Below are 72089 nucleotides of genomic sequence, written 5' to 3'. Positions count from 1 at the left end.
AATGCTATGCTCACCAATCCTGATCATTCAGGTGGACTTTCCCTGTTTGCCAGGCAAGGTCACAGTCTTGTTTGTGTTCTGGTTGCTGCATGTCATGGTCATGCCTAGGATTTTTGTAGCTCTGATCTTGAGCTGTGTCTTGGAGGTAAGGAGTTCTTCTTCTTTTCCTTCTCCTCCTTCTTATTTCTTTCCTTCCTTCCTTCCCAGCTGGTCTCTTTCTTGAACCTCAGTTTATATAGTGAAACTTGAGTCCTGCCTTCCTAGACCTTAACCAATCATTTTACTAAAATATTACAAAATAATTCTTTGAGCAAACCTAACATACTGCAAATCAATTTTTTACCCAGTCGTACCCACCTTAAATCTGACTTAAATCTTGCAAAATTTGATATGCAACAGACAGAAACAATCAAAGAACCATACAGAAATCATACAGATAAACAATAGATAAGTAGGGACCGTAAAGGCAAAACAGTACAGAGAGAGAGATTTCACAACTACAACTGTTGATAAGTGATTCCTTGCCAGACAGGATGCTATCAAACAAAGTTTTCTTTAAACATCTTAAGATCTGTTTCTTTATCTGGTGGTGGTGAGTACTATTAGTACAGGAGCGCCTTCTTAACAGCCTGATATTTCACTGTTTTAATGTAATTTAGATAGAATGTGAGGATGTGACAATCTGCTTCTTGGCTCATGGCTACTGCTGTTCTAATGTGGCTGCAGAAAAAGGTCTCAGACCTTACAACACCTGCAATTAGATAATTGCACTGAAGTCGTACATTGAAGATTGAAAATAGCACATTGCAGACCAACACTGCACCTACTGACAATCATGCTCACCAATTGCAAAGATGAGTTTTGCGTACAGCTAATGGAACAGACCAGCAGATCTCTTTTAATGGACACCAGGCTCCCACACGGATCCATCATGGCACCATTACTGATTGTGGCGATTCTGTCCAAACCCTCAAACAGCTGTCTCTGCGTTCCACCTGAGCAACAAACATGCAAAGAAGCACCAGAATGTCACCATCTGCAATGCCAAACTCAGGCATGTGGATTTCCTGAAATATATGGGAGTGGTTCTGGATCGTATCCTCACATACTTCCAACATGTGATGAAGCTGCTGCCGACAGAGCATATGGGGCAGAGGATTGGGCATATGGGCAGACAGAGTACATATGACACTTGTAGATGTACAGTTGAACACTGCTCTGAGCATTACCACATGAGTGCTGAAGTCAACACCGACAGTCTGGCTCCTTGTCCTCACACATCTTGCCATCATCTCCCCTAAGAGAAGCAATAATACAAGAATACAACTATGAAATAATGAACTCAGACCTCTATGAAGATCTCCAATCCCCCTCTCATCTTTCCCTACCAGAGCAGCTTGTAAAACACAGTATGGCTTCAACCAGAAAGAAAATAAATCCCTTTTTATTATTACCCAACTTCTACTACTTTATGTGCATGTTTGTTTTTTTTTAATTAGCTGTTGCCTCTGCTTCTGCTCCCTTCTGGCTCCTCTTCACAGGTTGCAGCAACAGATGTTTCTGCTTCCACTCCCTTTTCAGTGAGGTTTATCTCCTCATGGTGACTCACCTCATGTGGCTGCACCTTTGATGTGGTGTGCCACTTCAGGTGGGAACCTTGCTAGCATACTAGGTCACCAAGCATTTGCAGTGGCTGTAGGCAGTAGGATTTAGACCCCTGACAACGAACAGATGGATCAATCTGCTCTCAGGGGGAAGGGATGCAAGAGAGGACTTACTGCAGGATATGCAGAAGGACTTCTCCAACTGTTCGACTGACTATGAAATGGATGTGAAGGAATTAAAGCTGCTGGAGGATCACAAGGCCTTACCAGAGAAACAAAAAGAGAAGGAGAAGAGGATGGTTGTCACTGTCTGGAGTGGCTCACGGCCAAGAGTGCCTATCTCAGGGCAGACTGTCACAAACAGGGCAGACACCTCAAACTGATGGTATGTTCTATAATTAGTGTTCACTAATTCTGTAATAAATGTGAACTCCTGGATCACTATAACAGTTTTACCATGGAGTCACAGACAGTCCGCTTAGGATCTCCATTCTATGTCGCCACACAGGCAAGCTGGACTTAGTGATAAATGGTCACTTACATGAAAAAAAATCATAAAATGTTCAGGTTGCTTCCAGTCCAAGAGATCAGTCACTTACCCCAGATGAATTGTTACCCTTGATCTTACACCAAAGAAAACACCTGTAGCCAATCCTGTAATAAACTATATAAAGATTATTAACTAGGGAAAAGAAATAAGTTATTTACTGGTTAAAGCAAGCAAACATATATACACAAATGAGTTACCATCTATGATTCCTAAAGATGATGAAGATATCCTAATCTGTCCATTCAAAATATCTTTCAGGGCAGACCCAGGTTGACCTTAGAGATCTCTGCTTTGGTTTAGTGTCTCTGTCACTGTGAGAATTCAAATAGCAAAGAGAGAACCATTTCTTCTTGTGAGCATCTTTATATGATCTCCCCCTGAGTTCAAATTGATGGGATGAGGGCTCCTGCACTTTGCCCCATCCACCCATGAAGATGTTACCAACAAAGCTTTCTGTCCCAAATGGCCCATTAAGTCTTGATAGTCTTCTTGATGGGTGGAAGGAACCACTCTTTCCATCTGAGTCTACAAGTTTGAGCAGGCATTTTTACAATTATAAAACACATGCGTTTTACCTTGTTCCATGTAATATAGACATTACAAGTGAGATTAATACATGCAAAAACTTACAAACATTTCATAGAGTCTAAACACTAAATACATTCTTATAAGTCCCTTCCACTCTTTCATGCATAAACTGATGGGCTACATTAAGTAACTCTCATCTTCTTATTTTTTCTGGAACTCGGTTAGGGTGATTTGTAGTGCCATTTGTTGTCTTAGGCCTGGTCTACACTATGAGTTTATCTCGAATTTAGCAGCGTTAAACCGAATTAACTCTGCACCCGTCCACATAATGAAGCCCTTTATTTCGATATAAAGGGCTCTTAATATCGATATCTGTACTCCTCCCCGACGAGGGGAGTAGCGCTGAAATCGGTATTGCCATTTCGGATTAGGGTTAGTGTGGCCGCAATTTGACGGTATTGGCCTCCGGGAGCTATCCCACAGAGCACCATTGTGACCGCTGTGGACAGCAATCTGAACTTAGATGCACTGGCCAGGTAGACAGAAAAAGCCCCGCGAAGTTTTGAATTTCATTTCCTGTTTGCCCAGCATGGAAAGCTCATTAGCACATGTAACCATGCAGTCCGAGAATCGAAAAAGAGCATCAGCATGGACTGTACGGGAGGTACTGGATCTGATCGCTATATGGGGAGAGGATTCTGTGCTAGCAGAACTACATTCCAAAAGATGAAATGCCAAAACATTTGAAAAGATCTCCAAGGGCATGATGGAGAGAGGCCACAATAGAGACTCAGTACAATGCTGCGTGAAAGTTAAGGAGCTCAGACAAGCCTACCAGAAAACCAAAGAAGCAAATGGAAGGTCTGGGGCAGAGCCGCAGACATGCCGCTTCTACACTGAGCTGCATGCAATTCTAGGGGGGGCCGTCACCACTACCCCACCCCGACCATGTATTTCGAGGAGTGGGTAATCTCAGCCATGCCTGAGGATTCTGCGGACGGGGAAGATGAGGAGGAGGAGGAGGACGAGCTTGCGGAGAGCACACAGCACTCTGTTCTCCCCAACAGCCAGGATCTTTTTCTCAGCCTAACTGAAGTACCCTCCCAACCCTCCCAAGGTATTATCCCAGCCCATGAAGCCATGGAAGGGACTTCTGGTGAGTGCACCTTTGTAAATGTAACACGTGGTTTAGAAGCAAGCTTTTTTTAATGATTAATTTGCCCTGAGGACTTGGGATGCATTTGCGGCCAGTACAGCTACTGGAAAAGTCTGTTAACGTGTCTGGGGATGGAGCGGAAATCCTCCAAGGACATCTCCATGAAGCCCTCCTGGAGGTACTCCAAAAGCCTTTCCAAAAGGTTTGGTATCATTGCATGACAAAGCCTGGCAGCGTATGGTCCCGGTGTTTGCTGGCATTCAAGCAACATCTGTTCTTTATCTCACTGTGTTATCCTCAGGAGAGTGATATTGTTCATGGTAACCTGGTTGAAATACGGGAATTTAATTAAGGGGACAGAGGTGGCTATTCCTACTGGGCTGTTTGCCTGTGGCTGAAAAGAAATCCTTCCCTGCAGTTAGCCAAGCGGGGGGTGGGGGGGCAGAGCGGGGGGAATTGGCGCTGAGCTTTTTTGCGTTTTTGGCTATCAGGGATCTTCCCTGATATCAGCCACGCGGTGCGGGGGAGGGGTAAAGCGATAATCCCAGAGAACTGGATGGGGGGAGGGATTAGTTTGGTTTCTGCTGATGCACGTTAACACAAAAGCCGCAGCACTCAACGGGCTTTGCTTGGTATGTGGAAAAGGAGGGTGCTAGATATATGAAGGCTGCAGAAACCGAAAGACAATGGCTTACCATGGCCACATGCAAGCCAAATTCTGTTGGCCGGACCTGTGTCTGTGACCCCTAACACCAAAGCTGCAGGCTCTCAATATTAAGATGCAAAATGCGACCTTGTACTGAAATCACATGTGCTATGTAATGTGAATAGTGTTGCTCACCATGAAAGAGTATAAGCATTGTTCTGTAAAATGTATCTTTTTAAATACTTCTCTCCCCTTTTTCCCCTCCCTCCTGCAGTTGCAAATTTTTCAAGCCTCCCTCCTCCATCCCGAAGGCTATCTCAGATAAGGCGGTGGAAAAAAAGGACATGAGACGAAATGTTCTCTGAAATCGTGGAATCAACCCACAATGAAAGAGCTCCTCTGAATGAGTGGAAGGACGCGGTATCAAAGTACAGGGAAAGATGCCAGTGAATGTGAGGACAGGAGGGACCAACGTGAGGACAGGAGGGATGAACGTGAAGAGAGGAGGGACGCTCGAGATGAGAGGTGTCAGCAGAAAGATCAGAGGTGTCAGCAGGAAGATCAGCGGTGGTGGGATGCAACGCTGGGGCTGCTGCGTGATCAAACTGACATGCTCCAGCGTCTAGTAGAGCTTCAGGAATGGCAGCAGGATCACAGAGTGCCGCTGCAGCCCCTGTATAACCGTCCTCCCACCTCCCAAAGTTCCATAGCCTCCCCACCCAGACGTGTAAGAATGCGGGGTGGGGAGGCTCCGTGCACCCACCCACTCCACCCCAGTGGACAGCCCAAGCAAAAGGCTGTCATTATTTTGAACTTCTGAAGTGGCCTTTTCCTTCCCTCCTATCCTCCCCCCAAACCCCACCTGGGCTACCTTGTCAGTTCTCTCCCTCTTTTTATAATCAGTAAATAAAGAATACATAATTTTTAAATGATAGTGACTTTATTTCCTTAGAAAGCAAGCTGTGATCGAAGGGGAGGGTGGGTTGCTTACAGGGAATGAGTCAATCAAGGGGACGGGTTTTCATCAAGGAGAAACAAACAGAACTTTCACACCGTAGCCTGGCCAGTCATGAAACTGGTTTTCAAAGCTTCTCTGATGCGCAGCAGTTCCTGGTGTGCTCTTCTAATCACCCTGGTGTCTGGCTGCGTGTAATCAGCGGCCAGGTGATTTGCCTCAGCCTCCCACCCTGCCATAAACGTCTCCTCCTTACTCTCACAGAGATTGTGGAGCACACAGCAAGCAGCAATAACAATGGGGATATTGGTTTGGCTGAGGTCTGAGCGAGTCAGTAACATGCGCCAGTGTCCCTTTAAACGTCCAAATGCACATTCTACCACCATTCTGCACTTGCTCAGCCTGTAGTTGAACAGCTCCTGACTACTGTCCAGGCTGCCTGTGTATGGCTTCATGAACCATGGCATTAAGGGGTAAGTTGGGTCCCCAAGGATAACTATAGGTATTTCAACATTCCCCACTGTTGTTTTCTGGTCTGGGAAGTAAATCCCTTGCGGCAGCCGTTTAAACAGAGTAGTGTTCCTGAAGACGCGAGCATCATGAACCCTTCCTGGCCATCTCACGTTGATGTTGGTGAAACGTCCCTTGTGATCCACCAGTGCTTGCAGCACCATTGAAAAGTACCCCTTGCGGTTTATGTACTGGCTGCCCTGGTGCTCCAGTGCCAAGATAGGGATATGGGTTCCATCTATCACCCCACCACAGTTAGGGAATCCCATTGCAGCAAAGCCATCCACTATGACCTCCACATTTCCCAGAGTCACTACCTTTGATAGCAGCAGCTCATTGACTGCTTTGGCTACTTGCATCACAGCAGCCCCCACAGTAGATTTGCCCACTCCAAATTGATTCCCGACTGACCAGTAGCTGTCTGGCGTTGCAAGCTTCCACAGGGCTATCGCCATTCGCTTCTCAACTGTGAAGGCTGCTCTCATCTTGGTATTCTGGTACTTCAGGGCAGGGGAAATCAAGTCACAAAGTTCCATGAAAGTGCCCTTACACATGCGAAAGTTTCGCAGCCACTGGGAATCGTCCCACACCTGCAACACTTGCGGTCCCACCAGTCTGTGCTTGTTTCCTGGGCCCAGAATTGGCATTCCACGGCTAGAACCTGCCCCATTAACAGCATGATTTCCAAAGCGCTGGGGCCCACGGTTTGAGAGAATGCCGTGTCCATGTCCTCATCGCTCTCATCGCTGCGCTGCCGTAGCTGCCTCCTCCTCGCCTAGTTTTTCAGGTCCTGGTTCAGCATAAACTGCACGAGAATGCGCAAGGTGTTTACAATGTTCATGACTGCTGTCTTGAGCTGAGCGGGCTCCATGCTTGCTGTGCTATGGCGTCTGCACAGTTCACCCAGGAAAAAAGGCGCGAAACGGTTGTCTGCCATTGCTTTCATGGAGGGAGGGGTGAGGCTGTACCCAGAACCACCTGCGACAATGTTTTTTGCCCCATCAGGCATTGGGATCTCAACCCAGAATTCCAATGGGCAGGGGAGACTGCGGGAACTATGGGATAGGTACCCACAGTGCAACGCTCCAGAAGTCAACGCTAGCCTCGGTACATGGACGCACACTGCCAAATTAATGTGCTTAGTGTGGCCGCGTGCACTCAACTTTATACAATCTGTTTTCAAAAATCGTTTTCTGTAAAATTGGAATAATCCCGTAGCGTAGACATACCCTTGAATGTGTCAGCACAGACATTCCTTTTCTGACTTTTGGTTACAACTGCTATGTCATGCTGTCGGGCTATTGTATCTACCCGATTATTTCAGGTGACCTTCACACCCGTTCCTTTACTCTGTGCCCTTATATATCGCACCTTTAACTGTTTAGGGTTCTTTGTTACTTACTGGTAAATCCATTTTCATTTCTTTGAATATGCAATATTCTATTCATTTGCTGCTTTCCACCCATTCCTATACCAATCACGTATTCAAAACTGTATCCCCTTCACACAAAAATCACTCTCAGCATAAATATACACGGGCCATGGGGAATTTTAATATTGTCTTAAAACCTGATAAATTGCGTGGAACTCGGCATGCTGGGCCGATCCATGGTCTAAATGTCCCTGAACGACTTCCTCTTCTAAGTTAATGGCAGCATATTTTACACATCTTTTTTCTTTTACTACCATAGCTCTCCCATCAGTAAACCAGACGTGCTTTTCTTGGCCCACAGTATTAAATTTTTCCAGTGGGGGTGCCTCTACCAAGGCAATTCTTTGCTCTGCAGTGACCTCTGGACATTCATGTGAGTTCCCTTCTTCAATATTTTGTAATAGTGTGGCAGACAAAGCTATGTTAGTCACCAAACTAATAGCAAAAGGCTGTGATTCATCAGCAGGGCAGCGCTGTGAAAGCCTTCTGTTTTAGCAGGATTAAAGAGGAGTCCTGCTCTGTTCCCCAGTCCCTTTTTGTCTTTCTTTTTTAGCAGTTTTTAAAATAGGTGAGTTATTTTAGCATATTTATAAATGTGTGGTCTAAGAAAATTGAATCCTCCTAGCAGTACTCTTAAAGAGTGGGTGTCGGTAGGGGCAGGGATTTCTACTAGTGCCCTTACCTTTCTCTGATCTACCTGTCTCCCTTTGTGTTCTTTGGTTTGACTCCTTTGTGCTTCCATTTATGGGCAGTTCTTTTCTTCCTTTATTAGTTAGGTAATTTGCATTGACACAGATGCTTTCTGGTTTGCTTTTGGATCCAAAGCCATCAGCAGCTCAGAGACTCTGTCTTAAAAGGGACACAATCATCTTCCACCAGAGTTTTGATTACTTTCTACTTTTAACTCCTGCTTCCAAAACACACAGCGATCTGAAAAAGAAAACACAACCTATTGTGGCTCCCTTTGGAGCGCTAATAGGATTTTAATTAAGTAGTATGGTATGTTTTCACATTTCTTTTACCCCTTCTACAATACACACTGCACATGTTCTGGGGAAAATGCACATTCCTTCCATAGTTTATCTTCTATAACATTAGCCATATCAATTTTTACATAAGGTGTAACTGGTTCTTTTGTGCTCACAGAGTTTTTATGTACCCTTATTAAAGTGACAGTTTAATTACACTGACCCACCTTAAGGTTCAGCGTGGGGCACTGTCTTTTACTACAGCTCTTATTTGCTATTTCGTTACCAAAAAACAAATCCAGAATCTTTTTTCATTCTCCTGGTTTTGACTGCCCTACTGCAGCCATGACTTTGGTCTTTTAAAAAGATACTGAACTTATAAAGCATTAAGGTACCTTAAGGGTTAAATGCTAAATACCAAAGCCAAACAACTCAAGTTACCTGTGTCTGGCAAAAACCGTTTCTCAGTTTTGCAACTTTGAATGAAAGATTCAAATGGATTTTTGTGGTATTATTTAAAAACAAAACCAATTCATCTTAAACCTACAAAACAAGAGTTTTACAAACCAGGAGTGTTGCTTTAGGTCCTAAACACTCCACATATTTACACATTATATTTATATACACATATTCTTTTTTTTTTTAACATTTCTTGCACTGCTTTAATTTTTACACAGCTGTACATAGATTGCATTTGTATACATTTTGGGGCAGTTAAGTTCCAATAGAAACCCCTTATGTTCTTTTAGCGAATTTGACTAAATTGTTCATAGTCAAATGATTTAAATCAGATTGTCTCTTTGCCTGGCTTATTTACAGACATTCCTTTGGAAAAGGGCCCATTTTCCCTTCAGAATGGCTGCAAAGAAAGCAAGAATTCTCTTTCTATAAAACTTTTTCTTTTTAACATTTTTACAATGTTCAATTGCTTAATTCCCTCCAGATTCTGCAGAGTTAACTTCTTACTCTTTTTTTAAATCACTTGCTTATCTCCCAAAATGACACCTTCAGCAACTCAGATTTCACCATTCCAAGTATTGTTCCAGGGATCTGAAATCCCCATGCCAGTACTTATTTTTTTCTTTACTCCTGCCACTATGCCTTCAGGGTTTTCAACCTGTTTTCCAATGTTTTTATTTGTTGCCTGCCTGCTTGTCTGGGCCCAATCCTGCTTTCCTCGGTGAACCGTCCCTTTTCATGGACGCAGGCTTTGTTCCACTACCAATTTTGCAAGGAGGGTGGGCTCCTTAACTAGCCCCCACCCCTCCTGGTCCCTTTCCTTAAACATTTCTTTCAAAATTGTGAAATCACCAAATCACTGAAATCAGTGAAATCACTCACAAAAAAAATACTACACTGCCCAAACTCCTATATCCTTCAGAGTTTGGTTTAACAGAGCAAGATCTGTTTAAAAGGAGTAATTTCTTGAACAAAGTATCATCTTGCTTCCTTTTAAACATTTCCTACACAGGTGCTACCACTATTTGCCCACACTCCTATATCCTTCAGAGTTGGGTCTCACATAGAAAATACCGCCTGACCATATTTCTTTATGAATCTTGTTTACCTTTATAACTTTTCTGTGCCCACGCTTGTGCTGGGACTTACAAAACACAAGCGTCTATACCCACTAAAAAGAACTCTGCCTGACAGAGCAGGAGGGGGAAATGCTAAGCCTTCTGGGCTTGATCCTGCTACGACCGAGGATATATTCACCTATGCAATTTTTCCCCAACAGATGGGTAGGAGCGAGGACACTAACCCTCCCCCTTATGGCCCAGCACCTCTGTGACTGGGGGTGATATACCTAGATAATTTGTATATATCTTATCTGTATAGTTTTCCCCGACAGACGGGTTGGAGAGAGGACTCTAATCCTCCCCCTATTGCCCAGCACTTCTACGACCGGGGGTGTGCACAACTGAATGATCCATCACTTTATACGTGTGGTTTACCTTTTAGCAATATTTAGCAGCATGTTCAACAATCACAGTGCATGTCTTCCCCCTTTCGCAATTTCTCCACCAAAAATGTTATGCTTATAAGAAGCATACGGGATCTTAATTAATTTACACAGAACATTTTGAACAGGAACATCAAATTGCAATGCATAAGAAAAAAATTACGGCATTCTTTTACTTATTTTAAAATGCTAAACCTACAACAAAATAGTGACCTTAAAACATCTGTTACTGCCTTGAAATCAGCCCAGACACATATTTTGGCTGATGCATTTTTACCAAATGGCCCATTAGGCCATTCCTTTCTGCTATTCAAAAAGGGTGGCTGGCAGGATACGATCAAATTATACACCAATACATTTAATACATGCTACATTATTGTTTTATTATTTTTTATTTTAAATTATACAAAATACAAACATAAAATCCTACTACTACAAGTATGGCATGACTAGGAGATGAGGGAAAGAGACAGGGAACTTCAACAGGACTTTTGCAGAGCTACTCAGCATTTTCCAGGCAAACATACATGCACACACCTTAATCCAGAACTCATGCCAGGTCATGCCCATTGCTTTCACACTATTGTGCTCCATCAACTAGAGAGAAGTCTGCATAGGGTGGATAATCAGTCTATGAATCATAAGCTCCAGGCCTGGGCAGTAACCACGGAGGTACCTGCAGCCAGAGGAGGCTTGTGGAAGTGGATCCAATCTCCCCCCTGCTACTGTGAGTGCCTCAGCTGGGGGCTCCTAGCTGCTAGTCCCGGCTGGGCTGGGGAGGGACAGGACTTGTCCCCTGCCTGGATGCTCTCGGGGGGGGGGCATCAGACCCACCTCCATGTATATTCACCTGCTGCAGGAAGCTCTGGGGCTGGGCAGCAGCTTCAGAGCTTGCTGCAGCTGCAGGAGGCTTACAGGGGTGGATGTGGGTCCGATTTCCCCTGTACTGCTGGGGGTGCCCCAGCAGGTGGCTCCTAGCTGATAGTCCTGGCTGGCTGGGGAGGGACAGGACTTCCTCTTCTCCTACATGTCCACTCTTGGGTACCTCTCCCTGCAGCAGATAGCTCTGCACTCTCCCCCCGCCCCCACTCACTTCCTGTCCCCATCGCTTTGCAGACGCAGGGAGAGGTGTCATTTTACAGGGAACTGCCCCCCCTTCCAGATGCAATTATTAGCTTGTTTCAATAAAAAGAAAAAGAAAAGTGAAGAACTTGACAGAAATTTTTGATTGACACTTTACAGCAGTGAATCACATGGCTCAACTCACACATTGGTAGATATGACCACTGGGGCACTTTTGCAGCGTAGTGATCTCAGTTGGCAGCCTACCGGAACACAAGTGAAATTATAAGTGTAAAATGAGTGTCCAAAGTAAATGAAAAACCTCTGAAACCATTAGTGCAGAGGATCGTGTGAAAGAATTTGGAAGCTAAATTCTACATGCCGATGATGACAACCTATTTTGTACAAGCTGAAATGTTTCATTGGATTGTGCACATTGGGCAACAGTTCAGCACCACTTAGACTGGGAAAGCCATTGAAGCAGAAAGAGGGCTGTGGATAGTGCATTGCTGGTAAACTAAAAGTTACAAATACAAAAAACAACTTCATCTCTTTTTAAGCAGATGACAGAGAGTTCTGAGACACGTCATTTAGCTAAAATGGAACTTGTGGATGCATTTGCAAGTGCTACTATACCATTGAAAAAACTTGATCTCCCAAGCTGCGTGAGTTCATTCAGTGGAATGTACAAAATGCCGGTTTCTTACCAGCTACGAATAAGTTACGGCAGGATTACCTTTCACAGGTTTTTGCTACACATTTTGAGGAGATGAAGTCTCTACTGCATGTTCTGTTTGATTTTATTTCTGCCAAGGCCAAAGATGTACAGAAAGGAAAATTAACAACAGTGTTCACCGATTACATTTACTTGGCTGCTAACTACACTACAGTTTCTCAAGCGATAATTGAAATCATTTCAAAATATGGTGTAAACTTTGACAGAGTATCTGCTTTCATAAGCAACAATGCAACTTATGACAAAATCTTTCAAATCTATTTTCCAAGGTGTAATGCCAAATGCTGTCCATATTACATGTAATGCACATATAATTTCTTTTGTCAGTGAGCTGCAGAGATGCAAGCTTGGTAAAGTTGATAAACTGGTCATCTAAGTTAAAAAGATGTTTAAAACAATGCTCTAGTTGCAAACTTCAATACAGGTATGTAGTGAGGTGGTGTGGGTCCCCACCGCCCACAGAGAGACAAGCCCCTCTGGACACCAAAGTGGGCAGAGCCAGGGAGCTCTGAGCCTGCCCCCGAGAGGGTCAGGCGTGGCACAGGAAGTATGAAGGCCCGACCCCAGAGCCCACTGAGAGAGCAGCTGCCGGGGAGACCAGACGCCTCTGGCCTACCTCCCAGTTGGGAAGCCCCAGTGACCTGCGGTGGACCCAAGGGGTGGCTGGGCCTGCCCCAGGGCAGCTACCTGGAGAAGTTGCCGAGCCTGCCCTGTGCCAGCTACCTGGAGGAGTTGCCAAGCCTGCCCTGTGCCAGCAGTCCCGAGGAACCCATGGTGTTGGACCCCCCTGAGGACACCACTCTGACCCAGGTACCTGAAGAGGGGGAGTCCGGAAGTAGCCCGGGGACAGCCAACCCTAGTCTGGCTGTGACACTGCCAGAACCCATGTCAGTGTGTTGCTGCCCGGATCCCCACTGAAGCAGCAGCGGGTCTTCTGCTGCTGCTAGGGCCCCGGGCTGGGACGCAGTGGAGTGGGAAGGCCTGCGTTCCCCCTGCCACCCAACTCATAGTTTGCCTGTGCTACAGTTTTGGAACTCAATGGAAGGCAGAATCCCCTACCTCGCAAGGCTAGCTCGGTGCTGTCTGACAATTCCAATGAGCTCCGTGGATGCAGAGAGAGCCGTGCCTAAACATGGACTGGCGTTTTCAGCGCAGTGACAGGGAATGAAGAAAAACACCGTTGCTGGATGCTCCATGGTGACATTCAATTGATGACATTAGAAACCAGAAATTCTTCCCCCCCGCACTTTATTTTGTTAACTTAAGGCAGTGGCTCAAGTTTGAAGCTACCAATTAAGATCACTACCCTACAAAACTCTCAAATGCCCATATCTACCAATCAGGGAGTTGAGCCTTGAGTGTTATTGCTGCTGTAAGGTGTCAGACAATAAATCCTGTCAAGTTCACATGACTTTTCTTTTTTGTTTTTTAAATTGAAACAAGCTAATAATTGCATCTGGAAGGGGTGTGTGACAGGCCACCTGATGTGTCTAGACTACCTCTGAGCCCGTTTTCCCTCGCAGCTTGGGACTTCAGTGCCCCACCTGGTTGTACCAGACACACTAGCCTGCTACAAACACAGACCCAGGTCTGAACCACGTCCTCCACTAGCTGCAGGCTTAAGTGAAAACCGCTTAAGAAGTGCTCCTGTCTCCAGCACTCAGATGCCCAGCTCTCAGTGGGGTCCAAACCCCAAATAAATCTGTTTTTTACCCTGTATAAAGCTTATACAGGGTAAACTCATAAATTGTTCGCCCTCTATAACACTGATAGAGAGAGATGCACAGCTGTTTGCCCCGCCGCCCCTGGAATGAATACTTACTCTGGGTTAATTATTAAGTAAAAAGTGATTTTATTAAATAAAAAAAGTAGGATTTAAGTGGTTCCAAGTAATAACAGAGTATTAAAACACGTAAATCTACGCCTAATACAGTAGGAAAACTGAATACGGATAAAATCTCACCCTCAGAGATGTTTTAATAAGTTTCTTTCACAGACTGGACACCTTCCTAGTCTGGGCCCAATCCTTTCCCTGGTACAGTCCTTGTTCCAGCTCAGGTGGTAGCTGGGGGATTTCTCATGACTGCAGCCCCCTTTGTTCTGTTCCTTATATAGCTTTTGCACAAGGCGGGAATCCTTTGTCCCTCTCTGGGTTCCCACCCCCTCCTTCTAAATGGAAAAGCACCAGGTTAAAGATGGATTCCAGTTCAGGTGACATGATCACATGTCACTGTAAGACTTCATTATCCAATTACCAGCACACAGGTATACAGGAAGACTTACAAGTAAACAGAGCCATTTAAAACCAATTGTCCTGGTTAATGGGAGCCATCAAGATTCCAAGCCACCATTAATGGCCCACACTATGCATAATTACAATAGGACCTCAGGGTTATATTTCATATTCCTAATTTCAGAATCAAGAATGATACATTTATACAAATAGGATGAACACACAGTAGATTATAAGCTTTGTAATGATACCTTACAAGAGACCTTTTTCATGAAGGATATTCCAGTTACGTTATATTCACACTCCTTAGCATATTTTCATAACATCATATGGAGTGCGATGTCACAGAGGGCGCACCCGGTACAGTGACCTTGCTCCCTGCAGCTGCAGATCTCTCGGGGCAGGAAGTGAGTTGGGAGTGCAGATGTTTCTGCAGCCAGGAGAGGTGCCCAAAAGTGTCTGTGTAGGGGAAGAGGATGTCCTGTCCCTCCCCAGCATGGCTGGGAGTTGCAGGTAGGAGTCCCTCTGGGAATCCCCTGCACCTCCAAGAAGCTCCAGGGCTGCTGTCCAGCCCCAAAGCTTCCTGCAGCAGAGGTAGGTAGCCAGAGGCGAGTCTGATCCACAGGTATTCACGAAACCCGTTCAGCTGCCACCTAACCCTGTGGGCAGCTAAACTCACTCGGTGCCTATGTTTTGCAGCAAAAGTTTTCTGAGTGCCTATGTTTCCGCCTCTGAGCATGGGCTCTGCTGCCGTACTCTAGGTGACTGAATGCCTGTCTCCCACCTAAGCTCCAGTGTGATTCACAAACTGGAGGAAAATAGATATTCCTGCACCTAACTTACATGCAGGGCCTGATCTGACAGGCATGCTCAGAGGCCACCTAACTCCACACAAAACAGAAGTAGGCCTTCCTTTCTTATCTTTGGCCCAGTGGTCAGAGCACTCACACAGGATGTGGGAGATTACTAGTTCAAGTCCTCTGTCTTCTGACAAGAAGGGATTTGAACATGTGAGTGCTCCAGTTACTGGGCAGTGGCATATTGTGAGGTGAGGCTTCCTCAAGCTCTTCTGTTGAAACTGTTCCAGTTTGGATAAATAAACAGTCATTGGGCCAAAAAGCAAGCAACAATGACTCTATAGCTTGGTGGTTAGCACACATATGTGGGTTGTAGGAGACCCAGGATCTGGTCCTTCTGCTCCAGTGACTAATTATTTAGGCAGGGGCGGCTCCAGGCCCCAGCATGCCAAGTTGATGCTGAGGACGCCCCATCATCTCGGGCATTGGAACTCTCACTGAAGGACTGTCTGGATATGTGGACTCTTTACTCAGACCCTATGCCACCAGCACTCCCAGCTATCTCTGTGACACCACTGATTTCCTGAGGAATGCATTGGTGACCTTCCAGAAAACACCATCCTAGCCACCATGGATGTAGAGGCTCTCTACACAAACATCCCACACACTGATGGAATACAAGCTGTCAGGAACAGTATCCCTGATGATGCCACAGCACAACTGGTTGCTGAGCTCTGTGCATTTATCCTCACACACAACTATTTCAAATTTGATGACAATATATATCTCCAGATCAGTGGCACCGCTATGGGCACCTGCATGGCTCCACAATATGCCAATATTTTTATGGCCGACCTGGAACAGCGCTTCCTCAGCTCCCGTCCACTCACGCCCCTTCTCTACCTACGCTACATTGATGACATCTTCATCATCTGGACTCATGGGAAGGAGACTCTGGAAAAATTCCACCACGATTTCAACAGCTTCCACCCCACTATCAACCTCAGCCTGGACCAATCTACACGGGAGGTCCACTTCCTAGACACCACGGTGCAAATAAGTGATGGTCACATTAACACCACCCTATACCGAAAACCTACCGACCGCTATGCCTACCTTCATGCCTCCAGCTTCCATCCCGGGCACAGCACAAGATCCATTGTCTACAGCCAAGCACTGAGGTACAACCGCATCTGCTCTAACCCCGCAGACAGAGACCAACACCTACAAAATCTCCACCAAGCATTCTCAAAACTACAGTACCCGCACAAGGAAATAAGGAAACAGATCAATAGAGCCAGATGTGTACCCAGAAGCCTCCTACCGCAAGACAAACCCAAGAAAGAAACCAACAGGACTCCACTGGCCATCACATACAGTCTCCAGCTAAAACCCCTCCAACGCATCATCAGGGATCTACAACCCATCCTGGACAATGATCCCACACTTTCATAGGCCTTGGGTGGCAGGCCAGTCCTCGCCCACAGACAACCTGCCAACCTGAAGCATATTCTCACCAGTAACTGCACACCGCACCATAGTAACTCTAGCTCAGGAACCAATCCATGCAACAAACCTCGATGCCAACTCTGCCCACATATCTACACCAGCGACACCATCACAGGACCTAACCAGATCAGCCACACCATCACCAGTTCATTCACCTGCATGTCCACCAATGTAATATACGCCATCATATGCCAGCAATGCCCCTCTGCTATGTACATCGGCCAAACTGGACAGTCTCTAAGGAAAAGGATAAATGGACACAAATCAGATATTAGGAACGGCAATATACAAAAACCTGTAGGAGAACACTTCAACCTCCCTGGCCACACAATAGCAGATCTTAAGGTGGCCATCCTGCAGCAAAAAAACTTCAGGACCAGACTTCAAAGAGAAACTGCTGAGCTTCAGTTCATCTGCAAATTTGACACCATCAGCTGAGGATTAAACAAAGACAGTGAATGGCTTGCCAACTACAGAACCAGTTTCTCCTCCCTTGGTTTTCACACCTCAACTGCTAGAACAGGGCCTCATCCTCCCTGATTGAACTAACCTCATTATCTCTAGCTTGCTTCTTGCTTGCATATATATACCTGCCCCTGGAAATTTCCACTACTTGCATCTGACGAAGTGGGTATTCACCCACGAAAGCTCATGCTGCAAAACGTCTGTTAGCCTATAAGGTGCCACAGGATTCTTTACTGCTTTTACAGATCCAGACTAACACGGCTACCCCTCTGATACTGGAATCCATTCCTTGTGGAGATTGCCAACACCTCCCTTTGGTAGGACCTGATGTCAGCTTCTCCGAGGAAATACTTGTTAGGTTTCTGCTAAAAATCTATCTCTTGATGCAGACAGTTGCAGTCGTATAGATCTATTTCAAACTCCCTTTTTGACAGACTTTACGGTGAGACAACTCCAGAAATATTTGGAGGCTTCATATTTCCTTGATCCCAGCCAAACTGGTTTTAGGCCTCATTATGGTAGACAAACTATATTATCTGCTTTAGTAGATTATTTCCCACTAGCAATGGACAGAGATTAAGTGTCCATATTGATCAGCTACAGCAGTGAGAATGACGATGTTTTGGGGACATCTGCAATAGATGGATATACTCCAGAGTGTCATGGTTCTTAAGTTCTAAGAGAACCTCAGGACAGTGCTGGGCAATTGTCTGACCTGTCTAAGAAGGCAGTCCACACCTTAAATGTGTGAGACACAATCTTTAGGGAATCTCAGCCAAGATGAAGTTGGAATCTCTTCTCCCCCAGGAATAGGAAATGGGGTAGTGAAATAAAATCTTCAAGCTCGTATTTGTCATTGAGGCAAGTATCTTATATTTTACATGTGGATGGAACTTCCCTCTCTTCCAGTGTCTAGCTAAAAAGGGTACGTATACGCTGAAGAGTTAGCCCAAGGTAGCCTAGCATGGTGGAGTGTCCCCACTGCACAGCCCTTCCTATGAGTGCTGTACTAGCCCATGTGCAAGGATGGACTTCTGGTGGGCTGTTCCAGGGTTTGCAGTGCATTACACTGGGCCGCTCTATGAATTCATTCGCAGAGACTCTCACTCTCTCTGGCTTAGCATGGAAGCAGCTTGCCTAGCATACTGTCTGTGTCAGTGACATGAGAACAATAATTTAAGTTATTAACTTCCAAGTGCAGTTCCTCATTATTAATGCAGACAGTTCTGAAGGCAAAAAGTAAACTGCATTTGGCAGCAAGACCTTTTAATGAGAATGTCATTAAACAATTCAGTCTACAAACCACAAAATGATTTGTAGTGCAACTGACTGACTGCTCTGTCTGTTTCTCCCCTGTGCATTAAACATAAATTATCATTTCGGATACATTTCCTAAATTATGGATCTAACTGATATCACATCCCAGCTTTAGCAGAAGGCTGGTGTTGGCTTCTGGCCAACTGGCAGCAAGGAAATAGAATCGCTGGCTAGAAATACTGAGCTACTGTACGTGATTTCCAGGGCAGACTAAGGGAGGAGGTAGATAAGAAGATGCAGCTCAGTTGGACTTGTGAGACAGTATTGGAGGACTAACAGCTCACAGGCTTGATTAGCCTGTATTCTCACTGCAAAGTAGTCAGGTTGCCAGTCTGGGCTAAAGTGAAACTTGATCTCAAGCCTATGCCCTTAGCCACACCTCCTAGCCTGGACTTAAAGCACCCTGTGTGGATAGAAGAGGGGTTGAGGGCAGCACGCAGGCTAGAGCCCAGGCTAACGCTGCTGTGAAGACATACCCTAAAGGCTGACAATTAAGGGTAACACCCTATTTCCAGTGCAGAGTGGTCTATTCTGTCCTGTTAATCAAGTTATAGAGATTGGAGGGGTGGGAAAGAGGGTAAATTTAAACCAATAGGAATAGCTATAAACAATAGCTATAATATAATAGCTGAAAGACACAGAAAGTGAAGATTCCAGAGATCATATTTCCTGATCCCCCAAAGCTGTCCAATATAGTTTTCACCCCAAATTAGAAACTGTACATTTGTCTGCCTTATGACCAGGGGCGGTCTAGGGATTTTGCCACCCCAAGCATGGCAGGCAGGCTGCCTCCAGCAGTTCGCCTGCGGGAGGTCCTCCGAAGCCGTGGGACCAGCGGACCCTCCGCAGGCAAGTCATGGAAGGCAGCCTGCCTGCCGCCCTCGCGGTGCCAGCAGAGCACCCCCCGCGGCTTGCTGCCCCAAGCACGTGCTTGGCGTGCTGGGGCCTGGAGCTGCCCCTGCTTATGACTCAGCTATACAGCTCTCTATATGTGAATAATTTCTTGTTCCTTCAAGACAAAATCTGTTGTAAGCCCTGAACGATGTGAAATGAAAGGTATTAGCTATACTCAGAGAATGTACAGTGTATGTCCACAACATTTGGAGGAATTGAGGATTATGTTTGTTTTCCTTCAAAATGATTGTTGCACTCTAGAAGCGATATGAATTGTATGGCATAAGAAGAAAAAAGATTATATTAAGGTATGACATTGAAATATTAAAAGAAACTGCTTAAAAAGGGGAAAATTCCAATTACTAGTCTAGGTGAATATAGAAATACAATCACTGAAATGAATAAAACATAAAAAGACCCTAATAAAAGGACAAAGAAATTTTTTATACACTGTTGCCATCTACTGGATATAGATGGACATAGCTGAGAAACTGAAAGCAAAAATGAGAGCAAGTATCCAATAAGAAATAGGAGGATTGTCCTCTTCCAACAAATTCCTGAAACAAGGTATAAAACCTGAGGCCATCATGTGGAATCTCAGAGTTTGCTGAACTCACCAAAGAAGCTGCAGAACCCAAAAGTGCAACCAGATATATAAATTCATAAATTTGTCCCCATTCACATTTACATAACATACATTAACATTATTAACAGGGGTAGTGTCCAGTGCTTAATTTGTAATGAAAGAGGTGCCGGGGCTCAACCAATTTTTTTACGTTCATAACTGATTCAGCAAACCCAGTGGTGCCGGGGCTCGGCCCTAGCAAGCCCTGGCACAAATTAAGCACTGGTAGTGTCCTTTCAAGAGTTAACAAAAAACCTGTGGTTGGCCTGTGCCAGGTGCTTTATTCTGAAAGTGGAGGAGGCTGATTGGAGATTTTATTGTGTAATTTTGTAAGTGATTTTAAGGAATGGCAGGGCAGAGAGAGCTTTTAGGGTGGGTACTCTTTTATATGTTCCATAAATGGAAACAAATAACAGCTAATAAATTTTGCCTGCACCTCCCTAGTGTTCTGCTGAATACAGTGCCCCCTGACCTTCTGGGTATGGACCTGGGTGGCTAGCCCAAACCACCTCCTGTGCCACTATGGCCACACTGCTATTTTTAGGCACTATCTTGAGCAGAGCTAACCTGTGTACAGTTACCTGAGTGAGAATTATACCTCCCAGCTGCTCTGTAGATATACCCTTAAAGGGCCAGCATGCTCTGTTAAACACATACAGAGTTATTCTTGTGATTGTAAGATTCCAAAAATTCAGTCACATATGCTGTCAGATTATGTGTGTGCGTGAATGAAGGTTGTAGCTGTTGAGAGGAAGCCAAAAGGAATGTGAAGAGCACAGGGCAAAATATGAAAAAAAGAGCTTTTAAAAATGCTCCTTCTGCAAAAATTAATAAATAGGATTCAGCATGAGAAATGTCAAGGCAATTAGTATCTTGTTGGGGAAATACTTGTCTACTGATTTTTTTAGCTCAGGCTCATAATGGGAAATTAACTTTAAGCTTGATTAGGCAGCAGCTACCACTCCACAAATACATGTATACTGTCTCTTGTTCCAGTATCTTTTACTGAATGATATACTCCCTCTCTTTCAAAACTTTGGATAATGTATTATTCAAAATCTTACACAATCTTGGCAATCAGATTCTCCATAGATAAGGTGGTGTTGAAATTTGCACTTAAAGCTGGACTAAAATCCCATTGTGTCACATACGCATGATTTAGTGTAATCTCCAAATTAAGCACAATAACTCTTCACAGGACAAGTGAATTTTGTGTGTAATTTCTTCAAAATATATTTTACTAAATTAAAATGACTAAAATTACATAGAAGACTAAATTGCTTTATGAAGACTTTTGTGCTAAATTTTGAAGATTTAATTAAATCACTATCACTAGAATGTGACACAGATGCATTTGGTTTGACCTTAAATGCAAATTTCAATGCAACTTAACTATGGACTCACTCCTGATGCCTCTGTAGTAACTTGGAATGAGAAAATAAATGTTGATTGCCAAAAGGGTGGCATATTTTAGATTTCTAAGAAATCTAGGAAAAGGAAATGCATATAATTATTTGAAATTACTGCAAAAAGAGCTAGGATATTAGTTTCTTATGAAGGAGTAGTAGCCCCTTATTAATTAAGCAGCAAAGAGTCCTGTGGCACCTTATAGACTAACAGATGTTTTGAAGCATGAGCTTTCGTGGGTGAATATATCCGACGAAGTGGGTATTCATCCACAAAAGCTCATGCTCCAAAACGTCTGTTAGTCTATAAGGTGGCACAGGACTCTTTGCTGATTTTACAGATCCAGACTAATATGACTACCCCTCTGATACTTATTAATTAAGCTTGAAGCTAGCTTCCCATTGTGGGCTAAAGAAATCTGTCTCTAATCTAGCTACATCCTGACTTTCCAGCAGTCTGAGGAAAGAGTGGCCTCTACTGACAGGCTGGAGACAAAACTATTTATAATAATCTCTCTCTCTCTCTCTCTCTCTCTCTCTCTCTCTCACACACACACACACACACACACACACACACAGATTTGTTGAATCCATACTGGTCTACATGGTACTGTTGGGGTCTCCACCAAGTATGGTATGCAGTTCCTTGTAAAAACAGCATGTCTGGGTCTCAGCATCAAATTAATTGTTGCGCTCCCTGGCCTTGTGGCATCCTTGGTGAAGTTCTTTTGCTTTCATATGGCACTGCTGCTGATCTCTGTGCCATAAGGAATGAGGCATTGTGGGATAGCTGCTGGAGGACTGTTAGGGTCAACACAGGTCGTGCAGTGTCTACATTCACACTGTGTTGACCTCACGAGGTTGACCATGGCTCTATACCATTTAGAAAGGTGGTTTTACTGCATTGCCATAATGGGGCACTTACTTCAGCCAGGGACCAATTTTGGTGTAGACACGCATATGTGCACAAACAGGTTAACACAAGTTCCTGACCAAGAGTTTTCAAAGGTACCAGTGGGGCAGCATGGGAAAGTTTACACTGCTACTTGCCTTACTGTACAAGTTATACAAAACACAAAAGTACTGAAGCCGCGGGACCAGAGGACCCTCCGCAGGCAAACCGCCGGAGGCAGCCTGCCTGCCATGCTTGGGGCGGCAAAATCCCTAGAGCCTCCCCTGCTGAGTGAACCATTTCTCAGAAAAGTGCATTCGCAACCACTCAATATCACAAAGGGTGGCAACAGGGTTACACCTCCATTCTATGTCCCCAGAAGTCAAACACATGCAACTCATAAACAATAAAAATATCAGAGACGAAATAACGTGTTTGCTGCCCAGCTGGCACAGCCCAACGCAGAATAGGCATGCAAAACATGGCACCTCAACTAGCCACACTGATATAAGCACTCCACTCGCATCACGTGTAAAAGACCACAACTCCTACAACAGACTCATCATTATCACAAAAAGAACCCTACAGTTCCATACTGTATCAACATTTTACAATCCTGCCCCTCAGAGCACAACTGTTCCCTAAACCTAATGAATCTTCACACAGAACTGACACAGAAGAAAGCTGGTTTCTCTCACCAGCAGCAGTTAGTCCAATAAAAGATATCACCTCACCCACCTTGTCTCTCCAATATCCTAGGATAGACATGCTACAACAAAACTGCATACAGAAGATACATGTCCACTTCCCCATATCAGACATCTTCATTAAGAAGCAACCACACTTCATCAAAAGGCAATTTCACCCCTGAATGCCAGCATGCTGACAGGACTCCGCATGCCAGGCAATAAATCCATCCTCCTCAAGACTTCTGTGTCCCTGTGGTACATTCCAATGATAACAGATTTCATTTTAACAGTGAGTCAAAAGAAAAAAGGAAAGACACAACCAAGCATGACACACAGAAAGCATTGCCAATATCTGCAGACATGGCACTGTCCAACTAGAAAGATCCTCACAAGACATTATCTGTGTGTTCAGCTGCCTACTAAAATCAAAAGAGGGACAAGTATATATTGACATGGGCTGAACGAACACACCCAAGAGATCTGTAGCAAGAACAGTGTCATTAATGGGACATGTGCTTTCATGAAGGCAGAAAACTATGTGTGACACAAGATGAAGTGTGGCTTTCAACTGTTTGCTAAATTTATCAGAAATACACCAGACATATACTGCCAGTAAATACATGTTCTCTATCATTCCACAGAGCATAAACACCAAATGGTATCTTGGGGAAAATCTAACAAGCAGGTCAATAAGCAGCCAAACAAATGTATGTGTGTATTGGTGCCAAACCAGATAAGAATAGTGGGTTGGGGATATTCTCCCAGAAAATTTTGAAACAACCAGAGCAATCCCTGCATCTTAGAAGATTAAAACGTTTCAAAAGACAGATTTTGCATAGAATATCCAATACATTATTGGTCTGTCTTTCCTCCAGAGAGGAGAGGAGGTGGTGGCTAGCTTGTGGTGCCAAATCTCTTTCTTTTCTCTTCCCCCTTGCAGTGGAAGGGAAGCAGGTGGTGGGATAGATTTTTCTGCAGATTGTAGATAGAGGAGAAAGGCTATTTCTGGCTGAACACCTGTCAGGCGCTGCTGCTGCTCCACGTACTAATACCCAGAAACATTTCAGCTAGACATGAGGTTCTCATGGTTCTCCCACTTCAGATTTCCCAGCCTGCTGAGTCTTCACCTTTCTTGCCAAAGAGGAAGGGGAGCAGTTTTCCCTCAAGCAAAAGGAAGGGGAACTAAAATCCGCCACACAAAATAGCATCCTTCACACAGTGTGACCTTGCACGCACTATACATATGAGGTCATGCCCTGGGGAGGATGGCATGTCCTGTGGAGCAAAATGACATCCTCCATACAGCGTGAGCTCACATGTACAGTGCATGTGAGGTCATGCTGTCTGGGATCCCAGGAGGAAATATTTAATTAAAATGGGATTATGCCAGCAAAAAGTTTGGAACTCCTGGTCTAATGGTTGCAGGGACATGCGACTTGGAGTGATCAAGAGGTACTTTGTCATTTACACATCCTCAATGTGAATAAATAACTCGGATTTAATAGGAAATGAAATAATGGGCACCTGAGGACTTGCTTGTGCCTCTGTAAAGCATGTTCTCAAAAACACACTTCTATAGTGTTATAAAGTTCAGTCTCACTGAGGTGGAATTTCTAAAAATATAAATGTACAGCAGGGATCGGCAACCTTTCAGAAGTGCTGGGCCGAATCTTCATTTATTCACTCTAATTTAAGGTTTCGTGTGCCAGTAATACATTTTAACATTTTTAGAAGGTCTCTTTCTATAAGTCTATAATATATAACTAAACTATTGTTGTATGTAAAGTAAATAAGGCTTTTAAAATGTTTAAGAAGCTTCATTTAAAATTAAATTAAAATGCAGAGCCCCCAGGACTGGTGGCCAGGACCTGGGTGTCACGGAGTGTGGGGGAGTCCGGCCCTGCACCCCTCTTCCTGGGACTCACAGTGACTCTCAGCCAGCCAGTAAAACAGAAGGTTTATTGGACAACAGGAACACAGGATACAGCAGGGCTCGTGTTCAGAGCCAGGACCCCTCAATCTGGCCCCTCTGGGGGTTCAGGGTGTCTGGATTCCAGCATAGGTTCCCCTGAAATCCCCACCCAGCCCCAAACCGAAAACTGACCCCACCCTCTCCACTCAGCTCCTTTCCTTTGTCCAGCTCCGCAGAGGTGTTGACTTCCCCTCCCCCCTGCCTAGCTCATGTTGCAGGCTGAATACCTGACTCTCACCTAAAATCCTCCCTGGCTCTCCCAACCCCCACACAGCCAGCCCCTACTCCATCACACTGGGCAGTGTGAGTGCCACTGAAAATCAGCTCGCGTGCTGCCTTCGGCACCCGTGCCATAGGTTGCCTACCCCTGATGTATACAGATGCTTTTTAAAAAAACCTTCTGCTTGGAATAAGAAACTGGGAGCAACTTCAGCCTTGTCCCTTACATGAACCTCTCACCAGTCCGGCTCCTGCATCTGGATCATTCGTTCTGCAGGAACAATCAATCATAGGTGGAAGCTACTCTAAACCCTCAGTGAGTCTGATTTGTCTGGATACCATCATATGGGGGAAATGAGAAACAATCTTCACATGATTGCTCAAGCTGAAGGAAGATACTACTATGGGGTGGGGAATGAAACTGCATTTTAGAATTCCACAAGTTCTGTTACAGAGTATAGGCAAGAGGCTTGCTTGCTAGGTGTCATGATTATTGATTGCAGACAGGCTACAGAGATCAGCAGTATTGGAAGCAGTAGGTACCTATTATGTCCTGCAAGGGAGACAGCATAGCGTTACACCCTGTTCAACAGTGTTTATTGCTGTTCACTCACCTGTTCAGGTTACCTATTGCCCTTGCCCTTCTCTTGCAGTTTTTAGTAATTTGCACAGCACATTAGGCTATGGAGCCAGTGACCATGAAAACACTCCAGTTGGTTCAGAATGCAACAATTTTCCTACTCAGCACATGACCCCCCCATCCTCTCTTCTTGTTGGCTCTGAGTGCAATGCAGAGCTTCGTAGTTCTAAGCAGCGTTCTGTTTCACTGCCACTATGATCTACACATTTGCGGCCAGATGCATTAGCTGTTTGTTTTTCCCCATGTAAGTGTTATCCTTGCAACTGTTTAAATAGTAAAACTTGTTGTCCAGGGCCATTGAGAATAAAGACTTTCAGCTTATTTTTTTTTTAAAACAGTGGTAGTGATGCTATTTTGAAGGTATTTGTTACACTTGGCTCCCTACAATTCTTGCTGGTAAAAACATTGTTCATTTAAACTGTTTGGTACCTCTTTCCTTACAAGAAGATTATGCAAAAAATTAATGTAATGTTGTTTGAAATTATACTAAAAAACCCAGCAATTTAAAGAATCAAGATTCCCACACCACCACACATTCTGCCTTTTTATGCTAATACAAAATCACTAGGCTGTGTCATCGGCATACAGAGGGGATCTACACTCTACACCCTGGATCTATGTTTCCCAAACTTCTGAAAGTTAAGTTCCCCCTTCAGGAAATGAAACCAATTATGCCCTCCACAGCTACACCATGTGTTATTAAAGGCCTATCAATTTTAATTGATGTGTCTTCTCCCCGTGCCTCCTGAGCTAGTCCTTCATGCCCAGTCTCCTACTTCGGGAAACACTGGGGTAGATCTTCACCCAGTGGTTCTCAACCAGGGGTATGTGTACCTCTAGGGGTTCGCAGAGGTCTTCCAGAGGGTACATCAACTCCTCGAGATATTGGCCTAGTTTTACAAGAGGCTACATAAAAAGCACTAGCAAAGTCAATACAAACTAAAATTTCATACAGACTTGTTTATACTGCTCTATATACTATACACTGTACTATAAGTACAATATTTATATTCCAATTGATTTATTTTATAATTATATGGTAAAAAGGAATTTTTCAGTAATAGTGTGATGTGACACTTTTGCATTTTTATGTCTGATTTTGTAACCAAGTAGTTCTTAAATGAGGTGAAACTTGGGAGTACGCAAGACAAATCAAACTCCTGAAAGGGGTTCAGTTGTCTGGAAAGGTTGAGAGGCACTGCCCTATGATACTTCCTCTCTTTTCATACATATTTTGATAAGCAGTGAGATCATAAGCAACAATGACATTTAAAGCATTATTAGCAACATTTGCGTTAGACCCATTGAAATGCACGGAGCAGTTCACACTTCAGTGCTATTGTTTCAAGGTCTCTGTAAGCCTGGACAGACATCATTCCTTTGGTTGCACTCCAGATTTAAACTTTTTTCTTTGCAGTATAATAGCTAGAGACTTCATTTTGTTTTAAATGATAGCACAGACTCCAAAGAACATTTGAAAGGTCTGTATGAACCCCTCAAAACTAGTGCTTTATTGTCCTCCTTGGACATGTCCCTCACTTTGGGGAAACACTGCCTCAGATACAACATTTCAAATTACGGCCTATGCATGGAATGGAAGTGAAATATTCTGCAGAACTAATAAGTAAAGGCAGTGGCAATGTAACTTGTTCTATTCAGCCCTGATTATAATATACAATATTGTCCTGGAGGGACTACCTTTAACAATATGAGATTAGGTCAATCTCTCCATGCCCATTAAATCCCACAATCTCTTAGCTGTGAGTGCCCATAAAGGTATCATAGATTCATAGATTCTAGGACTGGAAGGGACCTCGAGAGGTCATCGAGTCCAGTCCCCTGCACTCATGGCAGGACTAAATACTGTCTAGACCATCCCTGATAGACATTTATCTAACCTACTCTTAAATATCTCCAGAGATGGAGATTCCACAACCTCCCTAGGCAATTTATTCCAGTGTTTAACCACCTTGACAGTTAGGAACTTTTTCCTAATGTCCAATCTAAATCTCCCTTGCTGCAGTTTAAGCCCATTGCTTCTTGTTCTATCCTTAGAGGTTAAGATGAACAAATTTTCTCCCTCCTCCTTATGACACCCTTTTAGATACCTGAAAACTGCTATCATGTCCCCTCTCAGTCTTCTCTTTTCCAAACTAAACAAACCCAATTCTTTCAGCCTTCCTTCATAGGTCATGTTCTCTAGACCTTTAATCATTCTTGTTGCTCTCCTCTGGACTCTCTCCAATTTCTACACATCTTTCTTGAAATGCGGTGCCCAGAACTGGACACAATACTCCAGTTGAGGCCTAACCAGCGCAGAAATAGAGCAGAAGAATGACTTCTTGTGTCTTGCTCACAACACACCTGTTAATGCATCCCAGAATCACGATTGTTTTTTTGGCAACAGCATCACACTGTTGGCTCATATTTAGCTTGTGGTCACACTGTTGACTCATATTAGCTATGTTAATTTGTGACCTGGATACCCATTACCTATGGAACTGAGACAGATAATTAAATTCATTTTTATTTGCTTTAATGACTTACATACATATGTTGAGTGGAGAATATGCCTGTATTGATAGAAAGAAGAGAGAACAGTTGAGGATGAAAAATACTGATTAACAGACAGCTATCAGAACAACTATGACATCTTTAAACACCTAAAGTATCATATAGAAGAGAATTGATCTAAGGAAGAAATAAACCCAAACAAATAACCTATTATGTCCATTAAATATTACACATGAATTTGGATTAGCTGGTATCAGACATCTTCGGAGCAGGGTGGTTTTGGTCCCTTCTCTTCCGGTCTCTGACACCGTCCAGATTGTTGAAAATACCAGCATACTCTACAGCAAGGAATAGCACTTTCTTAGGTACAAAGCTGAGGAGACAAACAGCATTTCTAGTTAGTCTTGATAGCTAAAAAATACCATCCACCCACTAATTCTAACTAACGCGGAAATAAATTAATACTACATATAAACATAAAATCAAATATGTCAGAGATGGTCTAGGTATACTTGGTCCTGCCTCAGCATGGGTGGATGATATAGACGACCTCTTGAGGTCCCTTCCAGCACTACATTTCCATGACATAATACTTTACATCTCCAACATTAGTCTTCACAGCATGTTTAACATTCCAAGTTTACAAACGAGGAAACAGACGCAGAGATATTAAGCCATTTGACCAAGAGCACAGAGCCAGGCAGCGTCAGAGGCAGTTTTAGACCTTGGGACTTCCTGACTTCTGGCCCCGAGTGCCTTCCTGAAAATCACACTGTTTTATAATCTGAGAAGCGTGTTGGAGGCAGTAGTTGAGACCACCCTTTCTTCATAGTTCTGTAGGTAACTAGTCTGAAAATTGATAGTCCAGCGTCATATCTTATTGCACATTTTTACTAGCTTTGCATTCTGTTTAGCTACCAGGTATTTGGCGGGGGGGGGGGGGCCGCGGGGGAGGGAGAAGAAATGCTGGAAGAGAAGTCTCATTCTTACTTTTTCAAAGCAGAAATGCAATTGGTCAGAGGCATGAACACATAAAACTTCTCCTCTCGAATTGCATCCACAATCTTCCTGCCTGCATATTCTACATCCAAAATAGGAAGTAAAAGTGGCCTCCTGGTAAAAGAGGACATGTAGCTGTTACAAAACTGTAAAACTTTACTCTTGGAATCACTTATTTCAAAACTGATAATTTGCCTCCTTCCTCCCATTTCAAATGGAAAGTTTTGCTTCTTGCAATAAGTAAAGATTCTCCATTCTTAAGCCAGGTTTACACAACATTTAGGCTGACCTAGTTACATCACTCAAGCGTGCGAAAGATTCACACCCTTGAGCAGTATAGGTAAACTGACCTAACTCCCAGTGTAGATTATGCTATATTGACTTTCCATAGGTCTTGCATTGACCTAGTTACCGCTTCTCAGAGAGGTGGATTAACTAGTGATGGAAAACCCCTTTCCATTGCTGTAGGAAGCATCTACGCTAAGGATCTAAAGCGGCACAGCTGCAGCACCATAGCTGTGCTGCTGTAGCACCTGTAGTGTAGATGTAGCTTTAGAGTCCCCCTGTAAGTAAAACAATTAGTAAAATCTGTTGATAACTGTGAAATTTTAACTAATAAATAGCACTCATACAGGGCCAGTTCTGGAGCCCACTGAAGTTAACAGGAGTCTTACGCATAGACGTTTATATGATAAATGTTTACCAAATAATGCTCTTTTGTGGCTAAGTTGTCAGATCTCTGTATGTGCAAATGCACCCATCAACTCTTATTGCAGTACATATACAACTGTGTGGGCAATTTATGTGCTCACATGCACACAAAGAGGTCACAAAATTTGGCCCCTACATCAGACTGGTTGTCTTTTATGGTCTGATTTTCATTTGGTCTTATCACTGACCATTTGAGTTGTGCGCTTTTCCCAGCTGTGTGTCAAAGTGCTGGGGTCTGCATAAACTTGTTATTTTATAGAGAGAGCTAAAGTTTAGTGCTGGTGAGCTGTGCAGGCGGCAGAGCTCTAAAGACTAAGTTCTTTCTGTAGAATAACTTCCTCAGCACCACATCTGCCAACAAGGCTTCTTGCCTGCCTGAGTGAGGGCAGTTTGTAATGCCAGCAGGTGTCCACTACAGGCTGATTCAAGAGCAAAATTTGATTTCAGGTAAGGCCACTGAATTGATGTTGGTCCCTATACACCTTGAGATGGAATTTGAAATAGTGACCTATAAGATAAGGTTCTCTATCTTGCTACCAAATCCAAGCTAGTCATCCGTGTTTGAGTGCACACAGTGCATGGTGTCCACACTCAAGGTTACAGGGTCTGTGAATTGTACCTATCCCACAGTGTCTGGTATTATTAGACTATGTCTACATTATGGAATGTATGTCGGCATAGCCTCCTAGCACAGACACAGCCAACACCAACAGAAGGAGTTTTTCTGTCAGTGTAGGAACACCACCTCCATGAATGACAGTAGCTACACTGACAGAATCACTCTGCTGTTGACATAGCTGCATCTACTCTGGTGGTTTTGTTGGCATAGCTATGTCAGTCAGGGGTGTATTTCCCCCCCACCCCCAGCTCTGACTGATGTAGCTACACTGATATAATTGAAGTGTAGACCAAGCTTTAGGCATGTACATAATGATATCTATCTATTGTATATACCATACATTTGGACATGTCACATTTCTCATTTGTTCCAGTGCATGATTTCAAGTTATCAGGACTAAACCCTACTGAGCCCTCACTCTTGCAAATACTATGGGGAAGTTCCCCACCTAAGCTCTTGCTGGAATGTTTGTGTGTCTGACATGGCAGGGCTTTCCCTTAGTTTTCAAGCATATACTGCCATGCCCAGTCTCCTTTAAGTAGGTATATTATCCAAATGTAAGCAAGTAAAAACAAACAAAAAACAATCCATCAGTTCATCTTATGCCCTACGGTTTCATGGGCTCCCCTCCCAGGGGTCTCTGATTATCCTTCTTGCATCTTCCCAGGCCCAGCCAGCTCCCTTCTCAGCCACGCCTTGTTCGTTAGCTTTGCTCTCATCCAGCTCTTCTACTCTTCTGGAACAGCAGCTCCAGGACACCCTTTCTGAGCACCTGGCCCCTACCACAGCAGTTCGCTTCACTCCACTGTGGTTCCTCTCTCCTAGTCACTCCCCCTCCTCCTGTCCTCTGACAGGCCTTTAGAGGCCCAGGTATAGCCGCACCCCTTCTGATTGGCTTCACTGGCCACAGCTGCTCTGACACAGGGAAGCTGGACCAACTCGGCCTGCAGGGGTCAGTTACCCTGTGACAGCATCTTTCTTTGCTACTCTGAGGGTTGTGGAGAGAGCCCTGGAGGGGACACTGGGCAGAGCCCCAGACTGGCCAAGTACTACTTCAGCTGCTTAGGCCTGCATGCAGACAGCACTCTGAACTGCCAGAATGGTTACTGACTGACTGACGAGCAGAATCACTGTGGTAGTGCACAGAAAAACCGAGAACAACAAGTGCATTGCTTGCAGCTGCTAGACCAGTGCTTTTTGTCTACACTGGCACTGCAATGGTGCAGTGCCATTAGGGTGGATGACATAGTTGTCAGTCTTGCTCAGAGGAAGAGCAATTACAATGATCATGTGAACACCTGTGCACCATTGGTAGTGATTGTATGTGGCCACGTGATGTGTTATAGATGGCTAGGAGGCTGGGAAAGTGATTGCAAGGCCAATATTCTCTAGTGTAGGTAACATCATACATCAGTACATGTTTAGACTTCTGTGACAGTTGCAGATGTTTTAAGGGGTGACAAACAAATTTGACTAAGTTCTGTGCTTCACCTTCCAGGAAAAGCAGCACTGAGGTGTGGCTCAGGAGGATGGGAGGCAAAGCTGGTTTTAAACCACCTGTGTATTTCTCACATTTTGGGCTGCTCCAGGGGCTGGAATGGCCTCCGATGTAAATCAGAACAGCTCCAGGGCTGCTCTGACTTATGGCAGTCTTCCCAGAGCCATCTATGGGTCACTCCACATCGTAGAACAGACTCAGCTTCTCCTCCTATTTGCAACATTCCTGCATACTTCTATCTAGGTTTGGACATGAGTTCAGGCACTAAGGCTTTGTCTAGGCTAAAGAGCCTATGCCAGCATAACCCCCTAGTGTAGATACAGCGTACATTGACAGAAAAATTCCTGTCAGCATAGGAACACTACTTCCCTGAATGTCATTAGCTATGTCAGCAGAAGCACCCTCCTTAGGCATAGCTGTGTTTACACTGCGGGTTTTATTGGCAGAGCTACATTGCCAGAGGTATCTTTTTCACACCTCTCACTAACATGGCTAGGCCAGTACAAGTTTTAACTGTAGACCAAGGGTTAGTGTTCTGCATTTCTCAGGCAGATGCAAAAGTGAAATGATCTAAGGCCACTTTACTTCTTAATGAGAGAATCCACAGAGGGGTATAATGCACTTTAACTAATGCACTTTGAATTCACACTTTTAGTTAATGCAGCTTAACTTCTTGTGTAGATAAGTCTTCTATCATCAACACACTACCATGCCTAATTTTCACTTCCCTGAAAGAAGTGTCCAGTTGAGGCATTATCAAAAAGCCAATTTAAGTCAATGGGCTTTGGTTCAGGCACTTAGTCCTCCACCTCAGCAATGTCCCTCTTCTTTACAGGTAAGTCAGCTGGACCACATACATGCTGTAGAAATGCATTTCTGAGTAAGAGTCCACAGCCAGTAAGATTTTTGTGCCGTCTGTGCTCATGTCTGTTGTTGGTCATGTGTGCTTAAGTGGATTCATTATTAATGGCTTTGTGCACTTATAAGCCATACAAATGGTATTAAAAAGCAAAGCCAACCTTAAAATGGCTGGAGACTGAAAAAATGATTTCTACTGTATACTAATTCTATTTTCATACATGCTGTGACAGACTGACAATTTCCTGCAATGTCCTGAATTAATTTAATTGAATTAAGTTAAACCATATTGAATTAGGTTAATACCTTTGGGGTCCATTATATTAAAAATGCAATTCTGTATGTGTTATTGTAGCATTGCATATATTTCCATAGGAAGAGTAAATAGGAGAACAGCATGGGCTGATAAGGCAAATGCACTCACGCTGTAACATTGTCAGACTCACATATATTAGTTCCAAATGGATTATCCAGGGACCAGACAAAGAAAAGGTTTTTGGATAAATAACTTGATTGTCAACTGGCTCAGGGCCTTCTTCCTGATCCAACAAATTGACAGAACCTCTGGTCCACAAAGGTCCCCCATCTTTAGGGTGGGGTTGGAAGGACAGGGCAAACTGAGGCCTCATAAACCTGTGCTTGTTCTGAACTCAAGCAGTGATGAACTTGTGACCACAAAGGAAACCCCTGGATGTGGTGTTGCAGGACTGCTGCTGCTGCCAGAGCCCATGTTAAGATTGCGGGGGTAGAGATCTTTGGTAAGCTTATTAGCACATGTGTAGGTCCTTTATTGATTTTAATGTGTTTTCTCTGTAGTATTTTTACCTTAGGAATAAAGTAGGTGTGCACAGGAAGTATTGTGTGGTACCTTATTACTCTAGCAATTATACCTGTTAAGTGTCTCTGAGAAGAAAGCAAGCAGGTGTCCTCAGGCAACCTGTCTGTGCTGGGCATAACAGAGTGAAGGCAGGTAACTGTGCTGCCTGGGAATTCCTTGGTCAGAAGGGAGAGAGATGTGAGTCTCCACCCAAGAAATACAACAGCTGGGGAGCTGGAAGCATGAGAGTGGGTGCCATTGGCTGGACCATGGAGGGAGAATTAGACCACTGAGAGGGCAGTTGCCCTGAATGGTGACAAATGCTAGATCTAAAGTCAACCATTTTTAGTATTCCAGATGCAATTGCTTAATATGCAAAATATAAGAAGTTTTACTTACGAGACATGAATACCCCTAGATAATTCTGTATTTACGAAAGAAGGACAGACGATGGTGGTTTTAATGCCTTTCTTTCCTGCAGCCTGCAACTCAAAAGCTAATGACTCTAGAAAGCCAATTATTGCAAATTTACTTGCACTATAATCTGTAAAGAGAAGAAAAAAAGAATATTCAAAACACATAATTAACATCAGAGCAAGTGCTACTGCCTGAATTTAAATTTTTAGAATAAAATACTTAAACTTTGGTAACAATGAGTTATGCTATGCTACTTTCTGTTTTGTCTTAGGGCCCAATTGTGCAACCCTTACTCATGTTGGTGAACATTTATTGATGTGAGTTCAACAGAACTATTCATGCAAGAGCTCACTAGCGTGAGCAAGGTTTTCACAACTGGACCATTAGTTTGCACAGCATAAGACCTATAATCTGACAATATACTCTGACAAGAGTAGCTGAGATGCTGAAACATTTCAGTTTGTTACTGGAGCTCAGGTACAGCATTGGTATGCATGGAAAGAGCATCCTGGATATTTACATGCAAATAACAGACCAAACATCCTATTAGTTTCAGAACACCTGGATCCAGAACTACCCCAAGAAGCTTACACTGGAACAGAAACTATTTCCTTTGCTAAACTCTAAAGGCACGACCTCCTCAATGCTGCCTTTAACGCAGATGATTCCCTTCAGACCCTTCATCCAACAAACCACACTTTTTCTCGTCCAGGTACTCAATTATAGTCTTCCCCTACCTCACCCATTACTCCCTCAGAATCTTCATTGGTGTCTCTTAATCCCCAATTCTTTCATGCCCAATTCCCTTCTCTTCCCTGGATATAACCTCAGCAAACTCATCTGCTCCCAAGACTCCCATTATTATTATCCTCTGGTAGTTAGTTAGATTTGAGACTTCTTGCTATTTCTTGTCCAGTCTTGTGACTCTAGTTGTCTTAGACATCTCCTGCTGCATGTCAAACTTGATCTTTCCAAAAATGAAATTCTCATCTTTCCTACTAATCCTTCCCCATGTCATCTTCCTCCATTACCAACGGCAACTCCATTATCCTTCCATTGCCCAGACTTGCAATGTGGATGTCATTAAGGTTCCACAAACATCCTTAATACAAGTATCAGAGGGGTAGCCGTGTTAGTCTGGTTCTGTAGAAGCAGCAAAGAATCCTGTGGCACCTTATAGACTAACAGACGTTTTGCATCCGAAGAAGTGGGTATTCACCCATGAAAGCTCATGCTGCAAAACGTCTGTTAGTCTATAAGGTGCCACAGGATTCTTTGCTGATCCTTAATACAGGCTATTCCTATCTTTTGGTGTTTGTCTTTGCAACTTTAATAACATTCTTATAACAAGTTTTTTTAAAGAATAAAAAGAAGTGTAATATTCCTTTCCCTCCACTTGTGCTAGAAAACTAAATTCAATAAATGATCGCAGGTGTAGTCTTATTCTTTGAAGCAGTGTGTTCAGGGGTGGCTCTAGGATTTGCATTGCCCCAAGCATGGCGGCAAGCCGCGGGGGGCGCTCTGGCGGTTGCCAGTCCCGCGGCTGCGGTAGACCTCCCGCAGACGTGCCTGCGGATGCTCCACCGGAGCCGTGGGACCAGCAGACCCTCCACAGGCACGTCTGCGGGAGGTCCACCGCAGCCGCGGGACCAACAGACCTTCTGCAGGCATGCCTGCAGGAGGTCCACCGGAGCCGCCTGCTGCCCTCCCGCGGGACGCCGCCCCAAGCGCGCGCTTGGCGCGCTGAGGTCTGGAGCCGGCCCTGAGTGTGTTACATGTGCATGAGTAGCCGCATTTTATAGACAGAAAGATTCTGCCAAATCTAACTACTCAGATATGTTGACAGGAAGTGTAATTAAGTGGCTGAAAGTTAGGTCAGCCATGTTAAAGACATGATTGCATTCTCAGATTCTCAATGGAGTATGTGGTCTTGTCTAACAGAAGGTGGGAAGAACACAGAATTATTAACACCAATCAATAGAAGAAGCTAGACATGCTCCTAATTGCCTGGTTGTTAGCACAATGGTATTTTGTGAGGAAATACGTGCAGCTGAATGATCCATTTTGTCTGTGTGGAATGCAAAAGTGAGAGGTTGGGAAGCATACAGCATGCGGATGGTCTGTTCAGGAATTTTAATAGCAAGCTCTACTGAGAAAAACACAAAAGGAAAATGGAGCATTTTAACAGCTTATAACTCATTGAATCAGAATGGATTTTCATGGGGATCATAAAAGGCACCTCTATGACATCAGGAACATCCCCCTACTAAATATAAAGTTCTAGTTGCAAACCATGGAGGCAACAGAGCTCTTTTCAAAAAGTCAGAAAAAATGATAATGGGAAATATTAGGCAATGTTCCTACAGGGATCATCGCTGTGTCCCCTGTAATAATTGAATTATTGGTTTGCTATGGTGCGTATTGCTCTTTCCAGTCCGTGAAGCCTGCAGGAGGCTTGTTTATGCTAAATAGGTATAATCATCATAGTTCTCTCCTTCAATCTGCTCATAATTTTTTACAACTACTTGCAGGCTTTTCATGAGTTTATACTATCTTTGCATAATAGATTAAGACAACTTTCCTTTAAAAAGCTGGATGAGATTTCAGAAGTAAAATCGTTAACTCTGAGTGTACATTTAAATTAATTCAGAATACCTCTATAGCACACTAACCTGTCAGTTTATTGGCACCAATAAGTCCAGTTCCACTTGAGATACTAACCAAGTGTCCACGGTTACAGGCAATCATAGCCGGAAGGAAGGCTTTGCAAGTCTATGGAACACATAAGAAACCACACAATTAGGCATCAGTTAAAATTATCAAAGGGGTAGCCGAGATAGTCTGGATCTGTAAAAGTAGCAAAGAGTCCTGTGGCACCTTAAAGACTAACAGACGTTTTGAAGCATGAGCTTTCGTTCATTCTATAATTAGGTTTTACAACTTCAATTACTTTTCAAATCTTCACTTTTGAAAATAGGAGACTTTTAAGATAATGACTTTCAAGGAGTAAGCTTTTCCCTAAAATCATGGAGATTTATCAGCACAGAGATTATTCTTATTTCATCCGTTTAGTGTTTCCTTCTGGCTTGACTTTGCAAGACTCACTGAAGTGTTTTCAGTTAGGTTTTTCCAGTCATATTGATCCACTAGGGGGAGCTAGAAGCCAACTTGTCAGGCAGATGGAGGCAAAAGGATGCTAGTTGCAGGCGGAGGCGGCCTGTTAGCCATGCGGCAATTCTCCAAAAAGGGCCATATTTTTGGATTTTAATGTATCTACCCTAAACGCCCTCACATTATATATCATTTGAAAACTTATTTTATGTACTATGGCAAGACACCTTTCACCTCAGCTGGTTTGGTGTTTCTCCCTCTGGCTGTGGGGGCCTGGTGTAAACCAGCCCCACTCTGGCAGTTTTTTAATTCCTCACTTTGGTTTATTTTTCAATATTTACAAGGTGGGCCTCAGAGTAGGCCAGAGGAGCTCTCTTGAACAAAACAAAAGACCAAATTCAAAATGCAAAAATAAATACCTTTCCCTGACCCCTCTCCGTGGTGTTGCCTTACTACGCTGACTTCTCGTTGGTAGTTCTTCCCCAAACAGAAGTTAACTTGAGTTTTTCCCCCTATGGGGAGGAGAGCAGTCTTCCACCCAGCAGAAGCCTTGCCTCCGTGCTGCCACTGGTCCTCCTGCAACTTGTTTCTCATCCCTCCCTCACACCAGAAGAGGGTTTTTTTAAGGATGACCAGAGGCCTTTAATTGGTTCATGCATCTCAAGCTAACCTGAGAACTTCTTTTCAGTTCACAGGAAAAGGGCCTTTACTATTCTAGGGCTGATATATCTGCCTTCCACCACTCTGTTATAGCTGTCTGGTCTGATTTTGCCACAATACATTTAGCTGAGGTATGATGTGTGAAGCTGTCAAGTGGTGCCATAAGCCTGCAGGCCGGGTGAAACAATGGTACCCAGAATGAGAAAGTGTCATTTTTTTGCAGTGTTCCAGAAACACTGCAACATGGCTACTGTTTAAGTTAATTTCAACACCTTACTGTGGTGTTTATTGGTCAAACTACCAAACGACAATTTAATAAAAGACTTTTATTGGTTTTGCATGGGCAAGTTTGGTTTTTTTCCCCCAGAAGTGATGAGGCTGTTTAGCATGTGGCAAAAATGGTGAATATCAACACTTTGCAATTTGCTAACATGAAATACTTCGACAATTAAGAATATGTGATGTGAAAACATCTCACCGCAGATTATAAAGTTTCTATACAGTATTTTCGATTAAAATTTGCTGACCAGGTCATTCTCACCTTGAAGGTTGTGCACCAGTATCAGTAGATTGTGTGCTCATAGCCTGTAGTGCAGAGTGGATAGATATAAATGTATGAGAATTCCTAATGCTTCACCATTAGTAAGCTTTTGTACATACAGTGTAGCTTCTAGCAGGGCCAGCTCCAGGCACCAGCATTCCAAGCAGGTGCTTGGGGCGGCAATCCGTGTGTTTTTGCCCCCAAGCAGTGCACTGAATTGCCACCACAGATGGTGGGGGCAGTCCGTGTGCGGTTAGGCCGGCACGCACGTTTCTGCGGAGGCGGAAATTCGGCGGCAGCTTCAATGTTCAGCTGTCTGCGGCGGCGCAGATTCTGTCTTCCAGCTGAAGACAGAAGTTGCCGCCGAATTGCCGCTGCTGCGGAAACGCGCATGCCGCCCTAACGGCACACGGACTGCCCCCGCCGTCCGCAGCGGCAATTCAGCGCACTGCTTGGGGTGGCAAAAACAGCAGAGCCAGCCCTGGCTTCTAGTCTGCCTGGTAGAAGGTTTTCATTTGTAATTGTCTACGTATGTAGTTCTAGCCTTTGAAATATTCTAGAAACTAGCCTTTTAATTGACTTATGCATAGGTCAGTATTAGAGATGACAATCCATAGCTTCATATTACAAATATGCAAAAACTATGAGAGAAAGAAGTGATATAACAAAAGTAGTGACAACTAAATCCATAAACAAGTCCTTGCTCTGCACTGAAGAGGGGGGTGAAGAGCATGGTACAGCTTTATCACCTGTCACGGGGTCACTCACCACATCGGCACCTCCTGCTGGGCACTTCAGGAACTAGCTCAGTCCCAGCACGTGCATCCTCAGGTGGTGGTGGCTCTCCAGTCCTCGCCTCCGCCTGCAGACCCGTTACAGCTCCTTTCTCTGTGTCTGCTTCGTGGCAGAGCCCTCCACCCATGTCACGATCTGGTTTCTCCCCCTTCCAGGAGACTCCGCCAATTAAAGTCCAGCTGCTCTGCGCAGCAGCTTGGCAGTCCACAGCTAGGCTGCTCCTTCAGCAGCTAGTGGGGCGGAGGGATCCAGGCCCACCCACTACTCTGGGTCCTGGTCCAGGGACCCTGCAAACAGCAGCTTCCTGCTGCCTCCTCCTTCCAGCTCACTGTCTATTCCCTGGGCCACTTCCCTGCAGGCTCAGTTCCTTCTGCTCTTGCCTCTGGCTCCGGCTCCTTTGCCCTCTTCCCAGGGCCTCAAGCCTGTAAGTCCTGGCAGCCTGCCAGGATCCCTCTAGGAAGCCAGTTGTCTCCCCAGGGCTCCCTGCAGCAGACTCCTTCAGTCTGGTCTGCAGCTTCCTTTTACTTGGGCCAGCTGGGCCCTGATTGGCTGGTCCAGCCGTCGCCCTAATTGTCCGCAGCCACCACCCTAATTGGCTGTTTCCCCTGCAGCCACTCCTTTGGCTGCCTTGCCCTCAGCCTCCCTAGGCTGGTTTTAACCCTCTCAGGGCCAGTGTGGGGCAGGTGCCCCGTCACACCACCATATCCACTACAATATGACAAACTCATTTGACCCTGAATCACATCCAAAGGTCCTTATCAACATATCTAGTGGAGTATGTGTAACATCAGATGTATAAGACTCTACTTGAAACAGATAATGTTGGTGAAGAACAAATGGAGAGATTTGAGAGGGGGCACTTGATCTGGTATCAAAACATTTTCTGACATAACCAAAAAAACAAATTTAAGTCTGGCAAGGGAAGGACATTCACAGCAGCTATCGGTCCAGAAATTGTTTTCTGCAGAGCCCTGTCCTTAGCAAGATGCAGAGATGATATTTCAATGGCAACTGTTCTTAGTCACTCAATAGGATCTGTGCCTACATCCCTCTTGCATGCTGATGGACCACTGAGAGTAACGTACAAAACTGAATTAGGACATCAACTGAAAGCTCAGGCTGAAAGAAACCATGACCTAAGATCATGCAACAGAAAAACTACAGTATACATCAGAGATGCTATGGCTGTCATACAAATGATGGCTGGAGACAAATTCCACACGTGAGATGAACTGGCTGCTGCGTACTTGAGGCAGATTCTAAAAGGATTTGACAAAGCCAGTTCTGCAATCAAAAGTCTGACCAATATGACAACAGTAACTCTGTGAAAATTGCAGAAAAACAGCATCAGACAGGATCTAAGGTTGGCTGCAAGAAATATCAGGCAATTGGTGGATGTCCTATACATCCAGGGAAAAAGTTTCTAAAAATAGCAACTGCTTGTTGGATGCCTGTAAAATTCCTCTGTGAATGTATGGTTCAAAATGCAGCTGAGAGTGTAGGGCCACATACAACACAAACACTCCTTGCTGGAGGCTTTTCCAATGGTGAAGTAACAAAGTAGAAGTATTGAAGAAGCCCAAGTTTGTACAGCACTCAAGAGGTAGCAGACACAAGGATGCTCTTTATGTGTATTTGTCAGTAAAGCTTTTAGATCTCTTAGGGTCAAAGGAACCATAATAATTATGTCACCTGATACAGATGTTTTGGACCTTTCTGTTCACTACTTTCCAAAAATGGAACACATGGATAACATGTGGATTGAAATAGGCACCATTACCAGCACATCGGACAAGTGTAACTTCATATCTGCGCATGCATTTTGTGATACACACACTCCTGACTTCTGCAACATACTTCCTGCTTTACATGCATTAACAGGATGTGACTGTGTCATCCCTAACTGGTATTGGGAGAAAAAAAATCTGTGTTTAATGTTGTCAAAACAAAGGAAGCGGACTTCTTCAGAGATCTTGCCAAATAGGGAGAATGTGACGGACAATTTCTTCATTAAAGAAGTTGGTAGCAGTGCTGTATGATCAGAGTGAGAAAGGACAGGAGACTCACAGAGACCTGAATCTAGCCATCAAAAAAGGACAAGTCATGGGCCAAACTCCTCACCATTTGAGGGCTGTTTTGAAGAGCATCTCAAAAGAGCATCTTCACAAAACAAAGATTTGGATGTCTTCACACATAGGTGAACGAGACATTGGATCGTCATTGCAACATGGATGGAAAAATGTGGATGATTAACTACTTTCTGTATTCTTCATGGGCCCAAAGGCACCTGAGCTTCTACAAGGCCTTATCTGTGCCTGTACCAGTGGGGTTTGGTGCACAATCAACTGTGTCTGTAGTCAGAAAATCTTTCTTGCACAGAACCGTGTACTTGCCAAGACAATGAAAATTGTGGTAACTCACATACTCTTGACAGAGATCATGATGATAATGATGACTAGAAATGTCAAATTATATCTGTCCAAATGTATTATTGGATTTTGTTTTACTCTTTAAATTGTTGTTGTGATGCTTTGAAGCCACAAAGAAATCCAGTTTTATGTCTTGAAATAATACATAGTGTCATTAAGCTACCAGAAATGAATGCAAATATTTCAAACTGGTCAATTTACTGTGTTTATGGTGTCATTGTTTATCCTTGTTGCTATGGTACCAGCACCACTTGACAGTGCCACATCATACTTCATATTTAAGTAGACATAATCTTTTAAATTGTGCACAATGTGGATGTGTGTAGATGGGATATATTAAGTCGACCAAATTGGTGGTGCCTGCCGCTCACCTATATGAGGCTATAATTTTCCTACCCATAAAGAGTTCAGTCGCAGCAACCTGCTGAGTAAAAGCTTCTAAGTGTAATAAAGCTATTTTCCATTTTGCCCTTAAATATCAATCAAATAGAGGAACCTGGTTGTCACAGATGATTTTCCACAATCACTAACAGATTCAGTTACGCTCTGCCCTGTTTCATTTCTCTATTTTCCAGCAGGTGGAGACAAAGCAGAACACTTTGCATGACCCCTCTCCAGAACTTTGAAACATGAGGGTTGGCTTCCAACACAGGAAGACACAGGTTGGATTACCTATAACCAAAATAAAAAGTGCTCTGTCAGCGCAAGCACGCCAAAGTTAAATAGGTACAGAGTGCTTTGAAACTTGCGATTACTAATTATGACTCATTCTTTGTAAAGTAAGCACTCTTTGGCAAATCCTCTCTCTCAGCTTCTCCAGGGCCATGGAGGTCAGTGACAGCCGCAGAATCAGTGTGGACCCTCTGCATATGTTGGGAGAAGTAGTATTATAGGACCCAGCATAGAGCATCCACGAGTCCTACATGCTGGGGAGCTATGCTCTGTTGAGGCTTATTGCAGTCCAGCACAAAGGGGTGGAGGAAGAGAGGCACAGAGTAAGCAGATTTGCATGGTCTGAGGAGGAGGCGACCCATGATCGTCTCATGGAATCTGTAAAGTAATCTCTGCTTCTTTTCCTATTACTTAGGCTTTGTGCAGTGACCAGGATTTTTCCCTGTGGAAGAAAATCTTGTGAATATTAATCTGCCAAAATCCCAGTGCCTCAATTGGCCAAATTCTCCAGGTATTTTCTTCCCCACCTGGTACCTGCAGAAACATTCTGAGAAGGAATTGTTTGCAATGAGGCTCTGGAGAGAACTGGATCTTTCATTACTGGAAACCAAGCACTGAAGGTGGATAAGTGAGTGTTTTGCTTTGTCTCTACAGGCAGGAGAATGCTGAGAGATGAGAGAGTTCTCTACTGAAAACAATATTAGCACATCTGTGAAGTTGCTTGGTGTCTCTTTCCTTTCCCTTTCCTTTCTATGTGCACATAAAGCCACCACAATTAGCTTCTCTATCAAGGGCATTCACTGTCCACATTATTTCAGCTACTGCTGTCACAACATTTTATCTCTGGAGGGCTACAAGCTTGAAACTATACAGCATGCTTTCCCCCACTGGCAGCTTTTTGCTGAGCTGGAAGTGTAAATTCCACCTTGAGACATACCCACGCTGGCTCTCATTGAGCTAGCGTGCTAAAAATAGACTGTAGCCATGTTGGTGTGAGAAGAGGGAAGGGAGAGCTGCCCTGAGCACATGTTAAGCATCTCAGACATGTACATGTGTGGATCGGCTTGCCCATCCTGCTCCCCACATCACCTCAGCTATGCTCTATTTTTAGGATGCTAGCTTCATCAGAGCTAGCAAGGGTATGTCTCATCAAGCTGATATTTACACCTTCCAGCTCTAATGCGGACAAAGTCATAATTATAATTGGCCCAGAATGAGAGAAAACTCTTGGATGGGAAGTGCTAATGGCTTCAGTACTAGTGAACTCAGAAGTAAAGTTACTGATAGTACTATCAACCTCATTAATGCCCAGAGGGCTCAGTTACAGTGTGGATCAGGGCAGGGTTGGGTTGCTGTAGGAGCTGTTACACCAATTCTAAGCCACTGGAGGATCCCCTGTGCTGGGGTGATTGGCTTATGGCCCCAAAGCCACCATAGCCATATATTTTGTGTAGGTTTTCACATTACAATGTGTCTCCAATGCAAGGAAAGATCCGAGCCTGTGTCTTCTAAAGGTGTCTGCCAATTCTAAGGAGGCAGGGATGCATTGGGAATAAGATAGTTAATTAAATCTTACTTGCAAGTGAATTAAATATAGAGAATGGGAAGTTAGAGCAGTAATGGAAAAATATGCAGCTTGAGTATTATTACTTTATTATTAACCACTTTTATTACAGTAGCACCTACAGGTCCCAGTCAAGACCCAGGCCCGTTGTGCTAGGTACTGTTCAAACACATAGTGAGAGAGAGTTCCTGCCCAAAGAACTTGGAACTAGATTTTCAAAGGTATTTAGGTGTCTAAAGATGCAAACAGATGACTACTGGAATTTTCAAAACTGGCTAAGTGCCCACTAGGAGCATATGTATCTTGCTTAGCTATTTTTGAAAATCTCACTAGGCACCTATTGTTCCTAAAACCTTTGAAAATCTCTTACAATCTAAATAGATAAGATACAAAAGCACAGGGGAAAGGAAGTATTACTATCCCTATTTTATTATTGGGAACTGATGTATAAAGAAGTTAAGTAACTTCTCATTATAGGGAAAATAGGATGTTATTTTAAGTAATTAAAATATAGGAGGGGCTCAGGAATAACATTTAATGATTTTTACCTCTATATAGGTTACTTTGGATTGAAGCTGTGAGAAATAAACCAATTTGGTGCACCTTCTATAAATGTATTAAGACTAAGCAAGTAGTTATAGAACAAATACGAATTTAAGCAACATATGTCACAAGCTAATTTAAGTTAAAGTTTTCCTATCTTAACTTACAATGGTATAATGCAACAGTCAAATTAAGGCTATAAATTAAAACATAATCAGTAATTCAATGGTTCAATTTATCTACTTTGCCAGTGAACAAGTTAAGGAAAACAATTCTGTTAAGATTTTGCAGGAAGGTTAATGGGAGAAGCTATTCCCTTTTATTTTAACCCTTTAGCTAAGGTTCCATTAAAGGCAGAGGTTATTTCTTGTCTTTATTTTGAGGAATTACAGCTCTTAAAATGGTTTCTTAGTAACTTCTTCCTCTGGTTCTTTCTCCTGCTAAGCTTTGTGTTCACAGAAATCACATCAAGCTTCTGTTCATTTACTCTATTTCCCCTCCCCACTTGACAATACCTGCATTTTTCTGCCAGTCATACACAGATATAGAAAGTTTGCTAGAGACTTATACTTAAACCAGTGTCGTTCTAAAGCTGCGATGACCCAGGATCTCTTCATGTTAGATAACACTTAGGGGTTTAGTGTCTACTTTGAGGGGCAGTTGCGACACACATGCACTTGCGTGCGCACACACACACACTCTAATGGGCACTGGAGCGATTTGAGTGTCCTTGAATTGCTCTACAGAAGGATTTTTGTATCTTCTTCTCAAAGTCTTTAGCTCATATGATTGGTCTTAGTTTGGAACTATGTGTATTGATAAAATGTAGCTTGAAGTTCTTTCGCATGTCATGTGGAAAGTTGGTCTCCTATTTCTCAGCTGTAGACTTCAGGCTTGGCTTAGCTGGCAGTCAGAGTCTTTCACCTCTTCTTCTTTGGATGTCTGGTCCAGGAAACAAAGCATGATACAACTTTGGGTGTTGTGTGATGTGAGAGAGCCCCACCTTCTTTCTGCATGGTTAGTATCTTTTGGATCAGTGACTTCTCTACTTAGCCTTGGGACACTCTTGTCCAATTAGGGGTTCCAGCATGTCAGCTATAGTTCATTGTGCACTAATGACTTGACACCTTGATCTTGAAGTCATATAGAAGATGCCAGTTCAGTATGTATGTGTCTTGCACCAATTTGTTGATAATCACAAACAGATGTTCTTGAAAACAAGACACAAGAAGGTGCCATGTGATAAGGAACTGGTAGGCAAACTTCTGCTTATGACCAAGATGTCCTAATTGTTTAAATATAATTAATAGCTATTCAGCATCCACACATCCACTCATTCCCACACACCATTGTGACTGTGAATTAATTATGACAGGGGGAATGCAACTCTGAGAACTGGGGCAGATGCTAGGACAAGTGAATGACTGTACCCTAATCACTTGTTGCCTACAAGCCAGAAAGCTGCTTCAAACATCTCTTAGTAATGCTAACTTTCATTAAGCATTGAACATTAAACTATCATTAAATATTTCACACAGGACATCTGTAAAAGATCCAGGAATTTAACCTAGATTGCCTCAGGTCTCAGTCCAGTGTCTTAGCCCCAAGCTCATCATCCTTGTTCACAGTTAAGCCCCCTATGTTTTCAGTCTTTTTTTAAAAATTGGGATGACTACAGCTGCAAGACTGTATGGGGTCAGTTGTGGCTAATGATTTCCTGTCCAACGAAAGTCAAGTCACTTATGGCTAAATTTTCAATTTTGTTGTTTAATGATGAGTGCCTCAGTTTTTGGGTGCTCAGCTTGACACACCTATGGCCTGATTTCTGGAAAACTCCAAAACTCCAGCTGAAGTCACTGGAAATTGTGAATATTCAGCAACTCAGAAGATCAGGCATTAGGGGTCAGATTTTCAAAAGGACCTCAGCACCTAAAAACGTGGTCAGATTTTCAAAACAGATCAGCTCCTATTCAAACACCAAAATAAGTGGCCAGATTTTTTTTTTAAACGCACTCAGCACAATGGATAACAATCCAGCCATAAATGTCACAGTGGGAATTACTGGCTGCTGAGCTGTTTTGCAAGTCGCATACAGAGTTCTAAAAATATGCACCAGAGTTAGATGACACATTTCAAAAGCTGACACTTCACCACTTTGTGTCTTTCCCTGACTCCACAATCTCTAAAATGGGACAATTCTCTATTAACCATTGAAAAGTGTTTTCAGACCCTAAGAATAAGGGATCTGTACAAATACCGGCTGTTGAGGACAGATGGTACAGGAAAAAACAACAACCCAGAATTCATTTGAAATTTATGGAAAGCAAAGGAAAAATATCAGTTACAGATGTGCAGTCCTGCAGACTGGTGTAGGAAGTGTAGTTTAAATATGTAACAGCTTGTGTTTTATGAAGGGTGAGAATAGGAAAAGAGACAAAAAAATAGAATTCTATCATCACTAACTGCAGTCACAGCTATTATACAGAGTTCTGTTTCTTACCTTAGCAATACAAAGCCCTTGGATTTACACCAAAGAGCATTGTCATTTTTTGCTTTTAAGATCAGTGCACATAATTTTTTGGCGAGGACAGTTTGGGTGCCTTCTCCTAGTTAAATCATACCTCACAGAGGAGCAGAGCTTGCAAGCTAGTATTTTTTCAGCCTGGCATTTGTCACAAGTTGAACCAAAACCAAACAATGCTCCATTTCTAAAGGGAGTTTCTGAATACTAGACAACCTAAGTTAAACACATTTTGCTCACTTCTGAAGAAATTGGGTGCTAGTGCACTTTCACAGTTATCCATGGAAAAAATATATTACCCAGAACTGGGCCATGATGTTCACCCTTATAGTTTTCTCCATATCTGCATCTGGAAGGTCAAGAAATGTTTTCACATTTGCTATGCCCGCATCATTGACTAGGATATTAACATCCCCAACTTCTTTTCTAACCTGAAAGGAAAGAAGGGAAAACCAAGCTATTATATGATATTCATGCTATTTGTGCTTTATGTTTATAAAAACATGAAGTGATCTGTTCTATGTACTGCCTGAATATTTGCCATTATTATTTATTACCAATACTGTGGAAGCAGACTACATTTGGTAGGTGTTTTACAAACACAGAGAAAGGCAATCCCGCATCCTGAAGAGTTTATACTCTCAGAGGATTACTTTCAGATTCACACATGACTTTTCAGTTAGTGTACTAGAAAGGAGTTAATGGAATTGATGGTATTTTACCAACCAACTTCTAACACTTGAGTATGAAAAAACTCTTCAAGGAACAGATATCTGCCTGTAGTTTAAGGGTGTGATTTCTAAAGTGTTGCACACTAACTGGCCCATGTAAACCCTGCTGGTGAGAACTAAGCACTACATTAATGTGCAGTAGGGAATGTATAATTTGTGTCAGCAGGATCTAAGTGGGCCAGTTAGTGCATAACATGTTAGTACACTTTAGAAATTACACCCCTCTAGCGCACATTGTTCCACATGTAGACAAGCCCTAATTCTGTACTTTTAAGAATAATCCATGCTCATAGGAACACAGAAAATTCAAGTTGCTTGATCCCCTTATGTTTAGCTGGCAATGTGTTGGAAACTTCATATGGACCTGGGATAATTTCAATACATTAGCTTACCTGGTAATGTGTACTGTGTGCATATGATTATTCTTGTATTCCATTTAAAAAAACAAAAACAACCAACATCATTACTAGCATTGGATGAATTTTTTCAGATGAGTAGTTTATTCATAAAAAAATGCAGTTTTGGGTGGACCCAAACTATTTCCGAATTTGTGTCAAGCTCACCAAATAGTTTTAACTGAGCTGAAAGAGTCTAAATGTTTCGATAATGTTGAAACATGCTTTTGATTTTCAGTCATTTTGACAAAAGCAAAGCACTGACAAAGTAGCTAGAAGAGAAGGTGCTTCCCTTATAATCTTTAGCCTAGCAGTTAGGCCACTCACCTAGGATTTGGGAAATCTGTCTTCAGTTCCACACTCTGCATGATGTGTTGAAGGGATCTGCACTTGGGTATCCCACATTGCAAGAAAGCACCATAATCACTGGACGATGGGGCTTTCTTAATCTCACCTGTTGAAGCTGTTCCACTTTGACCAGGTCTAGACTACAGACCTAGATACCTATGTCGCTCAGGGATATGAAAAATCCACACCTTTGAGCAATGTAGTTATACCGACCTAACCCCCCCATGTAGAAAGTACTATATTGATGGGAGAGCTTCTCCCCTTGACATACCTACCACTTCTCAGGGAGGTGAATTAACTATGCTGACAAGAGTAGCTCTCTTGTCAGTGTAGTAGCATCTCCACTAAAGTGGTACAATGGTGCAGCTGCACTTGAAGAAAAGCCCTTAGTATCAACAATGAAATAGTCATGGAGGAAGGACTTCAACTTGGGTCTCCCACATCTTAGGTGGGTGCCCTAAGTACCAGGCAATAGAGTCATACTTACTCACTTTCTCTGGCCCAATGACTATCTATTGTCATCCACAGTATCCAGTGTCATTCATAGTCATAGAAAAGTCTTTGGGCCCGGGAACGAGACTGAGAATGACTCTATAGCCTGGTAGTTATGGCACTCATGTAGGATTTGGGAGACCTGAATTTAAGTCCTTGCTCAATGACTATTTAATGGAAAAGCTTCAACAGAAGAGACTGAGAAAGCCCCACACCAGAATAGTTCAGTGGCTGGGCACTCTCCTGTAGTGCTGGAAACCCAAGTTCAAATCTCTTCTTCATATCAGGCAGAGCAGGGAAACAAAGACAGGTCTTCCATGTGAGTGCTTTAACCACAGGTCTAAAACTTATAAAGAGAGGCAACACTATCACCTCCTCATCCAGTGGTTTTGTGAATACTTTGCTTTTGTCAAAGTGCCTGCAAATCATAATGGATTTTTTGGTTCAAAATGAAACAAAACATTTCAATGTGACATTACCAAAATGTGTCAACTCTTTTAAATGTTTTGATTTGCTGAAAAAAGTGTCATTTGACAAAAAATTTTTTTTCAGCATTGCCAGCAAACCAAAAAATACATTCTTCACCCAACTCCACTCACTACATTCAGCAGTCAGTTAGGAAATGCTAATATTAAGATTGCATCTACCAGCTTAACTGCCACTTTCGTATATGCTTTCACAAGGGAAATAGAGTACACCGCTACCTCGATATAATGCCACCCGATATAATGTGAATTTGGATATAACACAGTAAAGCAGTGCTCTGGGAGGGGGAGGGGAGGGGCTGCGCACTCCCGTGGATCAAAGCAAGTTCAATATAATACGGTTTCACCTATAACATGGTAAGATTTTTTGGCTCCCAAGGACAGCATTATATCGAGGTAGAGGTGTATATGGAAATTCAGACTTTATATCAGTTTTAAAATTGTATTTCTTAAATGGTTTGATCTTGATAAGTTTTAAAGTAACTTCAAGATGAAGATTCCAGAAGATAAACTGTTTCATGTACAGCCCAGTTTCAAAATAGAAAGATTACTGTAAATTGTCTTGTTTGCAAGAAGAATGACGCCATTGATTTAAACTTATTTTTAATGTAGTGAAGGATGAATGTTAAGTGACTGATTGTTGCTATGGTCTATTTCAATCAGCCAATTTTATAGGACTTTTGTTGAACTTTTCGTAACCTGGTGATTCCATATCATCATAAGACCTTTTCACCTGGATAAGACCATGTCAGCTTCCTCAAAAGTAGTCTTGTGTTCAGGGTTTTTTTTTTTTTTTTTGGAGGGGTGGAGGACCATGGGGGAAGGACAGTCTAACAGTCTCTGTGGCATGTGAAACACTGAATATTTTTTAAATTGCTGATTTAAGTGGGACTTTCCCCAATATAGATGCTAGTTTGGGGTAACCTAATTTAAACCTGATTGAACCAAGTTGCATGGCTCTAAGGCAGGTCTCACACTTGAGGTATATGTTGGACTTAAAGACAGGCACTGCGAGGCAAAGTTTGGAAATCATAAGAATCAAGGGTAAGGTTGAGAAGCCTTTACTTTTTGAGTCAGCAAGCCACCTGGGGGAAGACTGATGTTCCTGAATCCTCAAGACCCAGCCCCCTTGGGGAGAAGAAGTCAAGACATCAATGAACAGGCCATGCCAGCCTTTGATCGGTCTCTCTACACCTGAAGAAGGTTTGCTAGCAAGAAGTGCTGTGCCAGTATCATCATCGTCTGGTTCCTTGACTGCATACTCTATGAGAGACAGGGTGAATGAGGTAGTATTTTTAAATGGACCAACTTCTGTTGGCGGAAGAGACAAGCTTTTGAGCTGCATAGAGATGTTCACCAGAAAAAGAGCTCTGTGCAGTTCAAAAGCTTGTCTTTTCCATCAACAGAAGTTGGTCCATTAAAAACATTACCTTACCCACCTTGTCTCTCTCATATCCTGGGACCAACATGGCTAGAACAACACTGCATACTCTATGAAAGTCCAGAAGACTACAAGGGTTTAAGAGATCACAACACCTTTGTTATCTTAAGTATCTTAGTTTTCCTTTTTTCCTGTTTTTGTCTTTTGCATTTATTAGCTGGTAGAGATCCCAGCTCTTTTTACATTTTCATTTGAGAGTGTGAAAATGTGGCTGTGTGCATGCACCTGTGTATAAATACCCAAAAAGTCTGAACAGAGAAGACACCAGAAAGTAAGTTCCTCAGGTCTAAATAGCCCTAAAAGTTGTCTCATAAAACCTCATTAAAATGTGTTCTGTGTTTAAATGTCCTGGCTTACATTGGCTTGAAATTGTATTCTGTAATTTCGGGTAAGCAAGTGTTCTCAAACTTCTGCTTACGAAGAGTGTTCTGTTAACGTCTGTACTATAATGCCTCTTTTAGGGCATGGAAGGAGGAAAGCATTAGCCACCCCATAACACCAGAATTCTAAAAAGAAATCTTTACAATTGGCTTTGAGGATGTCGTTCAGACAGATAAAAAATTGGTTTCAGTATTAAGATTCTAACAGGTACCAAGCTGTAAATTTGACTGAAGTTGGTAAAATTCTTTAGCTGGGATTTATAACCAAATACACGGCCACCTTCTTAAAAACTCTCTAGAATTTCTAAGGATTGATTATTTGTACTTAGTTAAATCTTTTAATTAATTGATTACTTCATTTTATTCCAATGATCTTCTTATTGTATGTGGAGCTTGCCAAGCCAATTGGCAGCAGCCCTCATCAGTGAAGTGCAGAACCCTCAGACCATCATCAAATCCAGTCATCAGTGATGTGTGACATTATCTGTCTTTAGCCACAGCCACATGTGGGATCCTCTCGTTGGCCTCAGGTGTGAAGGCTGGCTGCACATTGACCCAGGCTTATTCAAAATTGGTTCAGAAAGGCCCATGAGCAGAATGGCAAATCAAAGCCAGATACACACGCGGTCAAGTCAGTTATAAGAGACTGGTTTCTGATGTCAATGGCAGACCATTCTTCATTCCACACTGACATCACAGAGAAAGTAGTGTCAAGTAGGCCCACAATGGGTGCCTCAACAATAAGCACACTCTTGGGCAGTGGAAGAGGTCTGTGTAAAGTGACAGGCTTGGGTTTGCCTGATCTTTGCACCCATTCTGTACGTAGCACCCTCACAATGGATGTGAGGAGAAGTGATGTTACTTAACACAGGAAGCTATGGTACTGGGGCTGGTCAAATTGTCCTTGTTATGATGTGCATAGTTGAGAGTAGTTGTGTATCAACCAACTTGATGTGAGAAGAATAGGGCTGACTGTGTTTCGTGGCATTTCTCTGTCTGAAAGGATGGATCCCGCACTGCTCTCTACTGTTGAGATCACTGTTATAAACACATTGCGGATGGTCATGCAGTATATCAGGAGCTCCCACTCTGAACAAGAATCAGAGTTGCCTGACCTGCTGTGTGCCATGGAAAGAAACAACACCAGATTACTTCTGGAATTCATGGAGCAGCTGAACATGGTGGACTGTCGCTTCTAGGCTCGGGAAACAAGCACTAAGTGGTTGGATCGCATCATTGGGATCGCACAGGTTTGAGACAACGAGTAGTGGCTGCAGAACTTTGGATGTGGAAAGCCACCTTCCAGGAACTGTATGAGGTGCTTGCCCCAGCACTGTGGTGCAAGGACTCCAAAATGAGAGCTGCCCCTCTCGGTAGAGAAGTGCACGAGAATCACTTTGTGAAAGCTGGCAACTCCAGACTACTACTGGTGGGTCATGAATCAGTTTGAAGTTGGAAAGTCGACCATTGGGGCTGTGTTAACGTAAGAGTGCAAGGCCATTAATTGTATCCGGCAACGGAAGACTGTGACTCTTGGCAATGTGCATGAAATAGTGGATGGCTTTGCGACAATGGGATTCCCTAACTGCGGAGGGGTGATAGATGGCACACACATTCCAATTCTGGCCCCAAACCATCTTGCGACAGAGTACATCAATATATAGGGGTACTTCTCTATGGTATTGCAGGCGCTTGTGGATCACCATGGGCGTTTCACTGACATCAAAGCAGGGTGGTCCAAGAAGGTGCATGATGCACGAATCTTCAAGAATGCTGGCCTGTACAGAAAGCTCCAAGCAGGAACTTTTTTTCCAGACCAGAAGATTCCAGTGGGGGATGTTGAAAGGACATAGTGATCCTGGGAGACCCAGCAAACCCCTTACTTCCATGGCTCATGAAGCCTTACATGGGAAAACTGGACAGCAGGAAGGAGTGCTTTAACAATAGGCTTAACAGGTGCAGAAGGACAGTGGAATGTGCCTTTGGCAGATTAAAAGTGCGCTAGCGCTGCCTTTATGGCAGGTTAGGTCTAAATGAGGAAAACATTTCCAAGGGGTCATAGCAACCTGCTGTGTACTCCATAATAGTTGTGAGGCGAAGGGTGAAAAGTTCCTCCTAGGGCCCAGAGGTGGATTGCCTTGCTGCTTAATTGAGCAGCCAGATACCAGGGCTACTAGAGGGGCACAACGAGGGGCTATTCAAATCAGGGAGGCTTTGGTGGCAACATTTTGATAATGAACACCAGTAATATGTCTTTCTAAACAGCACTCTGCCATGCTTTGTTAACTTGCTGCCTTGCATGAAAATTGTGATGATTCCTAACTGGGATTTGTAGTCAGCAAATGTTCAAACAGCCATTATGTATTATGACCAGTAGCAACCACATGTGTAGGAGACAAAGATAGATTGGCTATCTTTCAGAGAGTTTGTTTTTATGAAATACCAATTAACACATACAAAAGGATTGGTGGGAAGGGAGATAACAGTGCCGGGCAGTGTAGGCTCTCATAGCTGTGTGTAAGTCCAGCTGTCATTTTGGAAGCTGTCCGAAGGGGTGGAGTGAATGGGGTACTGAGACATTCCAGAAAGTTGCAAAGGAGGAGTTTGGAAAGCAGTTCTGTATTGGCTGCAGGTGGGGCGAGCACACGTGTTCGACCTCAAGCTTGATTAGGAACTTCTCTGTTTGATCCTCCATGACTTTTATCATCCACTCCTGGCCCTTTACAGTGCGCTCCTCACTCTCCTTTCGGTCTTGCCTTTCTATTTTAAATTTTTCCTTCAGAGTCTCTCTCCGCTCCCTGCGTTCTCTTTTTTTTGCCTCTGAGGCTTGGCACACCTCTCGGAACATGTCCTCCTTGCTTTGCTTTGGTCGCTTCCTTATCTGGCAGAGGGGCTCTGCTGGTGTACAGTGGGTTCCCCTGAAGTCCACATCTGAAGAACCACAAGAAACAATACACAGAAGCATGATGATTAGTTCATGCCCAGCATTGAATTGTTACAGTAAAATACACCTCTTAACATATGAATCACTTTCTCATGTCCCTTGGCAAGCACACATCTTGACGAATACCCTAAAAATGGTGAGTTCGGCCCGGGTGGGAGTTGGGCATTCACGATGGAGCACCGGGTCTAGGTGTTTTTTTTAAAAGGGGATCAGTGCATGTGACTAGGGACAATATTGTAAATTCTGCATGAGTGCAACTTCAGACTCAGGCCCTATGCTGCTCGCCTGTGTGCCACTTTGGTCCCTCCACAAGTGATTGCCAAGGAAAAATTTCCTACAATGGGGGAAGGAACAAAGCAGCTCTGCCAAGGAATCTTCGGCAGAGGATTGTCAAGTGCCTCCAGGAAAGTTTCCTAGAGATCTCTCTGGAAGATTCCAATGAAATCTCTGTGTGCATTAACACACTGTTCCGCCGCATTGCTTAGCTGCACAGGGGACTGTGGAGCACACTCAAACACAGCTAGTCTTGTATGTTGCTATCCTTTCACCCACTTCTAGATTATACAGAGCAAAGGACAGCTCGACCTCATATAACCGAGCAGCATCAACTCAAAAACATCACTTACCAGGGCTCTCCTCTCCTGCATCAGGCATGCCAGAGATGGACTGCTGGGACTGGCTAGATCCCTCTGGAGTGGAAAAGAGGTCCTGACTTGCCACGCCACTGGACGATCCTGACGTGTTCTCCACATTGTCCTCCAACTTGACCTCCTCATCCACAACTTCATCCTTGGGGTGGAGTCCACTGTCCACTGCCTCCAGCTCATCCTGAGTATCCACACGGTTCCTGGTGGTGGAGGTGGGGTTGCCACCAAGGATAGCATCCAGCTCTTTATAGAAGTGGCAGGTCTTTGGCACAGCATCAGAGTGATGGTTTGCCTCCCTTGCCTTCTAGTACACCTGCCTCAGCTCCTTTATCTTCACACAGCATTGCTGCATAGCCTTTATCCAACAAGCCATGAGAAATCTGACCACAGGTATCAAAGTTCCTACAGCTAGGTGGAGCTGGACTGCACAGCCTCCTCTTCCCACAGTGTCAGCAGAGCCAACAACTCAGGTGTACTCCAAGCAGGAGAGTGTTTGCTGCATGGAGCTGCAATGGTCAGCTGGGCACATGCAATGTGAGCTCTCCACACTAAGCAAACAGGAAGTAGAATTTCAAAAATTCCTGGGACTTTAAAGGGGGAGAGACAGAAGCCTGTGTACCTGGGTGCAGGGCAGCGGAGTTCAAACTGCTGACCAGAATGATCAGGATGGGCATTGTGGGACATCTCCTGGAGGCCATTTACAGTGACATAACCAAGCACGGTGTCTACATTGACACTTTGTCAATATAATTTTGCTGCAAAAAGCGCTATGCCTCTTGCTGAGGTAGTTTTATTTTGTTGGCCAAGCAGGAGAGTTCTGTTGGAACAAGGAACATTCCAGTGTGTACACCTCCACTGTTTTGTTGATGAAACCTGACTTTTGTTGACAAAATGGTGTTTACTTAAGATAGGGCAATAGAGCAGCAAAAGTTAAGTTTGTAGTGAGGTCCTGTGATGTCTTATTTTCCAGCTTACACTGAGTGAAGAATAAGTCCAAATTGTACATCAGGAAAACTAGGATGAGACCCTCCTGGTTGCTTTTTTGAAATGGTTATATCCCAAGGCATCCTTACTTAACTATAATTCACTGATAACATTGACAAATAGCAGAAAAATCTCTTTTCTGTGTTTTACTGTTTCTCAGTAACATTTGCAAATTTTGAGGCTCAGCAATGAACATGTCAAGTCAACTACAACCATATGCTTTACCCTGGTCTTGATTTGAAGCAACTATTTTCCTTTAGAGGGAAAACTCACAGTATTTCAGTCTCCACAGTACATTAGATCAAACCCAATTATTTTATTACAAAAAACAGATTAAGCATTTATAAATACCTTCAATTTTTTTTGTTAAATTGCAATAACTGGATATAAGTGGTAAATCCCTTTACCAAACATTACTGCTTCTAAAACTAATTCTTTGAAAGAGATATCTTTTAATTAGATACAGTATTATACTGGAAAGAAAAGCAATGTAAAATATTACCTGATCTGCCACTCTGTAGACTTCTTCCCTATTGCTGCAGTCACACCTGTAGGCATAAACTCCTTTGGCTCCATTTTCTTTGGCCAGTTTAATCGTCTCTTTGTTACCTTCTTCATCAATGTCCCAGAAAACCAGGGTAGCTCCAAGACGAGCAAAATTTAAGGCAATCTGCCTTCCAATCCCATTTGCAGCTCCTGTAATAAGCACTATTTCACCAGCAACATTCTTTTTACATGGAGGACAAATAAACAGAATGAAAGCCTCAAAGTAGTAATATCCTAATAAAATCAGGAATTTGAGAGTCTCCGAGATGCTGCTTAACTTGCACATGATTTTTCAGATATGAAGGATAATTTTTCTAATTAAAAAGATAAAACAAAAATGCTGCATTGAAACTTCAGAGATATTAGAGTTAAAAAAAATAATTAGCTTGTACCCTAAGGATCTAGTTAGTTAATAGGTCACAGTTCTTTTCTGCAAAAATGCATTTTATCGCTAGATATTTTTCTTGTCTTTTTCTAGGAAGTCATAGTACAGTACCAGTTGCTAAAGATTGCTTAGGCCAGAGGAGCAAGATCCCACAAGTCTCCTATTCACTTTGTTCCAACACTCCATTTTCCATTGGTTATAATGTCATTTAATTTTATATATATGTGTGTGTGGACTTTTGTATAGACACATTTTGTGTAATTGTTCACATTTCTGCCAAATAATAGATTGTTTTTGTAGTAGTTTGTTTAAACGGAGTGAAAGCCACCAGAACACTCAGATTGCAATAACCTCCGAAGATAGACTGCTAAAAAGTTTCCTTCTCCCAAGAAAAAATGTGCATCACAGTTTCAAAGCACAGGAGATAATGATTTGTCCAAACACTGCAAATTTTCCATTGATATTATTATTTGTATTTTCATAGTACCCAGGAGCCCTAGATTAAAAAAAAATCACTCCCAGTGTTTTATGTTATGGTAAGGTGCACCAATGCTCCTGAGCAGCATAGCATTACAATCTTACAATTTTATTATGACATCACATCATTTTGTTTCCTTTATATTGTTCTCTGTTGTACATATCTATCGTGCCTTTAAATTGTAGGCTCTTAATTCTAGGGGCCTGTTATAAATTTGGCACATTTCACTTCTGAAGTTGCCGTGTGTAAACAGACAGTGCTATATAGTTAGTTTGTGATAAAACTATCTCAGATTTTTCTGGTTACTTTGAACAAATGGGTGAAATCTCACCCTTTCCAGCATCAGTCAAGACGTGATGGAAAATAATGTTTGCCAAATGGAGCAAAGCAATAATTTGGGAAATAAGTTTTTTTTCCATAGATGACAAGGCCAGAAAGGATCATCAGACTATCATGATCTTCCAATTTGACCTGCATAAGACAAGCCCTATTTTATCCAGCAATGACTGCATCCAGCAGATAATTTCTGTTTGAGTTATAGCATATGTTTTTTAAAAATATCCCATCAAGATGTAAAGACTTTAAGTGATAGAGAATCCACCAAGTCCCTAGGTAAATTATTCCAATAATTAATTACCCTTACTGTGAAAACCTGTGCATTATTCTGAATGGGAATTATGAACTAAGAAAAAATTACTTGTCTCTGCCCTTTTTAATACAGTTAAAAATCTCAGTATAGCAAGTTGTGAGATACTGTTACATTATAAAAAGGAGTACTAACTATATTTTTTAAAACAATCAACAGGACCTAAGCTAGGTCCACATATATAAGAAAAGTACAGTATTGATTCCTCTTTCTTTTATCTGTTGCAGTGGCCATTACATATGTACAAACGTTTTTGTGAATAATTTTCAACCCTCCAAGGTTTATACGGATTTTGTTTACAATGTTGTAATGACAGATAGAGGAGATATATCAAAAATAGTAATCCAAAGCTAGATCTAAGGGGGACTGCCCGCTACTATGCCTGAGGCTAAAAACACTTTTCAGATTTTGCATTTCTAAGACCTGTACTTTATGGGGGTGGGAGGACGGAAGATCTCCCTTGTACAAGGCAGCGATACACGCGATTCTAAAGTACCTCTGAAAGGTACAATGTGTTTGTTAGTTCTCTGCACACTTTTAATTGTCTTCTGACAGAATCGCAGCTGCTGTAGCTATTGTACTTCACAGAGCCTGCAGCCAATTCTCCTCCCAGCCCAGGCGATCCCACAAGCCACGCGTTTGCACCAACTGCATGCACAATTGTAAAGCACTGGAAAGATCAAGTTTTCCTGCCCCCTCATTTCAGATCCGCTGCGGAGAACTCCCCACAACCCGCTCCTCCGCCCACCCCCCTCCGACAGACGGGAGAGGTTGATTTCCACCCGCCCGCGTGTAGTCCCCCCTGCGGGAGCGCTCGCTCGCTCGCTCAGTGGCGGCGGCAGCCTCGGCGGGTGGCTCCCCCCTTGCCCTGCCCCCCGCGCGGCGCATAGCGCCGGAAAGCGACGCCCCGGGCTCTCGCCGCCCCGGGAAGCGCCGCGAGGCGGCGCGGCTGCGAGCTGGGGGAGAAGCCCGCGCCGAAGTGGCAGCGCAGCGCCGCGCCACTGCCTGGCTCCGGGCGGCTGGAGGGGGCCCCGGCACCGCCCCGCCCCGCAGACCGCGTAGCTCCGCTCCCCACTCACCGCGCCGGCAGCTCGGTCCAGTGTCAGGGGCCGCGCGCGCCAGCGGGGTAAATAGCTCCCCGGTCCCCGCCCGGCTGCCCCGCCCGGGCCGCTGCCCGGCAGCAGCCCTGACTCAACGAGGCGCTTGGCCGGGGATTGCAGCCTGCAGCGGCCGGGGGCACCGAGGGGTCTGCGCCAGAGAGCAGGGGCGGGGGGGGGTGCCTCGATGTGGGGCAGTTCCCAATGTGCCCCCCTCCCCCCAACTATCCCCCGCAGCGCGGGTGGGGGTGTTATAAAGCCAGGCGGGAGAGGCAGTGGCCGCTTTGGGCGAGTCTGCACCGCAGTTTAAGCGCAGGGTTGTGGGATTTGAGTCAGCTGAGCTGTGTTAGGGAGCCCTGGGCTTAGGGTGACCCAATATTAGAGGCTTTGTCATATATAGGCAATTATTCCCCTTTCCCCCCCCAAAAAAAGTGTCCCGATTTTTGACACTTGATATCTGGTCACCCTACCTGGGCTTAAACATCTACCTTGTATTTTAACCCTATGTTAATACTTTTCTAACCCATGCTCACACCTAGGCTCTGATGGCCAAACTGAAGTGCCCAGATGTGAGTCAAAGTAACCATAGCCCAGTGTTCCTAGTGCCCCCCAGAATATGGCTGCTCTAGTCCTAGGACTGCAGTGCACCCTAGGAAAATTTTACTGCTTGCCATGTGTGTTACCAGGCAGTAGCTTGCTTTGCAAAAGGCTTGTTCAGTTCATTCCCAGTGCAAACCCAGGAGACTCTCTGAAAGTGTGCTTGTAGATCAGTGATCAGAAGAGACTGGGTTAATGCTGACCTGAGCTGGTGCTGTTTACAAAAGCGGGGCGGAGGGGAAGGTGCAAGGGGAAGGGTGGCCTCTGTTTTAAATAGAGTGAATTGAATATTGTTGGGATAAAGAGGACTAAAGAAGTTGTCCCATGGAATTGTGGGATATTTCTGACTGACTCCTCGGGCCTCAGTCAGGTGGGGCTGCATCTACACTGCAAAGCAATAGGGCTTGGACCCAGTGTCATGGCTTAACTCAAGCTCAGAGTCTCTAGCCCCAGGGGCGGTGAGTTGTATGTGCCCATGCTCCACCAATATGAGAGCACGGGGCCTGGCTCCACCAAAGTTCAGAGCCGGGTCTTCCTCCTGGCCTGGCCTGCTGTTCCTGGGCCATTTAAAAGGGCCTGGGCCCCCCGCCGCCACCTCGAGCAGCACAACGGGGCTAAGGTGGCTTCCTGCTCACCCACCTGCTCCGCTTCTGGAAGTGGCCGCACATTCTTGTGGCCCCTGGGAGGGAGGGGGTGTCTCTGTGCACTGCCCTTGCCCCGAGCTGCGGCCAATGGGAGCATTGCATTGGGGCAGTGGCGCGTGGAGACCTTTCCAGCCCCCTGCCTAGGAGCTGCTGCCAGAGGGGGGTGCGGGTCGTTTTCGGGAACTGCCTGAGGTAAGCGCTGTGCCCCGACCCTCTGCCCCAGCCCAGACCCCGCACCCAAACTCCCTCCCAGAGCCCATCCCCTGCCTCAGCCCAGACCTTGCACCCAAACTCCCTCCCAGAGCCCATCCCCTGCACCCTCTCCTGCACCCCAACTGCCTGCCCCAGCGCAGAGCCTGTACCCAAACTTCCTCCCAGAGCCCAACCCTTCCCCCCTCCCACACCTAAACTCCCTCCCAGAGCCTTAGGCAGGTTGTGGCGGGGGGAAGACTTGGATCCGTTCTGGCCACCACCAAAAAGTATACAAACCTGCCGCCCCTGTCCAACCCTGCAGGGTTCTGGGACCTTGGGTCCGAGTCCTGGGTTAGTGTAATTGCAGTGTAGACATGGGGGGTGGGGGCGGTTAGGCTTGAGCCTGGACTCACGCATGGGCTTACGTTGCAGTGTAGACATACCATGAGGAGGCAGCTGTGTGCCTGGCAATTGTACCAGGTGGCTGCATAGTGCCTGAAAAGAGTAGCAACGAGAGGGTTCCTCAGCAAGGGGCCTTAATGTCATCAGAGTCTTGCTGTCAATAGAAAGTTACAGCGGGCTTGACGGTGGCTCTGAGGAGTTGTATTCACCACCACTGCGCTAGCCCCAGCTTTGCACTTAAGGCAGACAGGGCCAAGGCATTGCCCCTGCCCTCATCCCACCCTCCACACTACTCTGCAAAGAGGTACCCTGGAGCAGAGGTGCAGAGTCCTCCTATGCTATCTTGCTGCATCAGGGTTCCCATGGGGGTGGTATGGCGCACAGACATCTCATCTCACTGGGGTAGATGAAGCCTCCTGAATCAACGGGTGCACTCTACTAAACTGCTGTCAAGTATCAGAGGGGTAGCCGTGTTAGTCTGGTTCTGTAGAAGCAGCAAAGAATCCTGTGGCACCTTATACTGTTAGTCTATAAGGTGCCACAGGATTCTTTGCTGCTTCTACTAAACTGCTGAGGGGGCTCTGACCAACTGCCCTTAATCCCTTGATGAAGGGGAGGCCTTGGGGTGGATGGAGTAGGGCTGGAGAACAAGTATACCTCACACTCACTGTCCAGTAAGAGTTCCTGTTCTGTGGGTCTGGACCAGGCTGTCCTCTCGAGGTGCTGCGACCTGGTGCATGGGATTGCAGTGCCACTCACATGTGGCTCAGTGATGCTGGAGGGCCTTCTTGGCCAAACCTGAGTGGTGCTGCGACCCTGTTTGCCTGGTCCCAATTCTCAGAGGGGGGAGCCACGCCCAGCCCTGCAAGATAGGAGTCACTGCTGCAGGGTGAGTGTGTCACAGGCTTGCGCTCCTGACCATGTTATTGGCGGAGTATAGTTTTGTGGTGGGGCAGTGAGCAAACCTGGCATCCTTTGCCAGTTCGCCCAGTTATTACTTTTCCGCATGAATCTGCCGACATGGTTGTTATGCTTAATCCGATTACAAGGATGCAGTTCATTACATGGAGTGGCTGCCTGCATTAGGTTGTGAACCCTGAGTTTGCTTAATTTCCTCAGCATTTGTGATGACCTGTGTCTTGCAGTTGCATTATATAACATTGGCTGGAGACCGCCTGTATCCTTTCAGACTGCGTCTGTCTGCTGGAGCTACAAGTGAATACTTTGGAGCCCTCTCTAATGCAGTGTGAGCTCTGGTGTACTGGTTACTGGCCTGTCCATCTTCTTGGTACATGATAGGAGGCCCGCCTTTCTGTAACAAGGCTGCCTACTGCCACAATGAGTGAGTACAGTGCACCTGCACTGAATAAAGATGTAGCACAAAACCAGTTATGCCAACCTGACTGAAGTCAGGCTAACAGAGGTTTCTGGGTAATCCCAGCGTGGAAAAATACTGAGAAGCAGTATTGTCTCACAAAGCCCTGGGAAAGAGTGAGATAAGTGAGGGGCTGGTACCAGCTGTGTTATGTTAGACACAGTGTTTGAAGAACTGATAAGAAACACTATCCCACAGTTCTGACTCTAACTCCCTTACATTCCTAACTTTTGGCGCTTGTTAAGATATTAACAATTCAATATTGTAGAGACTAGGCATGCGTATATATTAAAAGGTGTCTAATTTCTAGTTGTTAGACAAAGGGGGTGGGTTGCTCAAGTGAATGATCTATGACGTAATAAAACTGTCTATATAGGCTAATACTAAGCTGTAAAGGGGCTGCTGGTTCTCTTCGGATACGAGCTGTTCTCTATTGACGCGTGCACTTGTCAATAAAGAGCTTTTGATCGGACCTTGCTGGTGTTGCCTGTCTCTCTGCGGTCAGACAACGAACTTCGCTGTTGGGGTTCGAGTCCCTGACAACATCACCCCAGCTCTGAGATCAAGTTGGAATATAGAGAATAGCCACTTGCAAATTTATTTATTTGTTGATTTGTATTACCACAGCACCTAGGGGCCCTAACCATGGATCAGGACGCCACCGCATTAGGCCCTGTACAAACAGAACAAAAACATGGTTCCTGTTCCTAGGAGCCTACAATTTAAATATAAAACAAGAGACATAGATACAGACAGACTGGGGAGAATACGGAAACAGTGAGGCCAGCATGGTATTGGTCAGCATGACAGGCAGTGGTATCAGTACATCCACAGCTTAACCAGTGCCAATATTTTTTTAGGCATCACAGCAAAGGAGAGTTTTCAAGAGGGTTTTGAAGGAGTGTAATGAGTTAGTTTTGTGGATGTTTATGGGGAGCACCTCCCAAGCACATGGGGCAGCGGAGAAAGTATGAAGATGTTGATTTGAAAATTTAACAAGCTGGCAGTGGAAACTGGCAGCATGTGCTGATTGGAGGTGAGAATCGACAGTTTGGTAGCGAATAAGATGATAGGTAAGGTGGAGACTGTGAAGGGCCGTGAAAGTGAAAATAAGGAATTTGTTTTAGATGTGATAGAGAAGGAGGAGCCAGTGGAGGGATTCAAAGGGAAGGTTGATATGGTCAAAGTGATGGGCAGGGGTGGCTCTAGGAATTTGGCCGCCCCAAACACGGCGGCATGCCGCAGGGGGCGCGCTGCTGGTCGCCGGTCCCACAGCTCCAGGGGACCTCTTGCAGACGTGCCTGCGGAGGGTGCGCTGGTCCCGCGGCTCCAGTGGACCTCCCGCAGGCATGACTGCGGAAGGTCCGCCAGAGCCGCCTGCCGCCCTCCTGGGAAAATGCCGCCCCAAGCGCGCGCTTGGCACGCTGGGGTCTGGAGCCGGCCCTGGTGATGGGATAGGAAAATTATCTTTGCAGCAGCACTCTGAATGGATATGAGTGTGTGAGACTACATTTATTAAAGCTAGAGAGATCTGTAAAGTAACTATTGCGGTTGAACTTGCTAAACACAATAAAGGGTATGCTAATGGTTTTGCAATACTGAAAAATACATCTAAAGCAAAGCAACTAGCTTGCCATTGTTTCAGGTCTTTAAGGAGACACCCATAGCAGTCAGTTTTCCTTGCATCCTAATTAAAACTATTCCTTTTTGCTTAGTAATTATGTGAATGCTTCTATGACATTTAATTTAATTTAGCATTTTACATACCTTGCCCTAGCTAGCAGTTCTTTTAAAACTAGTTTAATTCACTTTAATTAGTATTTGTATGCAAGAAGATCAAACATATGGTGGATAGACCCACCTAAACTTCTCCAATTTTACTGTGTATAACATTAGTCACTTCTGTCCACACATGTGCTTCCTGCCTATTTACCTCATGATCATTTTAACAGCTTCCACGGTATAAATTAATGTTTACATCTTTTTGTGTTTATTTAAAGAGGTAAGTAAGGTTATTTCAATCTCTAGTTCTCCATTTTTGAATAAAAGTGCTCTGGTCCCCTACACAGTCATGAGGAAGGGCCATAGAGGGAGTGGATTTTTAAAAAAGTGCTAAAATTATGTTGAATTCCATAATATGCCTTTTCTATGCAGTATCATTGGATATTTTTCATTTCAAAGATTTAAATATTTAAATCAAATGGGTTTTGATGTAATTGAAGTTTGAAAATGTAACGGCAATTTCTGCTCTGTAAGCATTGATAGCATATTTGCATAGGGGGTATTCAATGAGATTTACAAATAACCACTCTGTGTTCCACTACATCTGCTTATTGTGGCAGAAGGCAGGCATGTCTTTTCTATTCTATTCAGGTTCTTATCCTTTGCTCATCACCATAGCATCTCAGCACCTTCCAGTGGTGCATTAAGCGATGTTATTGCACATTTATCACATGTTGTGTCATTTCTCATTTTCTCCACAAAGAGTGAAGTGTGTGCAGTGGAGATTTAATTTAGTGTAAATATTGCTGTGTATTTATGTAAGAGAAGGCAAGGTCAAAGAAATGCACCTTACATTTGGAGTGGAAAGTGGTGAGGTTTGTGATGGTCTTAATTCCTGGGGGAGTTCATTCCACAGTCTTGGATTATCCCTGGAGAAAGTTCTGTCTCCCACGCAGCCAAGCTTTGCTCTTACTGTTGAGAGTTCTGTTGTACCAGAGGAGCATAGCTGTTGACCATGGTTTTTGTCCTGGGCTTCAGACATTCTTTTAGATATCCTGGGCCCAAGCCATGGAAAGACCTTGAACTTGAGATTCAATATTCTATAGAAAGCCAGGGGAGGGAGCAGAGGACAGGTTTGATATGTTTTCAGTAGCCTGTGTTGCTGAAGAGACACACTGCAGCATCCTGAACTAGTTGGAGTTTCTTAAGGGCTGAAGGCTTCATGCGCAGGTGATCCAGCCGAGAGGTGACTAAGCATAAATAACTGAGTTTTCTAGCAAAGTGGAGATGGCAGAAAGCATCATAGGAGCTCAATGTCAGTGAGTAATCCAGGAGTGCTCCTAGACTATAGACTGAGTGGACCATTTGTGGCTGTGTATAATCAATAGAGACATCACTGTGGCTGAAAGCTCTTCAAAGTACTTTCTTCTGCCCACCAGCATCACCTCTGTGTTGCCTGGGTCCAGCTTAAGTCAGCTGTTCTTCATCCAAGAGCTGATCTCAACTGAGCCTTGGGCCAGGTTGGTGGTAGTGATGTGATTGTACGTGATGAAAGATAGGTAGAGCAGTGTATCATCTGCATATTGCTGGCACTTGAGTCCACATCATCTGACCAGATCACCCGGTGATTGCATGTAGGTATTGAAAAAGATTGGAGAGAGAATTTATCATCATGTGATTCCACAAGCAAGGGATCTAATGGAGGAAATGCAGTTTCTCATCACCATATGTTGCATCCCTCCAGGAAGGACTCAAACCATTTTAGCACATTACCTTGGACCTCTGCCATCTCTCTCAAGTGAGCAGCAGACTCTCATGATCAACAGTGTCAAATGTTGCAGACAGGTCCAGGAGGATGAGTGGATGAAAGTCAGGCCCCATTCAACTATCTCACGGTGGGAATCAAAAAAAAATCAGGGCACCCAAATTCGCTTGTTACTCTTGAAAATCTGGGTTAATGGATATTTGACAATGTAAATGCTGTGGTGCAGCAGCAGGAGCCAGTGCAATGTTTAGGTAGAAGGAAACACAGGACATGGCACAAACACATGAGAAAATTAATGCTAGCATGGTACCTTGCAGGAAAGAAAATCATCCGTAAGCACCATGTTCCCTATCCAATGGACTACAGAATCGTATTCTCTCTCGCTGTGGCCTAATGGCTATTTAAGTATTTATCCATAGTGAAACAGTCATTTTTAGGGAGGAAGATAGAGAATGACTTTGTAGTCTAGTGGTTTGGGCACCTATCTGGGAGCTGGGAGACCCAGGGTCCAGTTCCCCTGCTCTAATCACTCATTATTTATCTAGAGTGCAACAGCTTCAACAAGTGAGACTGAGGGAGCCTGCACAACAGAATATCCCATAGCTCAGTGGCTAGAGCATGCTCGTGGGAGGTCCCTGTTTAAATCCTTTCTCCTGCTTCTGGCAGAGAGGGGGGAATTGAATGTGGGTCTCTGTAACAGGAAGATCTGCCCCTTTAATAGCTTGAGGGGTGGGGAAGAGGGAGCAGTCAGAGAGAATTGTAGCAGGCAGGTACTGGGAGTTAGGTGACCCAGCTGATCATCATCATATGATTGTCCAGCTGAGAGTGTGAGCCAATGTAAAGGGGGAAAATCAGGAGAGAGGAGTGGTAATTATAGCAGGAGGCTGCAGGCAGGCTGGCCCTCCCTGTGGAGCCCACTGCAAGGTCAGAGAGGGCCCTACCCAGTAGATATCAGAGGACCCCAATCTGAACTGCTAACCAGACTGTTGTTTGTACAGAAAGTAACACACTTTGCTTTTCTTGTTTGTGGAGGCAATAATCACAACCCTGAAGAAAGGGACTAACCTGGGTGTGGCTGATTGTCTATTCCCAGCTGGTGACTAGAACCACCAATGTATAGACTCCCACATTCCAGGTGAGTGCTGTAACCACTAGACTAAAAATTATAAGGTTGACATCACCACGACCACCTCCTCCCATTTTGTGTGTTGTACCTAACTCAGTCCCACATGATGTGCCTTAGGTACTGTGACAGAGCTTCCTCTCCATCTCAGTGGGTCCCTTGTTTCTGTTTAGCAGCGGGCTGGGGTATTCCTCTTTTCCCTCAGAATTTTCCTCACACCCCTGGGTTTACTGTCCACACCCTGTTGGAGCAGGGTTCCTCTTGACTTCCCTGACAGGGGCATGGGGACGGGAGCCTCTCAGTCTCTGGTAGCCCCTCTGGGTATGGTGGCAACAGACCAGACACTCGGTTCAGTCTTTCTCCTCTGGCAGGGTCTCTTCCATCAGACATCCAGGGCACGGAAGGGCCGTCCGCCCTGTTGGGCAGGGATTCTCCTGACCTTTAACTCTGTACCTGCATTGTTTCTCTCCTAATGCTTGTCAGTGTCTGCACTGCCCAGCTCTCCAGTAGCTCACCTTACTCCCTCAGCTCTTATTGCATGCCCCCATCCGGCTGGAGGGAGGCTTTTAACAGGTTCTGGCAGGCCCTTGATTGGCCCCAGGTGTCCTAATTAACCCTCGGTCCTCTTTGCCCAGGTCGCTCCATCCCTTCGTGGCCCCTGACTAGTCGTTGGCTCCCCTCTTCTCCCACCTAGACCTTCCTGGGTGGTCGGTCATCCGAACTCCCACGATCGGGGCTGATCGTGTAATTTGGAGTGAATCTTCCCTGGGTGGTTGGGAAAGTTTCCTGGCCATCATCCGTCTCTTCACCAGAGTGACCTCCTCATCATAGGAGGAAGGGTCGTTCTAGTCTACCCATTTGCGGAGGTCTGGTGGCAGTCCCCTCGTGTACTGGTCAATGACCAGAATTTCCAGAGTTTCCTCTGGACTATGGGCCTCGGGTCGCAGCCACTTCCACGTGAGGTGGGTGAGGTTGAATAGTTGGGACCAGGGAGGCTTGCTCTGTTGGTATGTCCACTCATGATACTTCTGGGCCTGCACCGCTGCCATCACCCCCGATTGGCCCAGGATCTCTGCTTTCAACTGGGGGTAGTTGGCCGCAACTTCTGCAGGCATGTCATGGTAAGTCTTCTTGGGCTCCCCACACAAAAAGGGGGCAAGGATGCTAGCCCACTGGTCCTGGGGCCAGGCCTCATGCAGTGTGTTCCTGTCAAAAGAGGTATGCCTCTACATCGTCTTCCACAGTCATCTTTGGTAGATAACTGGTGGCCCTCAGGGCTCGCATCCCATTGGGCCCATGGGCTAGGGTGGTCAGGGCTTTCAGCTGGGCCATCACCTCTTGCAGGAGGACTCAGTCCTGGGTCACCTGACTCATCAGTAATTGGTTCGTCTTGTGCTACAACCACATTGATTCCTGCTGGGATGTCATCTGGGCCTGGGTGGCCTCCTGCTGGGCCACTGTGAACTGTGCTTGTGCCCTCACCACGTCATCCATTGTGGTGAGGACAAGAAAATCCCCCTCTCCCCCAATTCACTGTATAAGGATCCTAGCTGCCTAACTTGGCTTTGTGGATTGCATTATTGTTCCTGTGACTTACTAGAAACACTTAGCATCACAGCACCTAAGAGTCTTTGTGGATTCCACCCTTATTTTTTGGCCTCCTGAAAATTGCACCCAGCATCTTTTAGACTTGGCATGAATGGAGAATCTTCGTTGATTTTGGGGGAGGGGAGAGTTAAAAATGGGGGTCAGGGTCTGGAATTTCTTCCTTGGAAAATTTTGAAATACCTATAGTAAATCCTTGCATTTTGCAAGATGAAAACATTTCAAAAGACAGACTTTGCATGTGTGGAGGCATGGGGTGGGAAAACACGACAGTGACTGTGCATTTCCTGGTTTCTAGTGTTTGTGTTTTTTGTGGGTCAGAGTTTCCTGGTCCTCAGTTGTTGCTGTTTTTGGCTGTCCACTTTCATGTTCTGGAATGGTATTAGGCACTACTAAGCAACCGTAGCTCCCCTGAACAAAGCTTTGTTAGTGATTTTTCCCTTGTCTTTTGAGAAACTGGTGGTAAGAAGGCGATCATAGAACTGGAAGGGACCTCGAGAGGTCATCTAGTCTAGTCCCCTGCACTCAAGGCAGGACTAAGTATTATCTCTAGACCATCCCTGACAGGTGTTTGTCCAACCTGCTCTTAAAAATCACCAATGATGGAGATTCCACAACCTCCCCAGGCAATTTATTCTAGTGCTTAACCACTCTGACAGTTAGGAAGTTTTTCCTAATGTCCAACATAAACTGCCCTTGCTGCAGCTTAAGCCCATTGCTTCTTGTCCTATCTTCAGAGGTTAAGAAGAAGAACAATTTTTCTCCCTCCTCCTTGTAACAAATTTTTATTTACTTTAAAACTTATGTCCCCTCTCGGTCTTCTCTTCTCCAGACTAAACAAACCCATTTTTTTCAATCTTCCCTCATAGGTCATGTTTTCTAGACCTTTAATAATTTTTGTTGCTCTTCTCTGGACTTTCTCCAATTTGTCCACATCCTTCCTGAAATATGGCGCCCAGAACTGGACACAATAATCCAGTTGAGGCCTGATCCGCTCGAAGTAGAGCGGAAGAATTACTTCTTGTGTCTTGCTTACAATACTCCTGCTAATACATCCCAGGATCATGTTGGCTTTTTTTTTTTTTTTTTGCAACAGCGTTACACTATTGACTCATTTTTAGCTTGTGATCCACTATGACCCCCAGATCCCTTTCTGCAGTACTCCTTCCTAGGCAGTCATTTCCCATTTTGTATGTGTGCAACTGATTGTTCCTTCCTAAATGGAGTACTTTGCATTTGTCCTTATTGAATTTCATCCTGTTTACTTCAGACCATTTCTCCAGTTTGTCCAGATCATTTTGAATGTTAATCCTATCCTCCAAAGCACTTGAAACCCCTCCCAGCTTGGTATCGTCCGCAAACTTTGTAAGTGTATTCTCTATGTCATTATCTAAATCATTGATGAAAATATTGAACAGAACTGGACCCAGAACCAATCCCTGCGAGACCCCACTCAATATGCCCTTCCAGCATGACTGTGAGCAATTAATAACTACTCTGGGAATGATTTTCCAACCAGTTCTGTACCCACCTTATAGTAGCTCCATCTAGGTTGCATTTCCCCAGTTTGTTTATGAGAAGGTCATGTGGGACAATATCAAAAGCCTTATTAAAGTCAAGATATACCACATCATGATTGAGAAGCACCTTGGGGAGGGGCATCCTGAGCACATTTTGCTGCCCCTCAACTGTCATCTCCCTTCTCCTAACATCTACACCTTCAGTAGGGAGGGTCCATGTGGATGAGGAAAGGAAGTAGTCAATGGGCTGCGAAGAGTGCAGTGGGAGGCAACCAGTCCTTACTCCGTATCAAAGTTCATTGCAGAGACAAGGAGCTTTACATATCAGTTGCCCCCAGAAGTAGGAAATGGAGAATCCCACAGTCGCAGGGAAGGGTCGCAGGGCTACACTTTATCACAGGAACTGGGGTAAGGGGAACTCCACAATGCCTTACCTTCCTCAGATCTTGTTCTTCACTAGGAAGATGGTATGCTGGTAACTTTGAGCCTGAATAGTTGGAGACTCACAAGTAGGAAGTGCAGAGCTTTTTTGGCAGCTGACCTGTAACTGTGGAGGTCACACCCTAAATACGTTAAAATCATCATGACTCACTGCCCACAGAACAAAACGAACATATCTGCATTGCTTTCCCATGATGAAGGTAATAAAAATTCCTCTGTGGTAGGAGGGGACAAGAGAAAAACAAACCCTAAGACATTTGTAAAACTTGTCTTGTTAGCTTTCTAAGGTTTGAAGATGCATTGGCAGAAAGTGCAATGTGAAAACCTAGATATTGATTTTTATAGAACAGTTATGCAACACGTGAAGGATGAGGAAACCGTATCATCATCACTGAAGATCCCAGCGTAAACTGAGATGGGGCCACTTTCTGAACATAGTTTCTGTAGTTAAGAAATCGAGAATGTGGGAATAATCATACTGACAGTGGTTGTGAATAATCATAGTTTCTCATCCTTTTCCACACCAGGACCCCCTTACCGGAATCTTAGCCTCTTCAAAACTTCCCATTTAGCAACATGGGAAGGACAAGATGGTCGCAGCTCCCTCACAACTATTCATGACCCCCTGGCAGCTCAAAAGCAAACACATCAGTGGATATGTAGAACAATTGATCACTGTCCTCTTTTATAAGAGCCCTTAATATATTTGAGAGTCCCCCCTCAGTTTTCTTTTCTCAAGACTAAACATGCCCATTTTTTAACCTTTCCTTAGAGGTCAGATTTTATAATTTTTGTTGCCTTCTTCTGGATTCTCTCCAATTTGTCTACATTTTTGCTAAAGTGTGGTGCTCAGAATTGGACACAGTACTCCAGCTGAGGACTCACCGGAGCCGAGTAGAGTGGGACAATTACCACATATGTCTTACATACAACACTCCTGTTAATACACTGCAGAATTATATTAGCCTTTTTTGCAACTGCATCATATTGTATAACTCATGTTCAGTTTGTGATCCACCAGATCCTATTCAGCAGTACTATGACCTAGCCAGTTACTAGGTGATTTTTAATTTTTAAGTGTTGTACTTTGCATTTGTCAATGCTTCTGTCATTACCTTTTGTGAATAGGCTGAATTCATGGGAAGGTGGCATTGTGTTTCTAGCACTGGATTTGATTTGCTGCTTTTGGAGTATTGCTGGATCATCTTGAATAATTCCTTAGTGTGAGAGATGTTAGGTTCATGTGTTGAATGAAGGCAAAGACTTACCTGCCTCTATGGCAGATGAGACGCAAGCTCTTGTAGCGTCCAGCACTGTGGTGGTGTAGTTTTAGAGGAAGTTACCTGGGGTTTTGCTGAAACCAAAGCTCTTGGTAACTTTACTCTTTGCAAGGTGGTGGCAGGACACAAATCAATGGGGACACAGCCATCCTGCCGATAGATAGTTGATGCAAGCAGGCAAACAAAAGTGCTTTCACTTAAAGCTTCTACTTCATTTAGTCTCCAGCACTTACACATGTCTGCAACAGGTTAGTAGAGCACCCCGAATTACCTCCAGATTCATATTTACCCAGGGTCTTAAGGAGATCTCAAGTGGATAACTGTAGATGTCCAATGGCCAGCCTTCCATCTGGGACTTGAGAGGTATCCAAGTGTCCACTGAGCTCA

At 44.2% G+C, this 72089-nt stretch overlaps 1 protein-coding gene across 2 annotated transcripts; it reads right to left on the bottom strand.

Annotated features, from left to right (window-relative positions):
• Nucleotides 1-28329: 28329 nt before the first annotated feature.
• SDR16C5 (short chain dehydrogenase/reductase family 16C member 5) lies at nucleotides 28330-59243 on the bottom strand. 2 transcript variants are annotated; one of them, XM_045006717.1, is made up of 7 exons: nucleotides 59019-59243; nucleotides 56387-56744; nucleotides 47337-47468; nucleotides 36874-36973; nucleotides 34184-34328; nucleotides 29273-29395; nucleotides 28330-28655 (listed from the first exon to the last, which is right to left on the bottom strand). In XM_045006717.1, the coding sequence occupies exons 2-7, from the start codon at nucleotides 56714-56716 to the stop codon at nucleotides 28526-28528; spliced, it is 960 nt and encodes a 319-aa protein (XP_044862652.1). In that variant the 5' UTR covers nucleotides 56717-56744; nucleotides 59019-59243; the 3' UTR covers nucleotides 28330-28525. The 2 variants fall into 2 exon arrangements, with proteins under 2 accessions (XP_044862652.1, XP_044862653.1); XM_045006718.1 differs by lacking the exon at nucleotides 47337-47468.
• Between the last annotated feature and the right edge of the window lie 12846 nt (nucleotides 59244-72089).

The sequence above is a fragment of the Mauremys mutica genome, chromosome 2 (assembly GCF_020497125.1).
Source record: "Mauremys mutica isolate MM-2020 ecotype Southern chromosome 2, ASM2049712v1, whole genome shotgun sequence".
Classification (NCBI taxonomy): domain Eukaryota; kingdom Metazoa; phylum Chordata; order Testudines; family Geoemydidae; genus Mauremys; species Mauremys mutica.
The sequence above is the reverse complement of the archived record's forward strand: the minus strand, read 5'-3'. Positions and strand labels throughout refer to the sequence as shown.

Coding starts and splice junctions, on each gene's coding strand:
- SDR16C5 (XM_045006717.1), bottom strand. CDS start 56,716: ATGTGCAAGTTAAGCAGCATCTCGGAGACTCTCAAATTCCTGATTTTA. Junction 34,329..36,873: donor TGGTGCCAATAAACTGACAG/GTTAGTGTGCTA, acceptor TTCTCTTTACAG/ATTATAGTGCAAGTAAATTT. Junction 29,396..34,183: donor TCTAGGGGTATTCATGTCTC/GTAAGTAAAACT, acceptor CTCTTTTACCAG/GAGGCCACTTTTACTTCCTA.